This window comes from Ranitomeya imitator, chromosome 9 (genome assembly GCF_032444005.1).
Source record: "Ranitomeya imitator isolate aRanImi1 chromosome 9, aRanImi1.pri, whole genome shotgun sequence".
Taxonomy (NCBI): Eukaryota; Metazoa; Chordata; class Amphibia; order Anura; family Dendrobatidae; genus Ranitomeya; species Ranitomeya imitator.
In genome coordinates this window covers 84,821,668-84,893,756 of record NC_091290.1, presented here as the reverse complement: position 1 = coordinate 84,893,756, position 72,089 = coordinate 84,821,668, and positions in this window count along the sequence as shown.

The following is a 72,089-nucleotide window of genomic DNA, read 5'->3' as shown; positions in this document are numbered from 1 at the left end:
TCCAGGCCACGCCCTGTGTGTGTTTTTTTTAACCATTTTGTACTATTGGATTAATAATGGATAGGTGTCATAATTGACGCCTCTCCCTTATTAACCTGGCTTAATGTCACCTTACAATAGCAAGGTGACATTAACCCTTCATTACCCCATATCCCACCGCTACACTGGAGTGGGAAGAGAGAGGCCAAGTGCCAGAATAGGCGCATCTTCCAGATGTGCCTTTTCTGGGGTGGCTGTGGGCAGATGTTTTTAGCCAGGGGGGACCAATAACCGTGGACCCTCTCCAGGCTATTAATATCTGCCCTCAGTCACTGGCTTTCCCACTCTGGCAGAGAAAATTGCGTGGGAGCCCACGGCAATTTTTTTCCGGGATTTAACCCTTTAATTTAATAGCTAGAGACCCCAAATTTGACACAAAGACACATCTTACATTACTAAAGAGGAATATGTAATAAAAGAAGGGATATGAGATGGTTTACTGTATGTAAACCATGTCTCATATCATGTCGGGTTTGGGAAGGAGATGGGAAAAGCCAGCAATTGAATTACCGGCTTTTCTGCTATCTAGCGCTGTATGGAAAATATATATATATATATATATATATATATATATATATATATATATGTGTGTGTGTGTGTTTTAACAAATATTTTTTTTGCCCATTGATCCATTGTATGTCCGCTTTGCAAGCCGGCGAGAAAATCTCGCAATACGGATTACATACGGAGGATGACATGCGCAAAATACGCTGACATACGGATCACTATTTTGGCAACATTTCTGCGTATTACGGCCGTAAAAAACGGAACATATTTTCTTACGCCTAGTGTGACGCCGGCCTAAGTCGTACAACAACTTTTGGGGTCCATTTTCTCCTGTTACCCTTGGTAAAATAAAACAAATTGGAGCTGAAGTAAATTTTTTGTGGAAAAAAAAAAGTTAAATGTTAATTTTTTTTTTTCAAACATTCCAAAAATTCCTGTGAAACACCTGAAGGGTTAATTAACTTCTTGAATGTGGTTTTGAGTACTTTGAGATGTGCAGTTTTTAGAATAGTGTTATGCTTGGGTATTTTTATCATATAGACCCCTCAAAATGACTTCAAATGTGATGTGGTCCCTAAAAAAAAAAATGGTGTTGTAAAAATGAGAAATTGCTGGTCAACTTTTAACCCTTATAACTCCCTAACAAAAAAATATTTTGGTTCCATAATTGTGCTGATGTAAAGTAGACACGTGGGAAATATTACTTATTAAGTATTTTGTGTGACATATCTCTGTGATTTAAGGGCATAAAAATTCAAAGTTGGAAAATTACAAAATTTTCACCAAATTTCCATTTTTTTTCACAAATAAATGCAGGTAATATCAAAGAAATGTTACCACTATCATGAAGTACAATATGTCACGAGAAAACAATGTCAGAACCATCAGGATCCGTTGAAGCGTTCCGGAGTTATAACCTCATAAAGAAACAGTGGTCAGAATTGCAAAAATTGGCCCGGTCATTAACATGCAAACCACCCTTGGGGGTAAAGGGGTAAAATACTTTATTCTGCATGTGTGTGTTTATTTAACCCATTAACAACTATTGGATTAGTAATGGATAGGTGTCTTATTGATGCCTCTCCATTACTAAGCCGGCTTAATGTCACCTTACAAGTCAAAGGTGACATTAACCCCCTATTACCCCATATGCCACCACTATAGGGCAGTGGGAAGACAGGCTAAATGCCGGAATTGGCGTATCTTACAGAAACGCCATTTCTGGGGCAGCTGAGTGCTGGTGTTTGTAGCTGGGGACAATATCCATTGTCCCTTCCTATGCTAATATCAGCCCACAGCTGTCTGCATAGCCTTTTCTGGCTAATAGTTATAGGGGAACACCACGTTGTTTTTTTGGGGGGTCCCCCTATTTTAATAGCCAGTAAAGGCTAAATATACAGCTGCGGGCTGATATTCATAGCCTGGGAAGATCCATGGGTATTAACCCCTTCCCAGGCTATAAACATCGGCCTCTAGTCGCTGGCTTTCCCTCTCTGGCACAGAAAATTGAGTGGGAGCTAATGCCATTTTTATTAAATATAAATTAAACAGATATTGCGTTTAAGGCCGGGGCACACGTGTGAGAAACTCGCACGAGTCTCTCGCCTCAATGCTCTGGACCAGAGCGTGTATTTCAATGCTTCTGAATGCTCCGGTCCCGAGTGCCGGCGGCAGTGCTGGGTATTGAGGTGTGAGTTTCTCGCAAGTGTGACCCCGGCCTAAAGCAGATTTTTTGTGTGTGTATATTTAAATATTTATGTACCATTTTATTACTAAACATTGGGCTTGGCAATGTCTATCTATAGATCTATCTATTTATCTATTATCTATCTATGTGTGTATAAACTTTATTCTTCAATGGAGTATGTAAATGAAGAGGTTGGACAAGAAATGACATCACAATTCTTTTTCTTTTTTTTTTCAGTAATAGATAATTAGCTTTCAAAAGCATACAATCCGCATGAAAAAATGCATAAAAAAAGCATCAAATCCGCACAGATTTTTACCTGTGTTTTCTGCCAAGAGATGCAGAATATGCACAAAAAATTCCACAGCCAAATCTGCAACGTGGTAACATACCCTTAGGCCATGTGCACACGTTGCAGATTTGGCCCTACGGATCCGCAACAGTTTTTCATGCGTTGTACAGTACCATGTAAACCTATGGAAAACAAAATCCGCAGAACTCATGCTGCGGAAAATTCTGCGTGGAAACGCTGTGTTGTATTTTCTGCAGCATGTCAATTCTTTGTGCGGATTCCGCAGCGTTTTACACCTATTCCATTATAGGAATCCACAGGTGTAAAAACGCAGGTGGACTACACACAAAAACTGCACTAACTCCACATGGAAAAATCTGCAATGGAATCGGCAAACTGTGCACATAGCCTTAGGCTTTTCTGCTAACTGTAGCAAAAATTGAAATGATGCCTCTTCCCCACTGTGCAATATAAATATTTGGTGCATAAATGCAGTGTCTCCGTTTTTTTTTTCTTCAATTTCTAGTGTTCATTGTATGATGAGAATGACATGTCATCACATTACTCCGATTCAGTATGATTATGGTGATGCCAAAAGTTTGCTGATAGATATAGATTATATTCAATTTGATGTTGAGAAAAAAAAATCAAGAAACTGTTTATTTTTTGTATGGGGAGCTGATGTGTATTGATACTATTTCAGGGTGAATACAATGGGGGTTCTTTTAATTACATTTTTAGTGGGAGATAGTAAATGAAAAACCACAATGAGGGCATTTTGACTATTTTTCTGTAGAGATAACTTATTTTAGCAATAAGAACAGATTAGTACACTGACATTAGTAGCACAATACCAGGCTGACCAGACCTCCTGTCACTGCTGGCCTCGGAACACTGCAAGTGGTGGTAAGCCATGACAGAGGAAAATCGTAGTTCAGCACATAGTGCTGGGCTACAAAAACATCGTGCCTGGCTCCATTTACTCATGGCCGAAAGTGTTGGCAGGCACCCTTGAAATTGTTCTAGAAAATATAGTACCGTATTTCTCCCAGAAAACTATTGCAATTACAAATGATTTGTTATACACATGTTTATTTCCTTTGTGTGCATTGGAACAACACGGAGAGAAAAAAAAGGCAAAAATGGAAATAATTTCCAAAATAAAATAGTTTGTGTAAAAATGGCAAAACATAAAAAATTATATAATTGTGGCATCGCTGTAATCATACTGACCCAAAGAATTAAGGTGCCTTATTCATTTTACTATATGGTGAATGGCATAAAAAAAGTCCCCAAAAATTACTGAATTGCTGCTTTTTGTTAATTTTCCTAAAATTTGGAATAGAAAGCAATCAAAAAATGTAATGAGCCCGAAAATGGTACCAATAAAAATATCACTTTGGCTCACAAAAAACAAGCCAGCACATGACTGTCGGAAAAAATATACGGTAGCTCTCAGAAAGTATGGAGATGCAAAAACTTTATTTTGCCAAAATATCATCTTTTAGGCCGGCGTCACACATGGCGTATGAAAATACGGTCCGTATATTATGGCCGTAATACGCTGAAAAGTCCCGAAAATAGTGGTCCGTAGCTCCTCCGTAGGCAGGGTGTGTCACCGTTTTTTGCGCATGGCATCCGTATGTAATCCGTATGGCAGCCGTAATGCGTGTTTTTATCGCAGGCTTGCAAAACCGACATACGGCTCTATACAAGGGATCCATGTTTAAAAAAAAAACAAAAACCATATATACTGTCTATATATATATATATATGTCAGTAGACACATATATGTATATATATTAATATTTCATCCAGCGCGATATAGCAGAAAGCCGGTAATTCAATTACCGACTTTTGCTTTCTCCTTCCTAAAACCCGACATGATATGAGACCTGGTTTACATACAGTAAACCATCTCATATCCCCATTTTTTTGCATATTCCACACTACTAATGTTAGTAGTGTGTCTATGCAAAATTTGGCCGTTCTAGCTAGTAAATTAAGGGGTTAAATGGCGGAAAAAATTGGCGTGGGCTCCCGCACAATTTTCTCCGCCAGAGTGGTAAAGCCAGTGACTGAGGGCAGATATTAATAGCCTGGAGAGGGTCCATGGTTATTGGCCCCCCCCTGGCTAAAAACACCTGCCCCCAGCCACCCCAGAAAAGGCACATCTGGAAGATGCCCTTATTCTGGCACTTGGCCACTCTCTTCCCATTCCCGTGTAGCGGTGGGATATGGGGTAATGAAGGGTTAATGCCACCTTGCTATTGTAAGGTGACATTAAGCCAAATTAATAATGGAGAGGCGTCAATTATGACACCTATCCATTATTAATCCAATACTAGTAAAGGGTTAAAAAAAACCCACACACATTATTAAAAATTAATTTAATGAAAAAAACACAAAGGTTGTTGTATTAATTTATTCTACTCTCAATCCACTCACTGAAGACCCTCGATCTGTAAATAAAAAAAAAAAAAATAAACCAAGAATATACATACCTTCCGAGGATCTGTAAGGTCCAACGATGTAAATCCATCTGAAGGGGTTAAAATATTTTGCAGGCAGGAGTTCTGTTAATGCAGCGCTACTCCTGCCTGCAAAACCCCAGCGAATGAAGGTAAAGTAGGTCAATGACCTATATTTAGCTTCATTTGCGGTGAGGCGCCCTCTGCTGGCTGTTCCTAGATCGTGGGAACTTTCCTAGAAAGCTCCCTGGCTCGAGTTCATATGAGGACAACCAGCAGAGGGCGCCCTCTTATGATCTCGAGCCAGGGAGCTTTCTAGGAAAGTTCCCACGATCTAGGAACAGCCAGCAGAGGGCGCCTCACCGCAAATGAAGCTAAATATAGGTCATTGACCTACTTTACCTTCATTCGCTGGGGTTTTGCAGGCAGGAGTAGCGCTGCATTAACAGAACTCCTGCCTGCAAAATATTTTAACCCCTTCAGATGGATTTACATAGTTGGACCTTACAGATCCTCGGAAGGTATGTATATTCTTGGTTTATTATTTTTTTTTTGATTTACAGATCGAGGGTCTTCAGTGAGTGGATTGAGAGTAGAATAAATTAATACAACCTTTGTGTTTTTTTCATTAAATTAATTTTTAATAATGTGTGTGTTTTTTTTTTTTAACCCTTTACTAGTATTGGATTAATAATGGATAGGTGTCATATTTGACGCCTCTCCATTATTAATTTGGCTTAATGTCACCTTACAATAGCAAGGTGGCATTAACCCTTCATTACCCCATATCCCACCGCTACACGGGAATGGGAAGAGAGTGGCCAAGTGCCAGAATAGGCGCATCTTCCAGATGTGCCTTTTCTGGGGTGGCTGGGGGCAGATGTTTTTAGCCAGGGGGGGGCAATAACTGTGGACCCTCTCCAGGCTATTAATATCTGCTCTCAGTCACTGGCTTTACCACTCTGGCGGAGAAAATTGTGCGGGAGCCCACGCCAATTTTTTCCGCCATTTAACCCCTTAATTTACTAGCTAGAATGGCCAAATTTTGCATAGACACACTACTAACATTAGTAGTGTGGAATATGCAAAAAAAATGGTGATATGAGATGGTTTACTGTATGTAAACCATGTCTCATATCATGTCGGGTTTTAGGAAAGAGAAAGCAAAAGTCGGTAATTGAATTACCGGCTTTCTGCTATATCGCGCTGAATGAAATATTAATATATATACATATATGTGTCTCAATGACATATATATATATATATATATATACAGTGGGGCAAAAAAGTATTTAGTCAGTCAGCAATAGTGCAAGTTCCACCACTTAAAAAGATGAGAGGCGTCTGTAATTTACATCATAGGTAGACCTCAACTATGGGAGACAAACTGAGAAAAAAAAATCCAGAAAATCACATTGTCTGTTTTTTTAACATTTTATTTGCATATTATGGTGGAAAATAAGTATTTGGTCAGAAACAAAATTTCATCTCAATACTTTGTAATATATCCTTTGTTGGCAATGACAGAGGTCAAACGTTTTCTGTAAGTCTTCACAAGGTTGCCACACACTGTTGTTGGTATGTTGGCCCATTCCTCCATGCAGATCTCCTCTAGAGCAGTGATGTTTTTGGCTTTTCGCTTGGCAACACGGACTTTCAACTCCCTCCAAAGGTTTTCTATAGGGTTGAGATCTGGAGACTGGCTAGGCCACTCCAGGACCTTGAAATGCTTCTTACGAAGCCACTCCTTCGTTGCCCTGGCGGTGTGCTTTGGATCATTGTCATGTTGAAAGACCCAGCCACGTTTCATCTTCAATGCCCTTGCTGATGGAAGGAGGTTTGCACTCAAAATCTCACGATACATGGCCCCATTCATTCTTTCATGTACCCGGATCAGTCGTCCTGGCTCCTTTGCAGAGAAACAGCCCCAAAGCATGATGTTTCCACCACCATGCTTTACAGTAGGTATGGTGTTTGATGGATGCAACTCAGTATTCTTTTTCCTCCAAACACGACAAGTTGTGTTTCTACCAAACAGTTCCAGTTTGGTTTCATCAGACCATAGGACATTCTCCCAAAACTCCTCTGGATCATCCAAATGCTCTCTAGCAAACTTCAGACGGGCCCAGTCATGTACTGGCTTAAGCAGTGGGACACGTCTGGCACTGCAGGATCTGAGTCCATGGTGGCGTAGTGTGTTACTTATGGTAGGCCTTGTTACATTGGTCCCAGCTCTCTGCAGTTAATTCACTAGGTCCCCCCGCGTGGTTCTGGGATTTTTGCTCACCGTTCTTGTGATCATTCTGACCCCACAGGGTGGGATTTTGCGTGGAGCCCCAGATCGAGGGAGATCATCAGTGGTCTTGTATGTCTTCCATTTTCTAATTATTGCTCCCACTGTTGATTTCTTCACTCCAAGCTGGTTGGCTATTGCAGATTCAGTCTTCCCAGCCTGGTGCAGGGCTACAATTTTGTTTCTGGTGTCCTTTGACAGCTCTTTGGTCTTCACCATAGTGGAGTTTGGAGTCAGACTGTTTGAGGGTGTGCACAGGTGTCTTTTTATACTGATAACAAGTTTAAACAGGTGCCATTACTACAGGTAATGAGTGGAGGAAAGAGGAGACTCTTAAAGAAGAAGTTACAGGTCTGTGAGAGCCTGAAATCTTGATTGTTTGTTTCTGACCAAATACTTATTTTCCACCATAATATGCAAATAAAATGATAAAAAAACAGACAATGTGATTTTCTGGATTTTTTTTTCTCAGTTTGTCTCCCATAGTTGAGGTCTACCTATCATGTAAATTACAGACGCCTCTCATCTTTTTAAGTGGTGGAACTTGCACTATTGCTGACTGACTAAATACTTTTTTGCCCCACTGTATATATACCTATTCTATGTGTACACATTTATTCTACCTATTCTACTGTAAGCTGTCAGTGTGATTTTACTGTACACCGCACTGAATTACCGGCTTTTCTCGCTAACACCGCTGCGTATTTCTCGCAAGTCACACTGCTGGTCCGTGTGTAATCCGTATTTTTGGGGCTTCCATAGACTTTCATTGACGTTTTATTTGCGCAATACGGTGACAAACGCAGCATGCTGCGATTTTCTACGGCCGTAGAAAGCCGTATAATACTGATCAGTTTAATACGGCAGATAGGAGCAGGGGCATAGAGAATAATTGTGCCATATTTTTTGCGAGTTTTACGGACGTAGTTTCTGCGCTCTTACATCCGTAAAACTCGCAAGTGTGACGCCGGCCTTAGTGTGTGATAGCAGACAAACATAAGAAATGATATAAATCTGGTATCACATCAACTCTAAGAATAAAGTCATCTAATTACATATACCGCATGAGAAACAGTGTAAAAAATAAAACCAATTCTTCACCAGCTGTTGATTTATTCATTGTCTTCCAAAGATTGCAGTTATGCTTGGCTCATCCTACACTCTGCGCTTACACCGGGGTTTCCTTTTAAATTTTTTAAATGCGATTTCGGATGGAACCCCCAGTGGAAGATTCCCTATACTGAGGCAGATGGAGGCACTATGGACGCTGTCTGGCCTATGATCCAGCGATGTCCGTCTTTTTAAGCGTGCATAAAGGCACGTTCGGCCACAGTTTTGTTCACCTCTGAAAAAAACACAGCTGAACCGAGGTGTCATGGGGTCCTTCTCCGGTACCACACAATCAACAGAGCCAGCGAAGAGTGAACAATCTCAAGACCTTTATTTAGGCAAAAATACGAAAGGTCCATATATGATCCACCACACAAAGGATAAAATAGTCCAGGACACGAATACAGTTCAGCAACATGATAATAGTCCAACAATCCAACTCTTCTTTCTCTCTGCGATGCTGTGAACACATCATCATTCCACACAGGACTTACTGTGTCTCACCTCCCTGATATTTACAAGTCCCTCTCATTCACAGGTTAGGGGGGGTGGGCGCAGGGGCTCATTGTTTCAACAAGCTAGTTCAATATGTCATTAGCATATTAGCAAACAACATTAGTCACTGACCCTGTGGAGAGATAACAGTACAATACTGTGGGGGGGGGATATCAGATGGCAAATAACAACTCATCCTACAAGAGAACACCATGATAATCATTAAAATATAAATATACACAAAATGATACCCACATAACATATCCCACCGTCACAACCTCTCCCCCCTCATAATAAGTGAGCATGCTATGTGGTCTACACAGACCTCTGGCCTGCTCACTTTAGTCCACATTGTTCAATTGTTTATAGTTCCAGTACAGTGGCAGGGGTAGGTCGGCCTGGGGAGCCTATGGTTCTTCTTGTCGTGACAGTCCATCGGCGTTCTGGTGATGGCTTCCCAGCTTGTATTGGATGGCAAAGCTGTAGGGTTTTAAGGACCATCTCCACCGTAGCAATCTTCCATTGTCCCCTGATATGCGGTTCAGCCATGTGAGGGGGTAGTGGTTTGTAACAATTGTAAAGTCTCTGCGATACAAGTATGGCTGCAATTTTTTCAGCGCCCATATGATGGCAAGGTACTCCTTTTCAATAGTGGCATTGGCAACTTCCCAATCCAGTAGTTTCCGACTTGCAAAACTACTGCCCCAACCCCAAACGTTGATGCATCTGTCTGCACGAGGAACCTGCACTTATAATCAGGGGCAGCCAAGACAGGAGCAGTGATGAGGGCGGTCTTTAACGCTGAAAAGGCATCCTCTCATGCAGTCGTCCACGTCACATTCCTAGGCATGTTCTTGCGGGGCAGGTCGGTTAGGGGTTTGGCCAAGGTACTGAAGTTAGAAACAAATTTTCGATAGTAACCAGCTGTTCCTAAAAATGCAAGTACCTGCTTTTTAGTCTGGGGTCTACACCAGTTGCTAATGGCTTCCACCTTGGCAGGCTCAGGCCTTAGGGTCCCACCCCCTACTCTATGCCCGAGGTACCTCACCTCAGCCATCCCTATTTGGCATTTATCAGGGCGGGTGGTCAGTCCTGCAGCAAGAATACAGTCTAGGACTATGCCAAAGTGTTTAAGATGTTCCTCCCAGGTGGTGCTAAAAATGGCAATGTCATCTAAGTAAGCACAGGCAAAGTCCTGACATTTTTCTAACAGTTGATCTACCAGTCTCTGGAAAGTTGCGGGGGCATTTTTCATCCCAAAGGGCATTCCCAGGAACTGAAAAAGCTCAAATGGAGTAATGAAGGCCGAACGCTCCCGAGCGTCCTGCGTTAGGGATATCTGCCAGTACCCCTTGCTCAAGTCTAACGTGGTCACAAATTGGGCACTGGCCAGACCATCCAATACATCATCATTCCTGGGCATGGGGTAAGCATCACTCTTGGTGGCATCATTTAATCGTCTGTAATCAATGCAGAATCGTGTTGTACAATCCTTGGGGACCAGGACGACAGGAGAGGCCCAAGAACTGTGAGATGGCTGAACAACTCCCAGTCGTTTCATCTCCAGTTCATTCTTTATCATACCTTGAACAGCCTCTGGAACCCGGTAGGCAGCCTGCTGGATGGGGCGTTGTCTGCAGGTTTCCACATGGTGGCTAGTGAGAGTCTTCCCATGCTTTGAGGAGAAAGCAGCAGCCCTCGGCCTTAGTACGGCAAAAATATCGTCCTTTTATATATCCGATAAATGGGAGCCCAGGGGCACTTGTTCCAGTGATCCTCCTCCTTTGGCAACCTGGAGAAGATCGGGGAGATACTCGTCGTCGGCGGTATCATTAGGGGGGTGGCAGACAGCTAGAACAGGCAGAGATCGGTCATAGTAGTCTTTCTGCATGTTAATGTGGACGGTTTTCTGTCGTCGACCACTAGTTTCCAGAGCAATAACGTAGTTAGTGTCATTAATTTTCTTGACAACCTGATAAAGGCCTTCCCACACTGCTTGAAGCTTGTTGGCAGGGGAAGCGGTAATCATGAGCACTTGTCTGCCCATAAATTCCCGGGTCCTTGGCTGATGTTCTTTAGCCAAGGTAGCTAGCTGGGTGAGACGGTCTCTGAACTCTAGAACATAGGGAATGATGGGCATTCCGGTGTCTGAGATATCTCCCTCCAAATGTTCTTTTAGAAGAGTGAGAGGTCCACGGACCCTCGGCTAAACAGTAGTTCGAAGGGAGAGAACCCTGTGGACTCTTGGGGAACCTCCCGATAGGCGAAGAGAAGATGTGGCAGGTATTTTTCCCAGTCTTTTTCAACTTCAACAAAAGCCCTCAGCATACTTTTTAGGGTTCCATTAAAGCGTTCACATAGTCCATTGGTCTGCGGGTGGTATGGAGTAGTGCGAATGGCTCGAACACAGGTATGCCATAGGGACTGGACCAGAGCTGACATGAACTGAGTGCCTTGATCCGATAGTATTTCACTAGGAAACCCTACCCGGGTAAAGATGGTAACAAGGGCCTCGGCTGCCTTTACTGCTGTAATACTGGACAGGGACACAGCTTCAGGATACCTAGTGGCATAGTCCACTACTGTCAGGATATATTTTTTCCTCGACCGGCTGAGTTGGGCCAGAGGACCTATGATGTCGACAGCTACATGTTGAAATGGTTCTTCAGTTATGGGCAAGGATTGCAGGGGTACCTTATGTCGAGCTCCTGGATGCCGCATTCGCTGGCACACATCGCAGCTGTGGCAATAGGCTACCGACTGCGAGATGCCAGGCCAGTAAGAGCTTTGGGTGAGTCTCTTTTCAGTACTTTTCCTCCCTTGATGCCCAGCCAAGGGGATGTCATGGGCCAGTTAGAGTAGCTGTGCCCTGTACTTCTGAGGGACAATGAGTTGCCTGGTCATTGCATCAGCTGTGCCCTGTACTTCGGAGGGACAATAAGTTGCCTGGTCGTTGCATCAGGGTTGCCCGGTCACTGACCTTTGTAGCGCGATAATGTACAAGAAGAAAGGCAGAAGGAGATGCGAGAATCGCAAGTATCTGACTCCCCTCCAAAGAACAAAGAGAAGCACGAAGAGTCCTCGCCCGTGGAATGGCGAGCTTTAAGAGAGGGGGAATGTAAGGAGGTTGCTTTCCCTGCTCCTTGCCTGGAACCACTTAGTCAGACAGCTGGGTTGTTGGGGGGAAGACTTTCTGCCCTGGACAGAGGGGACCAGGTGACTGCTGGGAAGAGAGAGGGGAGTGGTCAGAAAAGTGCGGGAGAGAGAGCGCACCAAAGAGGGGACAGCTGCACAGAGAGAAAGCAGGCTGCAGCGCCGCGCTAGCCATGACAGAGTGCTCCCCGTGAGGGCACTAAGGCTGGAGTGAGAGTGGAGACTTGGAAGCCTCCATAATCTGAGAAGACTCTTCCCCTGACAGTGCAGAGACAGTGACTCAGTGCAGCCCTGGTGACCGCAGTGACAAGCAAAGATCCCTGAGTGTGATAAGTAGCTGCCCAGTGTGTGTGACATCGTTACTACAGAGAAGCTGCCAGGCTTATGGAGACTCCTGCAGCAGTGATGGAGAGACTGTGCTATTTCCTGGTTCCAGTTTCACTTTGAGAAGAACAGGCTGCAGAGATTTAACTCCGGACTTTCCAGGAGACAGAGAAGAGACCAGGATCTCAAGCCCTGCTGGTGACTGTATCCACGTTGGAAAAAGGACTCTCAAGTCAGGATCTCCCTGGGCTGATAAGTTACAAGAACACTCGTTAACCCTTTTGATTCCGCTTAACTGTTTACTATTTTACTTGACTCTATTAACCCCCTGTTTACTCCCTGCGAGGAGAATTCTACCCCTGTTAATAAATCCCCTTCAACAGTTGGTCTGTCTGTTCCGTGGTGACATACTCAGTACCTGCATACTATTACACTAATACAGTCCGTTTTCTCGAGTGAAGCCATCCCCATTATCTCCCATGTGCCCAGTTTCTGCCCTTAGCCTAAGGGCTGCTAAGGTAGTGTCCCCCTCTGTTTCTCTCCTAAACTCCTCTCTATCCCAAGACTCTCCCAATGTAGTAGCAGCGAACGTATTGCTTACCATCTCTGATGCGGTTCGTGGTAGTTGCTCCCCAGTGAGGTCTGGATGACGTAGTGCTTGAAGGGCCTGTATTCGGGTGATTGCTCCCACAAATTGGCACTGTAAATCCCCAATGTCATTCCCAAGGAGGATATCTGCAGGAAGTCCTCCCATAACTCCAATCCAACACAGTTTTTCTCCACAACCATAATCAAATCGCACAGAAGCTCGCTGTATATATTTGCTTGTACCCCCCTCCAAGACAATGGGAATTCCCAGACCCTGGTAAATTGCCTCGGGTCGAACCACACGGGGGTCAGCGATAATCAGGAATGCCCCCATGTCTCTAAATCCTGACACGTTGTATCCATCAATTAAGACGTCCTGCAGGTGGCGTTGCCGTTGCTCTGGGTAGCTAAAGGACATTCCAGGAGGGGTATCTATGGTGCCATGGTTGGTGGTCCACTCTGGTCGGGGTGGTGGTAGCTCTTTCTCAGGCGGGATGGAGTGTACAGGATGCACTGGATGAGGTGGGGCTTCCTCCGAATCCTTGAGGGACAGCCAGACTGCAAATGTCCAGGTTGCCCACACCCATAACCTCTCTGTGATACCCCCAGGTCGTGGTATCACAGAGATGTTGGGGCCCAGGATTGTGAGGCGTGATTGTCATCGGCTTGCAACTAGGTGGAAGGGCAGATGTAATCGGAGGGGGATGGGGTGCGGGAGAAGGCCATGGTTCATTGTCCAGAACGGTCGGATAGTAAGGGCTTCATCAACCAGGGCTGCACCTCTATCCACGGTGCACAGCATGCGCTCCCGGACCATTCCCGTACCTCTGCGGGGCACTTGGCAAGAAATTGTTCTATAAGGAACGCCTGTATAACATCTTCCACAGTAAAGGTGTTTTCTGCTTCCAGCCATCTCCGACATGCCTGGGACATCTTATGTGAATACATCCTAAACGATCCCCCCGTAGTGCATGGGAGGTCTCGGAACTTGGCCCTATATGAGGCTGGAGTGATAGCATAGTAATACAGGATAGTCTGCTTTATAATGTTATAATCCCAATTCCGCTGTGAGTCAATGGTTCAGTAAGCCTTCGCCAGGCTACCGTTCAGGAGTCCCACTAACAAACGCATCCAGCCAGATTGGGGCACATCTATCACAGCACACTGCTGTTCAAAGTCCTTGAAGAACCCGTTCACATCTCTGGAAGCCTCATCAAATGGCTTAAACTCTGTCCGGGTGATCCGTACAGGCTCGCGGATCATTGGGTTTACATTCCACATTGCGTTTACTCCCTCTTTCAAGCTCCATTGCTTCTTGTCTCCACTGTGCCCGGCGGGCAGTCTCCTCCTTGTACTCCGTAGAGACGCCTAGGCCCAGAACCGCCATCTCTTCATACCACACAACCCACTGGCTTTTTGGGGTGAGGGTCCTCGTCTCCAGTGCTCGTCCTTCAGACATATAGGAGAAGGTGGCTGGGATGGCACCCACCAGTAGGTCAATTAAGGCCTCCTTAGTCAGTCCCTGGTAGTTCAGGCCCAGATCTCTAGCTCTCTCCTGTAAACTGAATACAGTCCAATTTCTGTACTCAATCTGTGGGTGGTTCTCCATTAGGTTACGCTCTGTTGAACCCACTGCTTGCCACCAGTTGTCACGGGTCCTTCTCCGGTACCACACAATCAACAGAGCCAGCGAAGAGTGAACAACTCCAAGACCTTTATGTAGGCAAAAATATGAAAGGTCCATATACGATCCACCACACAAAGGATAAAATAGTCCAGAACACGAATGCAGTTCAGTAACAGGATAAAAGTCCAACAATCCAGCAGACAGAGGATAGCATAGTCCATATACTCTTCTTTCTCTCTGAGATGCTGTGAACACATCATCATTCCACACAGGACTGACTGTGTCTCACCTCCTTGATATTTACAAGTCCCTCTCCTCATTCAACAAGCTAGTTCAATATGTCATTAGCAAACAACATTATTCACTGACTCTGTGGAGAGATAACACTACAGTACTTTGGGGGGAATATCAGATGGCAAATAACAACTCATCCTACAAGAGAACACCATGATAATCAGTATAATATAAATATACACAAAATGATACCCACATAACATATCCCACCATCACACTTGGCCAGACAGGGTCCAGAGTAAGGGTATGTGCACACGCTGCAGATTTTGCTGTGGGTCCGCAGCGGTTTCCCATGCGTTTACAGTACAATGTAAACCTATGGGAAGCGAAATCCGCAGAGCACATGCTGCGGAAAAAAACGTGCGGAAACGCAGCGGTTTACAATCCGCAGCATGTCAATTCTTTGAGCGGATTACACCTGCTCCAATAGAAAACTGCAGGTGTAAAATCGCAATAGAAACCGCGATAAATCCGCAGTAAAAACCGCAGTGGTTTTGCACTGCGGATTTTTCAAATCCGCTGTGGAAAAATCCGCAGCCCTCACAGATATGTGTGCACATACCCTAAGGCTGCCGTCATACTATCAGTATTTGGTCAGTATTTTACATCAGTATTTGTAAGCCAAAACCAGGAGTGGAACAAATAGAGAAAAAGTATAATAGAAACATATGTACCACTTCTGCATTTATCTCTCTGCTAGGGCTAGCGGAACGCACCGAGTATAAGTAGGAAGCAACAAGGTGCGTTCGCAGTCCGGGGTCCACCGTGCAGAGATATCTGCTGCAAAGTAATGGCGGATAAACTCTGAGCTCACACAGGATTAAGCTTCACCCCGTGTGAACTAAAAGTGATCTCTTTTGCCGCACAGAGTCGCGCTATACACAAAAACTATTGCCCTAACTAGGGTTGTGCTTGCAAGCAAGCCAACGGCTAATTGCCCCCACTGATACTAACTGCCTGCCTGAGTGTTCAGTCCCAGCGCTACAGTCTCACCCCACATATATATAAAGTGGTAAAGTATCCACTGGCATAAGCCAAATACATTTGATACTAGCGCATGGCCGTGCGGCCATGCAAACCATTTATAGTTGCAGCTCTTTCAGGACCTTCCTGGAGGACCAATAGGAGCTGCTTCAGGGTGTGAGCGTGTGACCCCCGACCTCCAATGAGAGGTCCTCCCATGGGCATGCTCAGTGTGTGCAAAGCAGGACTTAGTCCCATAAAAGCCTGCTCGCCGCTGATCAGTGCTGGCTACAAAGGGAGAGCCTGGAAAGGCAGCAGTAACCCTTTGCACAGTATCAGGCTGAGCCAGACGCTGGGACCGACGTCTCCGCTGAGCATGCTCCACTGCAGCCGATGTAGAATGGGAGACTGCAGCAGACATGGTTCGAGATTCCCCCTGTGCAGCAGTGGGAACTCAACACCTAACACACCCACTCCTGGTTTTGGCATAAAAATACTGATGTAAAGAACTGACCAAATACTGCTAGTGTGATGGCAGCCTAACTCTGCTGATTCATTATAGGGAATGGATCCTTCGGGGATTTCAGCTGAGAAATGTCGCTCAGAAATTTAGATGTAAACCGTTTCTGCAAAACACACTTGGAGTCAAAATCTGCACTACACCTATAGATAAATTCCTAGAGGGATGTAATCTCCAAAATCAGGTCACTACAGAGGAGATTTTGCTCTTCTGGCACCTAAGGATTCTGTATGTGAAGTCTGCAGCCTGTTCTACAATAATTTGTTCTCCAAGAGTCAAATAGCGCTCTTTCCCTCCCGAGTCTCGCAATGTGGCTAAGCAGTACAGTACCGGCACATATGAGGTATTGCCACGTTCAGCAGAAATTGTGCAGCACATTTTGGTGCCATTTTTACTAATATCCTAGTGTAGTAAAAATTAAATTATTTTTTTCTTCACTGTCCAATAGTATAAAATTCTGTGACACATTTGTGGTGTTAGAATGATCACTGCACCCCTACATGAATGAATTTATTGAGAGTTGTAGTTTGTAAAGGGTTGTCAATTATGGGGATTCTGCTGTTCTGGGACCTCAGGGGCTCTCACAGTGAGTCATGGCACCTGCAAACCATAACAACAAAATATGCAATATATTATGGCGCTTCTTCCCTTCGGAGCTTTCCACTGTGCCTGAAAAGTATTTCCCTATTACATGTAGGTATTGGCGCACCCCTATATGAATGCATTGAGTGGTGTAGTTTGTAAAAAAAAAAAAAGTCACTTATGGAAGGGTTCTGCTGTTCTGGCACACAGGGGCTTTGAAAATGTTACATGCAATGTCTAATTTTGACATTCCAGCAAAATCTGAACTCCGATATCCTTCCTGAGCTGTGCACTAAAAAGGTTTTTTGACTAAAATGAACTGTAAAATTAGTTGTGCAGTTTCTCCTAAGTACACTAATTATCCCAAATGTGGTGGAAAACTACTGTTTGAGTGCACAATATCGCTCGGAAAGGAAGGAGCACAGGTTGACTTTTGGAGCACAAGATTAACTGAAATAGATAGTGGACGCCATGTTGCATTTTTAGAGCCTCTGATGTGCCTAAAAAGTGGAAACTTCCCACAAGTGACCACATTTTGGAAACCACACTCCTTAAGGAACTTATCTAGAGGTGTGGTGAGCAGCACCTTAAACCCACAGGAGCTTCACAGAATTTTGTAACCATGATCCATGAAAATAAAGAAATACATTTTCCCGCAAAAATGTTGCTTCAGCCCCACATTTTTCACAAGGGTGGTAGAGGAAAATGGACTATACAGTTTGTTGCGCAATTTCTGCTGAGTAAACCAGTACCAGATTTGTGGTAGAAAACTACTATTTGCGTGCATGAATAGTTATAATAGCACCCTATTTCCCAGCCAAAAGAAGAATGTATATATATATATATTTATATATATATATACAGTGGGGAAAAAAAGTATTTAGTCAGTCAGCAATAGTGCAAGTTCCACCACTTAAAAAGATGAGAGGCGTCTGTAATTTACATCATAGGTAGACCTCAACTATGGGAGACAAACTGAGAAAAAAAAATCCAGAAAATCACATTGTCTGTTTTTTTAACAATTTATTTGCATATTATGGTGGAAAATAAGTATTTGGTCAGAAACAAAATTTCATCTTAGTACTTTGTAATATATCCTTTGTTGGCAATGACAGAAGTCAAACGTTTTCTGTAAGTCTTCACAAGGTTGCCACACACTGTTGTTGGTATGTTGGCCCATTTCTCCATGCAGATCTCCTCTAGAGCAGTGATGTTTTTGGCTTTTCGCTTGGCAACACGGACTTTCAACTCCCTCCAAAGGTTTTCTATAGGGTTGAGATCTGTAGACTGGCTAGGCCACTCCAGGACCTTGAAATGCTTCTTACGAAGCCACTCCTTCGTTGCCCTGGCGGTGTGCTTTGGATCATTGTCATGTTGAAAGACCCAGCCACGTTTCATCTTCAATGCCCTTGCTGATGGAAGGAGGTTTGCACTCAAAATCTCACGATACATGGCCCCATTCATTCTTTCATGTACCCGGATCAGTCGTCCTGGCCCCTTTGCAGAGAAACAGCCCCAAAGCATGATGTTTCCACCACCATGCTTTACAGTAGGTATGGTGTTTGATGGATGCAACTCAGTATTCTTTTTCCTCCAAACACGACAAGTTGTGTTTCTACCAAACAGTTCCAGTTTGGTTTCATCAGACCATAGGACATTCTCCCAAAACTCCTCTGGATCATCCAAATGCTCTCTAGCAAACTTCAGATGGGCCCGGACATGTACTGGCTTAAGCAGTGGGACACGTCTGGCACTGCAGGATCTGAGTCCATGGTGGCGTAGTGTGTTACTTATGGTAGGCCTTGTTACATTGGTCCCAGCTCTCTGCAGTTCATTCACTAGGTCCCCCCGCGTGCTTCTGGGATTTTTGCTCACCGTTCTCGTGATCATTCTGACCCCACGGGGTGGGATTTTGCGTGGAGCCCCAGATCGAGGGAGATTATCAGTGGTCTTGTATGTCTTCCATTTTCTAATTATTGCTCCCACTGTTGATTTCTTCACTCCAAGCTGGTTGGCTATTGCAGATTCAGTCTTCCCAGCCTGGTGCAGGGCTACAATTTTGTTTCTGGTGTCCTTTGACAGCTCTTTGGTCTTCACCATAGTGGAGTTTGGAGTCAGACTGTTTGAGGGTGTGCACAGGTGTCTTTTTATACTGATAACAAGTTTAAACAGGTGCCATTACTACAGGTAATGAGTGGAGGAAAGAGGAGACTCTTAAAGAAGAAGTTACAGGTCTGTGAGAGCCAGAAATCTTTATTGTTTGTTTCTGACCAAATACTTATTTTCCACCATAATATGCAAAAAAAATGATAAAAGAAACAGACAATGTGATTTTCTGGATTTTTTTTTCTCAGTTTGTCTCCCATAGTTGAGGTCTACCTATGATGTAAATTACAGGCGCCTCTCATCTTTTTAAGTGGTGGAACTTGCACTATTGCTGACTGACTAAATACTTTTTTGCCCCACTGTATATATAATGTGTGTGTATCTCAAAAAGCAGACATAGGAAATTGAAGTTGCTAAAAAGAGAGAGAGTGGCTAACCACTCGGAATTTGTACAACAAACAGAAAACCGTCATATGGGAATCCAAACACAATTATATGCAAATTAATATAACACAAAATATAATGGGTATAATAAAAAGGCCTTTATTATATTCTATGGCAAATAATGGTACAGCTGTGCATGTACTTGGGAGTATTACCACAAGGGTTAAAAATATATATATTTTCCAATAAATATAAAAATGATAAAACGGACAAAGGTAAAAAAAAGTCAAGGAATAATAAATATAGAGTATTATACAATCATGCAATGGTGCGCATATATATTATGTATATACAACATAAAAATAAAAAATAATGCTAATAATGTGAGACAAACCAATCACAAGAGGATAACAATGGTGTGCATAAATAACCAATTCATATATAATGTGAATTTATAAAATGTGTATGCAAAAAGGAAAAATAAAAGGTGTCTAAGAAATGTGTGTGTGTGTATATACATACATACATACGCATACATACATATGCATCACATCTCAGTGCTCGTAAACGCACCAAATGCATACAAGGAATGGATATAGTATATACCTTTTATGCCTGATGGCCCAAATACAACGCACCCCGACGTGCGTTTCGGATATTCCTTCATCAAGCGGTGGTGTACGAGCAGAAGCAGGGGGTATACAGGTCCTTCTCAAAAAATTAGCATATAGTTTTAAATTTCATTATTTACCATAATGTAATGATTACAATTAAACTTTCATATATTATAGATTCATTATCCACCAACTGAAATTTGTCAGGTCTTTTATTGTTTTAATACTGATGATTTTGGCATACAACTCCTGATAACCCAAAAAACCTGTCTCAATAAATTAGCATATCAAGAAAAGGTTCTCTAAACGACCTATTACCCTAATCTTCTGAATCAACTAATTAACTCTAAACACATGCAAAAGATACCTGAGGCTTTTATAAACTCCCTGCCTGGTTCATTACTCAAAACCCCCATCATGGGTAAGACTAGCGACCTGACAGATGTCAAGAAGGCCATCATTGACACCCTCAAGCAAGAGGGTAAGACCCAGAAAGAAATTTCTCAACAAATAGGCTGTTCCCAGAGTGCTGTATCAAGGCACCTCAATGGTAAGTCTGTTGGAAGGAAACAATGTGGCAGAAAACGCTGTACAACGAGAAGAGGAGACCGGACCCTGAGGAAGATTGTGGAGAAGGACCGATTCCAGACCTTGGGGAACCTGAGGAAGCAGTGGACTGAGTCTGGTGTGGAAACAGCCAGAGCCACCGTGCACAGGCGTGTGCAGGAAATGGGCTACAGGTGCCGCATTCCCCAGGTAAAGCCACTTTTGAACCATAAACAGCGGCAGAGGCGCCTGACCTGGGCTACAGAGAAGCAGCACTGGACTGTTGCTAAGTGGTCCCAAGTACTTTTTTCTGATGAAAGCAAATTTTGCATGTCATTCGGAAATCAAGGTGCCAGAGTCTGGAGGAAGACTGGGGAGAAGGAAATGCCAAAATGCCTGAAGTCCAGTGTCAAGTACCCACAGTCAGTGATGGTGTGGGGTGCCATGTCAGCTGCTGGTGTTGGTCCACTGTGTTTCATCAAGGGCAGGGTCAATGCAGCTAGCTATCAGGAGATTTTGGAGCACTTCATGCTTCCATCGGCTGAAATGCTTTATGGAGATGAAGATTTCATTTTTCAGCACGACCTGGCACCTGCTCACAGTGCCAAAACCACTGGTAAATGGTTTACTGACCATGGTATTACTGTGCTCAATTGGCCTGCCAACTCTCCTGACCTGAACCCCATAGAGAATCTGTGGGATATTGTGAAGAGAAAGTTGAGAGACGCAAGACCCAACACTCTGGATGAGCTTAAGGCCGCTATTGAAGCATCCTGGGCCTCCATAACATCTCAGCAGTGTCACAGGCTGATTGCCTCCATGCCACGCCGCATTGAAGCAGTCATTTCTGCCAAAGGATTCCCGACCAAGTATTGAGTGCATAACTGAACATTATTATTTGTTGGTTTTTTTGTTTGTTATTAAAAAACACTTTTATTTGATTGGATGGGTGAAATATGCTAATTTATTGAGACAGGTTTTTTGGGTTATCAGGAGTTGTATGCCAAAATCATCAGTATTAAAACAATAAAAGACCTGACAAATTTCAGTTGGTGGATAATGAATCTATAATATATGAAAGTTTAATTGTAATCATTACATTATGGTAAATAATGAAATTTAACACTATATGCTAATTTTTTGAGAAGGACCTGTATATACCAAAAAAGGCACCAATAGAAGTGAGCAGTGGCCATCGCGGCACGTGCGCCGCCAGTAGGACCCGGAAGTACACAGAGCCAGCGTCACGTGACAGGGCAGTGGTGGTGGGCCGCTGCCAAGGTAGCAAAGACTTTGGATGCGCACAAATCGGGACACAGGCCGCGCACACGCACAACCTGTGATGAATAATAACAAGGGAAACAATAATACTAATAATAATAATTATAAAGTAGTGACAAAGAGAGAGTAAAAAAAAGATAAGGGGAACAAAAATATATATATAATAAGGGGACAAGGAAAATAAAGAATGGTAACAATGAAGAAAAATAATGCAAATATATATCTATAATATAACGCTGGGAGCGTCACTCTGTCCGAAGCCTTTATAGACTGCGCAAGTGCCGGCGCAGCCTGGACCCCACAGAGTGACACAGCCCAGGAGATCGCGGTATGCGTAAGCCCTGAACGCACACCGCGATCTCCAACGGAGAAGCAGGGACCGCCAGGAGGGTGAGTATGCTATAGTCACCTGTCCCCATTCCACCGCTGCGTGCCGCTCCATCTTCCGGGTCCTCTGCCTGTAACGTTCAGTTCAGAGGGCACGATGACGCACTTAATGCGAGCCGCCCTCTGACTGAACAGTCACAGCCAGAGGACCCAGAAGATGGAGTGGCACGCAGCCCTGGAACGGGACAGGTGAATATGGCAAGTGTCGGGGGCCTGAGCTAGCGGCGACTCCGGCACCTGACCCCCACAGCGCGCCGGTGTCCCCGCCTGCTCAGGCCCGCCAGCACTCGGCGCCCAGCGACGATAGGTGAGTATGTTATTTTTTTTATATATCGCAGCAGCATATGGGTCATATACTATGGAGCATCTTATGGGGGCCATAAACCTTTATGGAGCAGCATATGGGGCATATACTATGGAGCATCTTATGGGGGCCATAAACCTTTATGGAGCAGCATACGGGGCATATACTATGGAGCATCTTATGGGGGCCATCAACATTTATAGAGCAGCATACGGGGCATATACTATGGAGCATCTTATGGGGGCCATCAACATTTATGGAGCAGCATATGGGACATAAACTATGGAGCATCTTATGGGGGCCATAAACCTTTATGGAGCAGCTTACGCGGCATATACTATAGAGCATCTTATGGGGGCCATAAACCATAATGGAGCAGCATACGGGGCATATACTATGTAGCATCTTATGGAGGCCATAAACCTTTATGGAGCAGCATACGGGGCATATACTATGGAGCATCTTATCCGGGCCATCAACATTTATGGTCAAATAAATAAGGCAGCACACTGCAGCGCTAAATCATGCAAACATGAAACACGAAAATTGAACTGCATTACTGCACTAGAAATATGAAAAATGAGAGCATTTAGCGCATAAAAATGGCCAATTTTATGTGTACCTGGTAGCCACTTTACGGCATCTCTCTTATACCAGGTCCTAAACTTGCCTTTCCTTGCTGAGAATAAACGTCTTCATCTGAATGGGTACCTGTGAAACTTTTTCTTAGACTAAAATTCTCTCTCTCTATGGAGGGGTAATGGACCTGCTGTAATTAAAACACCTGTGACTAGGAGGAGGAGTGCTCAGTCAAAAGGCTAAAGAATACATTTCATAAGACTGACCGTCACATCCAAACATAGACTAAGGTTCAGCACCTGTTCACACTTAGTCTATGTTTGGATGTGACGGTCAATCTTTTGAAATGTATTCTTTAGCCTTTTGACTGAGCACTCCTCCTCCTAGTCACAGGTGTTTTAATTACAGCAGGTCCATTACCCCTCCATAGAGAGAGAGAATTTTAGTCTAAGAAGAGGTTTCACAGGTACCCATTCAGATGAAGACATTTATTCTCAGCAAGGAAAGGCAAGTTTAGGACCTGGTATAAGAGAGAAGCCGTAAAGTGGCTATCAGGTACACATAAAATTGGCCATTTTTATGTGCTAAACGCTCTCATTTTTCATATTTCTAGTGCAGTAATGCAGTTCAATTTTCGTGTTTCATGTTTGCATGTTTTAGCGCTGCAGTGTGCTGCCTTATTTATTTGACTATATATGAGTTGGCGACTCTAGGTTCAGCACCTGTTCACACTTAGTCTATGTTTGGATGTGACGGTCAGTCTTTTGAAATCAACATTTATGGAGCAGCATACGGGGCATATACTATAGAGCATCTTATGGGGACCATCAACATTTATGGAGCAGCATACGGGGCATATACTATGGAGCATCTTATGGGGGCCATCAACATTTATGGAGCAGTATACGGGGCATATACTATGGAGCATCTTATGGGGGCCATCAACATTTATGGAGCAGCATACGGGGCATATACTATGGAGCATCTTACGGGGGCCATCAACCTTTATGGAGCAGCATATGGGGCATATGGATGGGAGCAGCAAATTACAGAACTGTGGCGCAGGATGGGAGCAGCATATGACAGAATAGGGCAGCACATGACAGAACTGGGGCGCAGGATGGCAGCAGCACATGACAGAACGGGGGTGCAGGATGGAAGCAGCACATGACAGAACGGGGGCGCAGGATGGGAGCAGCACATGACAGGATGGGGGCGCAGGATGGGGCGCAGGATGGGAGCAGCAAATGACAGAATGGAGGCGCAGGATAGGTGCAGCACATGTCAGAATGGGGGCGCAGGATGGGAGCAGCGCATGACAGGATGGGGGAGCAGGATGGGAGAAGCAAATGACAGAATGGAGGCGCAGGATGGGAGCAGCGCATGACAGGATGGGGGAGCAGGATAGGAGCAGCACATGACAGAACTGGGGCTTAGGATGGGAGCAGTACATGACAGCATGGGGGCACAGGATGGAGCTGCACATGACAGGATGGGGACGCAAGATGGTAGCAGCACATGACAAGATTAGGGCGCAGGATGGAAGCAACACATACCAGGATGGAGACCATGTACCAATATAAATGCTCGCCACCCGGGCATAGAACGGGTTCAATAGCTAGTATATATATATCTATAAGGTGCACGCAAAATTCAGACCGCAAGCACACGAAGTATACATACAAACAGAGGCGCTCACATGCCAACAATAATAAAATAAATGAGTAAGGCCGGCGTCACACTGGCGTTTAAAATCGCATTGCACTCGGACCAATGTTAACATATGGGGCCGCTCCCAGCAGCCGACTTTTTGTCGGCCGTTTTCCTCGGTCCGAGACAATCGCAGCATGCTGCGATTGTCTCGGACCGAGGAAAACTCTCGGCTCACTCGCACCCATATAAGCCTATGGGTGCGAGTGAGACAGCGCACACCACTCGGATATCATCCGAGTGATGTGTGCTATAAGCGAACGCAGCAATGGAGGAGATGGAGAAATTCATTTCTCTGCCTCCTCCGCAGCTGTGCTCCGATCCTCCCTGTGCGAGAGAATCGGAGCACAGACGTATGACACTCGACTCCTGCTCTGCTGCGAGCAGGAGCCGAGTGTCATTAGCATATCGCATCCGATGCTCTCGCATCGGATGCAATACGCTAGTGTGACGCCGGCCTAATAAATGTGGCATAACATGGCATATTTTATTTCAGAGTAAATAGTCCATTAGTCCATGGATTCCAATCACAGTCCTCTTCACCTTAATCCTACAGATCAGAGAGGATTCAGATTGGGCACAACATCTCAGAGCAGCCATCCAGGTAAATAATATACTAAACATAAAAAAATATAATTAATATCCTGCATAAAAAATACAAAGATTAAAATGAAATAGAACTACACAAATGTACACTATAAGTAAAATAATAATATATGTGTATAATAGTAACATAGTAACATAGTAACATAGTTAGTAAGGCCGAAAAAAGACATTTGTCCATCCAGTTCAGCCTATATTCCATCATAATAAATCCCCAGATATACGTCCTTCTACAGAACCTAATAATTGTATGATACAATATTGTTCTGCTCCAGGAAGACATCCAGGCCTCTCTCGAACCCCTCGACTGAGTTCGCCATCACCACCTCCTCAGGCAAGCAATTCCAGATTCTCACTGCCCTAACAGTAAAGAATCCTCTTCTATGTTGGTGGAAAAACCTTCTCTCCTCCAGACGCAAAGAATGCCCCCTTGTGCCCCTCACCTTCCTTGGTATAAACAGATCCTCAGCGAGATATTTGTATTGTCCCCTTATATACTTATACATGGTTATTAGATCACCCCTCAGTCGTCTTTTTTCTAGACTAAATAATCCTAATTTCGCTAATCTATCTGGGTATTGTAGTTCTCCCATCTCCTTTATTAATTTTGTTGCCCTCCTTTGTACTCTCTCTAGTTCCATTATATCCTTCATGAGCACCGGTGCCCAAAACTGGACACAGTACTCCATGTGCGGTCTAACTAGGGATTTGTACAGAGGCAGTATAATGCTCTCATCATGTGTATCCAGACCTCTTTTAATGCACCCCATGATCCTGTTTGCCTTGGCAGCTGCTGCCTGGCACTGGCTGCTCCAGGTAAGTTTATCATTAACTAGGATCCCCAAGTCCTTCTCCCTGTCAGATTTACCCAGTGGTTTCCCGTTCAGTGTGTAATGGTGATATTGATTCCTTCTTCCCATGTGTATAACCTTACATTTATCATTGTTAAACCTCATCTGCCACCTTTCAGCCCAAGTTTCCAACTTATCCAGATCCATCTGTAGCAGAATACTATCTTCTCTTGTATTAACTGCTTTACATAGTTTTGTATCATCTGCAAATATCGATATTTTACTGTGTAAACCTTCTACCAGATCATTAATGAATATGTTGAAGAGAACAGGTCCCAATACTGACCCCTGCGGTACCCCACTGGTCACAGCGACCCAGTTAGAGACTATACCATTTATAACCACCCTCTGCTTTCTATCACTAAGCCAGTTACTAACCCATTTACACACATTTTCCCCCAGACCAAGCATTCTCATTTTGTGTACCAACCTCTTGTGCGGCACGGTATCAAACGCTTTGGAAATATCGAGATATACCACGTCCAATGACTCACCGTGGTCCAGCCTATAGCTTACCTCTTCATAAAAACTGATTAGATTGGTTTGACAGGAGCGATTTCTCATAAACCCATGCTGATATGGAGTTAAACAGTTATTCTCATTGAGATAATCCAGAATAACATCCCTCAGAAACCCTTCAAATATTTTACCAACAATAGAGGTTAGACTTACTGGCCTATAATTTCCAGGTTCACTTTTAGAGCCCTTTTTGAATATTGGCACCACATTTGCTATGCGCCAGTCCTGCGGAACAGATCCTGTCGCTATAGAGTCCCTAAAAATAAGAAATAATGGTTTATCTATTACATTACTTAGTTCCCTTAGTACTCGTGGGTGTATGCCATCCGGACCCGGAGATTTATCTATTTTAATCTTATTTAGCCGATTTCGCACCTCTTCTTGGGTTAGATTGGTGACTCTTAATATAGGGTTTTCATTGTTTCTTGGGATTTCACCTAGCATTTCATTTTCCACCGTGAATACCGTGGAGAAGAAGGTGTTTAATATGTTAGCTTTTTCCTCGTCATCTACAACCATTCTTTCCTCACTATTTTTTAAGGGGCCTACATTTTCAGTTTTTATTCTTTTACTATTGATATAGTTGAAGAACAGTTTGGGATTAGTTTTACTCTCCTTAGCAATGTGCTTCTCTGTTTCCTTTTTGGCAGCTTTAATTAGTTTTTTAGATAAAGTATTTTTCTCCCTATAGTTTTTTAGAGCTTCAATGGTGCCATCCTGCTTTAGTAGTGCAAATGCTTTCTTTTTACTGTTAATTGCCTGTCTTACTTCTTTGTTTAGCCACATTGGGTTTTTCCTATTTCTAGTCCTTTTATTCCCACAAGGTATAAACCGCTTACACTGCCTATTTAGGATGTTCTTAAACATTTCCCATTTATTATCTGTATTCTTATTTCTGAGGATATTGTCCCAGTCTACCAGATTAAGGGCATCTCTAAGCTGGTCAAACTTTGCCTTCCTAAAGTTCAGTGTTTTTGTGACTCCCTGACAAGTCCCCCTAGTGAAAGACAGGTGAAACTGTACAATATTGTGGTCGCTAATCCCTAGATGCCCGACCACCTGCAGATTTGTTATTCTGTCAGGTCTATTAGATAGTATTAGGTCTAAAAGTGCTGCTCCTCTGGTTGGATTCTGCACCAATTGTGAAAGATAATTTTTCTTGGTTATTAGCAGAAACCTGTTGCCTTTATGGGTTTCACAGGTTTCACTTTCCCAGTTAATATCCGGGTAGTTAAAGTCCCCCATAACCAGGGCCTCATTATGGGTTGCAGCTTCATCTATCTGCTTTAGAAGTAGACTTTCCATGGTTTCTGTTATATTTGGGGGTTTGTAACAGACCCCAATGAGAATTTTGTTACCATTTTTCCCTCCATGAATTTCGACCCATATGGACTCGACATCCTCATTTCCTTCGCTAATATCCTCCCTTAAAGTGGACTTTAGACAAGACTTTACATAGAGACAAACCCCTCCTCCTCTCCGATTTTTACGATCCTTTCTAAACAGACTGTAACCCTGTAAGTTAACTGCCCAGTCATAGCTTTCATCTAACCATGTCTCGGTTATTCCCACTATGTCAAAGTTACCTGTAGATATTTCTGCTTCTAGTTCTTCCATCTTGTTTGTCAGGCTTCTGGCGTTTGCGAGCATGCAGTTTAGAGGATTTTGTTTTGTTCCAATCTCCTCGCTGTGGATTGCTTTAGAAATGTTCTTACCTCCCATCTGAGTATGTTTTCCTGGGTCTTCTTTGTTCAAGTCTAATGTTTTTCTTCCCGTCCCCTCTTCTTCTAGTTTAACGCCCTCCTGATGAGTGTAGCGAGTCTTCTGGCAAATGTGTGTTTCCCAGGTTTGTTGAGGTGTAGTCCATCTCTGGCGAGGAGTCCATCGTACCAGTAATTCACACCGTGGTCCAGGAATCCGAATCCTTGTTGTCTGCACCATCGTCTTAGCCAGTTGTTTGCATCAAGGATCCTGTTCCATCTCCTGGTGCCATGCCCGTCTACTGGAAGGATAGAAGAAAAAACTACCTGTGCATCCAGTTCCTTTACTTTCTTCCTCAACTCTTCAAAGTCTTTGCAGATTGTCGGTAGGTCCTTCCTTGCCGTGTCATTGGTGCCAACATGTATCAGAAGAAATGGGTGGACGTCCTTGGAGCTGAAGAGCTTTGGTATCCTATCGGTCACATCCTTGATCATCGCACCTGGAAGGCAGCATACTTCTCTTGCAGTTATGTCCGGTCTGCAGATGGCTGCTTCTGTGCCTCTCAGTAGTGAGTCTCCCACCACCACCACTCTTCGTTGCTTCTTGGCTGTACTTTTTGCTGTCACTTGTTGCTGTGTGCCCTTTTCTTTTTTGCTTGCTGGTATTGCTTCATCCTTAGGTGTGCCATCTTCATCCTCTACAAAGATTTGATATCGGTTCTTCAGTTGTGTGGTTGGTGATTTCTCCATGGTCTTCTTGCTTCTTTTGGTCACATGCTTCCACTCATCTGCTTTTGGAGGTTCTCTGACACTTTTTTCACCTTCTGTGACCAGTAGAGATGCTTCTGTTCTGTCTAGAAAGTCTTCATTCTCTTTGATGAGTTTCAAAGTTGCTATTCTTTCTTCCAGACCCCGCACCTTTTCTTCTAAAAGGGCCACTAGTCTACACTTCTGACAGGTGAAATTTGATTCTTCTTCTGGTCGGTCTGTGAACATGTAGCACATGCTGCAGCTCACCATGTAGGTTGTCACATCTGCCATGTTGCTCCTAGATCCTGCTGACTTGCTGTGTGTTTTCCTTCTTGTGTAATCTACTCAGCCAAGCTCTCTTGCAATAATATCCTACAGGCAAAAATTTGCGCGCCGTAAGGTTTGGCGATGCTTTCCAAGCAGCTGGTCCCGGCTGTACCCAACGATCTTCTAGCTTAGGGAGACTTCGCTTTTCCCAGACGGCACCTGGAATATGCAAATTAGCCTCCTCAAGCTTGAATCCCTGGTTTGGCAATGCTTTCCAAGCAGCTGGTCCCGGCTGTACCCAACGATCTTCTAGCTTAGGGAGACTTCGCTTTTCCCAGAAGGCACCTGGAATATGCAAATTAGCCTCCTCAAGCTTGAATCCCTGGTTTGGCGATGCTTTCCAAGCAGCTGGTCCCGGCTGTACCCAACGATCTTCTAGCTTAGGGAGACTTCGCTTTTCCCAGAAGGCACCTGGAACATGCAAATTAGCCTCCTCAAGCTTGAATCCCTGGTTTGTATAATGATAGAAGGGCATACATAAATATGCCCCACAAAAGGGTACACACGTTCAAAAACTGCATGCTTCACAGTTAGTATGAATATATATGTCCCTATACTTGCAAACTATGCATATATACACATGCACACGCGCATTGGACAAAAAATACATATAATAAAATAATAACAATAATAATAATAAAATAATAAAAAACAAAAAATGAAAAGTAAATAATAAAAATAAAATATAAAAATACACATGTGTATCATAGAAAAACGCGAATACTCACGTGCATATCATATAAGCACACCCATAAAAAAGTAAAACGTGTATACACATATGAAAAAAGAAAATTATTATTATAATAATAATAATAGACTCACTTGTTCATATCATACACACATGAAAAAGTAATACGTGCGTGCAAATAATACAAATAATAAAAATTATTAAATATTATAAAAAATAATAAATAAATCCATAAGAAATAAAGCACACAATAAGAAAAATGATGCCAACACGTACATAAAAGAATTATACATATAAGTGTACACATGTTTCCATACTTAATATAATTAAAAAAATATAAAAACATGAAATAAAATGGTTCTGAACGAACACATATACATATATGTACGTATACTAATGTACATACATATACATGCACATGCACTTGGTTCACAAAAAGGAGGCGAAGCTCAGGTTCTCATTCAGACCTAAAGGTGAAACCGTTTTAAGGGTCCAAATCCATTTGGCCTCCATCCTGGCCAGAGGTATATTTACTTTTCCTTTGCATGCATGGCAGGGCTCTGAAGGGAAGGCGCGCCAAATGACTTTTGAAGTGCACAATTGACTAGAATAGATAGCAGACACTATGTTGCATTTGAAGAGCCCCTGATATGCCAAAAAAGCAGAAGCCCCCAGCAGTGACCCGCCTTGACCTAACTCAATGGAAAATTACCATTTTTCTTCCACTTAAAAGGTGCTTTGCCTTTGGTATCAAGTTTTTTGGCACTGCTCCTTTGCCGCTCACGATCGCTATGACATACATATATGTCATTGGTCGGGAACCCCTATCCGACCATGACGTATAAGTGCTTTAAATGATGTAAAGGGGTCAACTTTATTGAAAAGAAAATATATGATGTGAGAAACAGTAACAAAATTGCTTTAATATAAAAGATCTACAATGTTATTCACTGTAATATTCACATACACCAGATTTAGAATGGTCATTAAAACCCAAAGAGGGTGTGTCCTTATAGGAGTTGTCCACCAGAAGTCTTCCTAGACCTGGCCGTCCAGCCAAACTGAGCAATCATGGGAGAAGAGCCTTGGTGAGACAGGTAAAGAAGAACCCCAATATCACTATAGCTGAGCTCCAGAGATGCAGTAGGGAGATGAGAGAAAGTTCCACAAAGTCAACTATCACTGCATCCCTCCACCAGTTGGGCCTTTATGGCAGAGTGGCCCAACAGAAGCCTCTCCTCAGTGCAAGACATATGAAAGCCCACATAGAGTTTGCTAAAAATCACAAAGAACTCTCAGACTATGAGAAATAAGATTCTCTGGTCTGATGAGACGAAGATAGACCTTTTTGGTTATAATTCAAAGTGGTATGTGTGGAAAAAAACAGGCACTGCTCATCACCTGCCCCATACAATCCCAACAGTGAAACGTGGCAGCATCATGCTATGGGGGTGTTTTTCAGCTGCAGGGACAGGGCAACTGGTTGTCATTGAAGGAAACATGAATGCGGCTAAGTACAGAGATATCCTGGATGAAATCCTCTTCCAGAGTGCTCTGGACCTCAGACTTGGCTGAAGGTTCACCTTCCAATAAGACAATGACTCTAATCACACAGCCAAAATAACAAAGGAGTGGCTTCAGAACAACTCTGTGACCATTCTTGACTGGCCCAGCCAGAGCTGTGACATAAACCCATTTGAGCATCTGGAGAGACCTGAAAATACCTGTCTACCAACGATCACCATCCAACCTGATGGAACTGAAGAGGCTCCCCAAATCCAGGTGTGAAAAACTTGTTGCATCATTCCCAAGAAAACTCATGGCTGTACTAGCTCAAATGGGTGCTTCTACTCAATACTGAGCAAAGCATCCGAATATTTATGACCATGTGATATTTCAGGGGTTTTTTTTTATAAATTTTCAAAAATTTCTACAGTTCTGTTTTTTTCAGTCAAGATGGGGTGCAGATTGTACATTAATGAGAAAAACAATGAACTTTTTTGAATTTACCAAATGGCTGCAATCAGGGCCGTATTTAGAGTTTCTGTTGCCTAGGCACTTTTAGTGCTGCCTTCCCCATTGAAGAGTATGACACTATCGGCATAGACTTTGGCAAGAATCGCTGATGTGAAAGTAGCCTGTTGCAGCAGATCGGGCAGTTTTTCTGCATCTGCCGTGTAATGGATCACTTACGGCAACACTGCGTTTGGCCTCATTCATTCCCCATGGGATTTGTGGCACTTACCATGATCTGGCAAATGTGGTACCATACCTCCCAACTTTTGAAGAAGGGAAAGAGGTATAAAGTTTGCAAATTTTAGGCCACACCTCTGACCACACCCATTTCACAACTAGTCACACCCATATCCACATCCCAAATACACCCATTTAGCACTGCTGATCACACTTTCATATACAATAATTATAAACAAAAATAAATATGGCCACACAGTGCTCCATACTGTATAATGGCCACACATGATGCTCCATACTGTATAATGGCCACACATGATGCTCCATACTGTATAATGGCCACACATGATGTTCTATACTGTATGATGGCCACACATAATGCTCCATACTGTATAATGGCCACACATGATGCTCCATACTGTATAATGGCCATTGGCCACACATGATGCTCCATACTGTATAATGGCAACACATGATGCTCCATACTGTATAATGACCCCACATGATGTTCAATACTGTATAATGCTCCCTCCCATCTTGTATGCGTGGCTCATCTCCCTCCCATCCCATATGCATGGCTCATATTCCTCCCCCTCCTCCTGTATGCATGGCTCATATTCCCCCCTCCTGTATGCATGGCTCATATTCCCCCTCTTGTTTGATGGCTCATATCCCCCCTCCTGTATGCATGGCTTATAATCCCCCCCTGTATGCATGGCTCATAATTTCCCCCCACCTGTATGTATGGCTCATATTCCACCCCCCCCTGTATGCATGGCTCATAATCCACCCTCCTGTATGCATGGCTCATAATCCCCCCCACCTCCTGTATGCATGGCTCATATTCCACCACCACCCCCTCCTGTATGCATGGCTCATAATTCCCCCCCTGTATGCATGGCTCATTTCCCCCCCCTCCTGTATGCATGGCTCATAATTCCCCCCCTGTATGCATGGCCCATATTCCCCCCCTCCTGTATGCATGGCTCATAATTCCCCCCACCTATTGTATGCATGGCTCATAATCCCCCCGTATGCATGGCTCATCTCTCCACCCCCCCCCGCTCCTCCCATGGCTCTGCTCCCTGTCCTCTTTCTTCCCCCCGTACCTCATACTCACCTGTCCCACACTGCGCGGCCGCACCGACATCCCTCTGGCTCTGTCCCGACTCTCGGCGCAGCACCTTCTTCCTGAGTGAGCGGTCACATGGTACCGCTCATTAAGGTCATGAATATGCGCATATTCATGACCTTAATGAGCGGTACCACGTGACCACTCACTCAGGATGCGCTACAGACGCTGAGACCAGGCATCGCTGGAGCAGGGTGAGTATCTTCTTCAAGGAGGTGGGTGGAAGGCAGGCAGGTGGGCGGGGGGAGGGGGGCGGTCGGTCGGGAGGTGACCCAGGACTTTAAAAAAACAAAAAAAAACCTTGCTCAGGTGCCCTTCCCCCCCGCATCGTCCTTGCCCTAGGCACGTGCCCTCAAGTGTCTAGTGGCAAATACGGCCCTGGCTGCAATGAAACAGAGTGAAAAATTTAAAGGGGTATGAATACTTTCCATTCCCACTGTATGTAAAACATTCTTATTGCTACATACAGTATACCCCTTACAATATAGCCAATCCAACTGGGTTGAAAGAGGCTAATTTCATATGTACATTTTCGTCAACATGTCAATTTATCCAAGCAGTTAGATGTTTGTTTTTTTTTTTTTTACAATTTACATTCACATATTGTATGGAATTTATCAATCGTGCAAAATGTATGAATTTACTGGTTGTAATAAATTGGTCAAATTGCACAAAGTGTATCAAAATGATTTATTTGAAACAATTCACTTTTAAACTAGACTTTTTGGTGCAGAGAAGTTTTGGCACAGTGAAATGGTTCACCTCAATTTGGCAGATTTTACAAGTACTCTTGTCCCATACACATGTAAGGGCTATCTTTACTGGAGGAGCAGTGAGACTATGGATATCTCTCTGACACTTAGTGTTGTGATGGACCTCTCAATGAACAGATTCAAAAAGGGCCTGTATATTTTTTGGAAAAATGTTATATTAAATACTAGGTTAATCTTAATTTCTAAAATGGGGCATTACAGAGGTTTATACCTTTTTCTGAATCCATGTTGTAGCACTATAGGTTAAATAGAGGTCCTTGATGGACCTGTCTTTCAACTGTATCAACTTTGAAACTATGGAACATTTACTAAACTGTTTTTACTGTCTTTAGGGGCAAATGCATCAAAGTCTTGACTTCAGAAAACTACAGTATAAAAAGTGGCAAAAATGTGACTTTTTCAGCCTCGGGTCATTTTTAATAAGTGGCTGTGTTTTTGAGGATGGGGCTAAGCAAACCATGGCCTGTCAGATTAACTATAACGTAAATTAAAAGTAAATTATAGCAGAAATTTAATCAAGACTGACATATAAAATTCCCCATAAAAACATTGCTCATTACGTCATGAGTTAGTGCATTTTTCTAGGTAAATATCCAAATTTTACAACTTTTCTTACATTTCTCAAAAGTCTGTAAAAATAAATTGATGCATCTGCCTTTATTTTATATAGATTGCTCAGGTTATTGTGATTGTAATTATCTTTGGTGTACAGCTCACAGTAAAGGTTGGTAAAGAGTTCATATCAGTATTTTAAGCTTTGGGCATATATCATTATTTTTTTTAGGTTTTCCAATTTGTCCAGATATTTTTTTTCAAAATTTTCTAAAGCAAAATAGAAATTCAGGTTGTTGGCCCTTAGCAGCTGTGTATTCTTCACTGCCTGTTCCTCCTGTTCAAAAGTAACTAACAATCCGAACGTTCTTTCTGGAATGTGTGCAAGCTTTATGCCAGGAGAGCAGCAGCTGTGATGATTACTTACTAGAAGAGGCATCCGAGGCTGGTACTGCTATCCTGCTACAGAAGTGTTTACACAAACCATGAATCATGCACTCGCTCACAATTATTTGAAAATGGTTAAAACCAGTATGAAAAAAAAGAACTTTGTGACTTTAACTAAATAAATAACTATTTTTAACACGATTATAAAAGGTAGAATTTATAAATTATTTCAAAGTTAAGGACATTTTGGGGGATATCTAATGACTAACATGAGTACAGCACAAAAACCAAAGTATTGGAACACCTCTTTTATTCATTGAAATTAGGTCCCATTTCCATGGCTGTATAAACTAAAGGCTTTACAAACATTTCTGAGCTGGGTTATTCTTATAAGCTAACTGAATTTGACCGTGGTACTGTTAATACAATGCCATTATTGCTACAAGTCAGTACATTACATTTCCTCCCCTTTAAATATTCCACAATCATCTGTGAATGGTATTATTGAAATGTCAATTCATTTAGGATCCACAACAATTAAGTTAAAAAGTGACAGACTTCTTATTGGTCTTTTAACATATTGTGCTGAAAAGTCGCCAATGCTGTGCTGTCTCAAAAACTTCAGTGCTCCAAACCTCTTTTGACTTTAACAGCAGCAGAAAAACTGCCCAAAGCTTCATGGCTTTGGTTTTTATGGCCGAGGTGCTGCGTGAAAGCTTCAAGGTATGTTTCCAGGGGTACAAACCGGCAGGGCTTTGGACGCAGCACATATCCACTCCATCCAAAGCGCTGCCGTTTTTTGTACGCGCGGTAATTCTGCATGTGTTCATTGAAACATGCGGAATCATCACATCCTATTAATTGGACTGTGATATTTATCTTGCAGAGACTGAGCGTCTCCGCAAGATAAATTGACATGCTGCGGTCTAGAAAGACGCGCCTCAAATGCCTATACACAGAGAAGCCGGAGTTGTACCTGCATGCATAGTGGAGATGGGAGATATAATATCTGGCCACTGTATGCAGCGTCCAATATGCAGTGTTTACTGAACGTGGAAACATACCCTTACATCACCAAGAATGACGCCAGGTATCAGATGCAGTGATATAAAAAAAACGCTGTCACTGGCTTTGCAGCAGTGCAAGCATATTTTGTGGAGTGATTCATCTTGCAGTCTGATGCACAAACCTGGATTGTGCCAACCGTAAAGTTTGGTATAGTTGAGATAATGCTATGGGTTTCTTTTGCAGGAGTTGGCATTTGCAGGGGTTGATTATAATGAGGACTGTCAAAGAGAAAAAATTTAAATCCATAAAGACATCTCCAGAGAGCAGAAATATCACCCTCACATTGAACATATGGGCTTAATTATAACTGTAGAACAGAAAAACTAATAATAGTTGGGGAAGTGAGAAAGAGCTGACAGTTAATTTTCCATTGAAGTAGGGACTTCCTGCAGTGACCAGGTAATCACAGAAGAGAGCTGCTCTGAAAGCCAAACATGGAGCCTGGGATTATTTTATCGTGGGGATGGGAAGTACTCTTCCAAGGCATGAGCTTCCTCTTATTTATTTTATTCACTTACAGTTAAGTCCATATATATATTTGGGCAGAGACAACATTTTTCTAATTTCGGTTATAGACATTACCACATTTTTTCCATCTTTTTACTAGCACTTGCTTATTACTGTGATTTTTTTTTTTTAACAACAGAGTGTTTTTGGTCTTACTGTGCTCTTTTGTGTCTTCAAGTTTCTTGGTGGTGTGTGAACATGTTCCTACAGACTTGTTCACTGTGCAAGTAGCCCATGTGTTTCTGTTTCCATAATTGTTCTCTTGTGTCTACAAGACTGGGGACTTATCCACCACTCATTTTGGGTAATTTGCACAAAAGCTGTTCTATTTAGCATGTCCACATGGACATTCCCTCTCTGATTACAATATATGGAATGAAGTAGTTCCAGCTCCTTAAAATTCAAAGTCTTTATTTTCCAAGTTAAAACTTCATAATCATCAAAGAATCCTCGAACATCATGGATGCATAGGCAGCGAAAAAGAAAGGTATAAGCAACGCGTTTCGATCAACTAAGATCTTTATCACAGCTTAATCCTACATCTACCTTCTAGTTCTTATAAGGTGTTCCATATACTCTTACACAGCTGATTTGATCACCTGGTATTAATTGCAGAGTCTGCACCTATAAAAATTTCACAGAACAATTACAAATCCCTAAAACGTCATAATACATATAACTGACATAATACATACACCAACTATTTACAAATATTGGTACATTAATTCATTTCTCCTATTCAGGCCATTTGGATATCTTGTTTCTAGATTATAAATCCAAAATGCCTCTCTGGTTAAGAGGCGTCTTTTTATATCTCCACCGCGCGGTGATTATTTTATTTGTTCTATACCTTGGACTTTCATTGCTGATGTATTTCCGGCGTGGTGGGTTATAAAGTGTTTTGCTACCTAGGAAATATTGCAATTATTACTATTTCCTATTAGTGTGTCTCTCAAATGTTCAGATAAGCGCGTCTTTAACCCCTTCATGACCTTGGGATTTTTCGTTTTTCCGTGTTCGTTTTTCACTCCCCACCTTCCCAGAGCCATAACTTTTTTATTTTTCTGTCAATTTGGCCATGTGAGGGCTTATTTTTTGCGGGACGAGTTGTACTTTTGAACAACATCATTGGTTTTAGCATGTCGTGTACTAGAAAACGGAAAAAAAATTCCAAGTGCGGTGAAATTGCAAAAAAAGTGCAATCCCACACTTGTTTTTTGTTTGGCTTTTTTGCTAGGTTCACTAAATGCTAAAACTGACCTGACAATATGATTCTCCAGGTCAGTACGAGTTCATAGACACCTAACACGACTAGGTTATTTTTTTATCTAAGTGGTGAAAAAAAATTCCAAACTTTGCTAAAAAAAAAAAAAAAAAAAAAAATTGCGCTATTTTCCGATACCCGTAGCGTCTCCATTTTTCGTGATCTGGGGTCGGTTGAGGGCTTATTTTTTGCGAGCCGAGATGATGTTTTTAATGATAGCATTTTGGTGCAGATGCATTCTTTTGATCGCCCGTTATTGCATTTTAATGCAATGTCGCGGCGACCAAAAAAACGTAATTCTGGCGTTTTGAATTTTTTTACCGCTACGCTGTTTAGCGATCAGGTTAATGCTTTTTTTTAGTTGATAGAGCGGGCGATTCTGAGCGCGGCGATACCAAATATGCATAGATTTTATATTTTTTTATTGATTTATTTTGATTGGGGCAAAAGGGGGGTGATTTAAACTTTTATATATTTTTTATTTTTTTAACATTTTTTTCAACTTTTTTTTTAACTTTTGCCATGCTTCAATAACCTCCATGGGAGGCTAGAAGCAGGCACAGCACGATCGCCTCTGCTACATAGCAGCGATCTGCTGATCGCTGCTATGTAGCAGAAATGGAGGTGTGCTGTGAGCGCCGACCACAGGGTGGCGCTCACAGCCACCGGCGATCAGTAACCATAAAGGTCTCAAGGACCTCTATGGTTACAATGGAGACGCATCGCCGACCCCCGATCATGTGACGGGGGTCGGCGATGACGTCATTTCCGGCCGCCCGGCCGGAAGCGGTAGTTAAATGCCGCTGTCTGCGATTGACAGCGGCATTTAACTAGTTAATAGGTGCGGGCAGATCGCGATTCTGCCCGCGCCTATTACGGGCACATGTCAGCTGTTCAAAACAGCTGACATGTCCCGGCTTTGATGCGGGCTCACCGCGGAGCCCTGCATCAAAGCAGGGGATCTGACCTCGGACGTACTATCCCGTCCGAGGTCAGATAGGGGTTAAAGGGAACCTGTCACCCCAAAAATCGCGGGTGAGGTAAGCCCACCGGCATCAGGGGCTTATCTACAGCATTCTGTAATGCTGTAGATAAGCCCCCGATGTAACCTGAAAGAGGAGAAAAAGAGGTTATATTATACTCACCCAGGGGCGGTCCCGCTGCTGGTCAGGTCGGATGGGTGTCTTCGGCGCAGGCGTACTTTGCTCTGCTCTCTTGAGAGCAGAGGATAGTACTGCAGTGCGCAAGCACCGGAAAGGTCAGAGGCCCGGCGCCTGCGCACTGCAGTACTTTGTCTGCCCTCAACAGGGCAGAGCAAAGTACGCCTGCGCCGGAGCCGTGGCTGAAGATCAGAAGAAGACGTCTTGTAATGAAGATGGGAGGCGCCGCAGTGGACCAGAGACGCCCATCCGACCTGACCAGCAGCGGGACCGCCCCTGGGTGAGTATAATATAATGTATTTTTCTCCTCTTTCAGGTAACATCGTGGGCTTATCTACAGCATTACAGAATGCTGTAGATAAGCCCCTGATGCCGGTGGGCTTACCTCACCCACGATTTTCGGGGTGACAGGTTCCCTTTAATTTTCTTGTGGTGCAACTCACATATGTTAGATTACAGATCTCACAATCTATTTTATAGACCACATTAGTCGTATGACAATTTATGAATTGCTTTATATTATACATTGATGAATTTTTCTTGTCAGTGAAGGTTTTACTTGTAAGTGCATGTTCACATGTACTGCATGATGTGGTTCCACACTTGTAGATTTTTTGCCCGTCGGAATGTAATCGAGGGGCTATCAGGAAGAAATTTCCTAATTATAGGATCTACTTTTAAGATGGGCCATGCCTTATTTATTGCTGTTCGCACTTTTTCATGTTGGGGATTGTAGGATGTCACAAACCTCGCCATACGACCTACTTTAGATTGTTTTGATATTTTATTGCGGTTTGAGTGCTTAGCGCGATGGAATGCTCGCTTAACACTCCGGTGGCTATATCCCCTTGAGAGAAAGCGTGATTTCAAATCTTCCGCCCTCGTCTCAAAGTCTGCATCTGTAGAGCAGATCCGACGAAGGCAGAGGAATTGGCCCACTGGGATTGCTCGAATCATGTGGTGCGGATGGCATGAAGACGCATGTAACAGAGTGTTGGTGGCTGTCTGTTTCCTGAAAATATCGGTCTGTATAAGGCCAAATCTATCTTTACGGATGGTGACATCAAGGAAGTCTGTTCTCTCTGCATCCCACACCGGGGTAAGACCTATATTAAGATCGTTGTTATTCAAGGATGACACAAATTGAGCAAGGTCGATGGCCGTGCCCTGCCAGACAAAGAAGATGTCGTCAATGTAGCATGTCTATAAAAGGACACGGTCCATTGACCCTTGTTTGTCGGACAGGAAAAGATCCCTCTCCCACAGCCCCAGGAACAGGTTAGCATAGGATGGCGCAAAGGCCACTCCCATGGCTGTACCCTGGAGCTGCAGGTAGAAGGATCCTTTGAAAATGAAAAAATTGTGGGTGAGGGTGAACTCTAATAGCTCCAGGATGAGGTCCCTCAAGGATATAGGGACGCAGACCCTGAGGATGTTTGCGTCTGCATTCGTTGTTTTGACGATTCGGTGAACGCAAGAAAATCCAACTTGTTGCCTTCGCCACGTGTTGCAGCACCGTCAAAAGAACATGGGCGAAGCTTAACCCCTTTACCCCCAAGGGTGGTTTGCACGTCAATGACCAGGCCAATTTTTACAATTCTGACCACTGTCCCTTTATGAGGTTATAACTCTGGAAGGCTTCAACGGATCCCAGTGATTCTGACAATGTTTTCTCATGACATATTGTACTTCATGATAGTGGTAAAATTTCTTTGATATTACCTGCGTTTATTTGTGAAAAAAACGGAAATTTGGCGAAAATTTAGAAAATTTCACAATTTTCTAACTTTGAATTTTTATGCAATTAAATCACAGAGATATGTCACACAAAATACTTAATAAGTAACATTTCCCACATGTCTACTTTACATCAGCACAATTTTGGAACCAATTTTTTTTGGTAGGGAGTTATAAGGGTTAACAGTTGATCAGCAGTTTCTCATTTTTACAACACCATTTTTTTTAGGGACCACATCTCACTTGAAGTCATTTTGAGGGGTCTATATGATAGAAAATACCCAAGTGTGACACCATTCTAAAAACTGCACCTCTCAAGGTGCTCAAAACCACATTCAAGAAGTTTATTAACCCTTCAGGTGTTTCACAGGAATTTTTGGAATGTTTAAAAAAAAATGAACATTTCACTTTTTTTCACAAAAAATTTAATTCAGCTCCAATTTGTTTTACTTTACCAAGGGTAACAGGAGAAAATGGACCCCAAACGTTGTTGTACAATTTGTCCTGAGTACGCCGATACCCCATATGTGGGGGTAAACCACTGTTTGGGCGCATGACAGAACTCAGAAGTGAAGGAGGGCAATTTGACTTTTCAATGCAAAATTGACAGGAATTGAGATGGGACGCCATGTTGCGTTTGGAGAGCCACTGATGTGCCTAAATATTGAAACCCCCCAAAAGTGACACCATTTTGGAAAGTAGACCCCCTAAGGAACTTATCTGGATGTGTGGTGAGCACTTTGACCCACCAAGGGCTTCACAGAAGTTTATAATGCAGAGCCGTAAAAATAAAACAAAAATTTTTTCCCACAAAAATTATTTTTTAGCCCCCAGTTTTGTATTTTCCCGAGGGTAACAGGAGAAATTGGACCCCAAAAGTTGTTGTCCAATTTGTCCTGAGTACGCTGATACCCCATATGTGGGGGGGGGGCACCATTTGGGCGCATGGAAGGGCTCGGAAGGGAAGGAGCGCCATTTTGAATGCAGACTTAGATGGAATGGTCTGCAGGTGTCACATTGCATTTGCAGAGCCCCTAATGTACCTAAACAGTAGAAACCCCCCACAAGTGACACCGTTTTGGAAGTAGACCCCTAAGGAACTTATCTGGATGTGTGGTGAGCACTTTGACCCACCAAGGGCTTCACAGAAGTTTATAATGCAGAGCCGTAAAAATAAAAAATAAAAATTTTCCCTCAAAAATTATTTTTCAGCCCCCAGTTTTCTATTTTCCCGAGGGTAACAGGAGTAATTGGACAAGAACGCAGAGCCGTGGAAATAAAAAATCTTTTTTTTCCCACAAAAATTATTTTTTAGCCCCCAGTTTTGTATTTTCTCAAGGGTAACAGGAGAAATTGGACCCCAAAAGTTGTTGTCAATTTGTCCTGAGTATGCTGATGCTCCATATGTTGGGGTAAACCCCTGTTTGGGCACACGGGAGAGCTCAGAAGGGAAGGAGCACTGTTTTACTTTTTCAACGAAGAATTGGATGGAATTGAGATCGGATGCCATGTCGCGTTTGGAGAGCCCCTGATGTGCCTAAACAGTGGAAACCCCCAATTATAACTGAAACCCTAATCCAAACACATCCCTAACCCTAATCCCAATGGTAACCCTAACCACACCCCTAACCCTGACACACCCCTAGCCCTAATCCCAACCCTATTCCCAACCGTAAATGTAATCCAAACCCTAACCCTAACTTTAGCCCCAACCCTAACTGTAGCCTTAACCCTAGCCCTAACCCTAGCCCTAACCCTAACCCTAGCCCTAACACTAACCCTAACCCTAGCCCTAACCCTAGCCCTAACCCTAATGGGAAAATGGAAATAAATACATTTTTTTGATTTTTTTAATTTTTCCCTAACTAAGGGGGTGATGAAGGGGGGTTTGATTTACTTTTATAGCGGGTTATTTAGCGGATTTTTATGATTGGCAGCCGTCACACACTGAAAGACTCTTTTTATTGCAAAAAATTTTTTTTGCGTTACCACATTTTGAGAGCTATAATTTTTCCATATTTGAGTCCACAGAGTCATGTGATGTCTTGCTTTTTGCGGGATGAGTTGATGTTTGTATTGGCAACATTTTCGGGCTCGTGACATTTTTTGATCGCTTTTTATTCCGATTTTTGTGAGGCAGAATGACCAAAAACCAGCTATTCATGAATTTCTTTTGGGAGAGGCGTTTATACCGTTCCGCGTTTGGTAAAATTGATAAAACAGTTTTATTCTTCGGGTCAGTACGATTACATCGATACCTCATTTATATCATTATTTTATGTTTTGGCGCTTTTATACGACAAAAACTATTTTATAGAAAAAATAATTATTTTTGCATCGCTTTATTCTGAGGACTATAACTTTTTTATCTTTTCGCTGATGATGCTGTATGGCGGATCGTTTTTTGCAGGACAAGATGATGTTTTCAGCGGTGCCTTGGTTATTTATATCTGTCTTGTTGATCGCGTGTTATTCCACTTTTTATTTGGCAACATGAGAATAAAGCGTTGTTTTTTGCCTCGTTTTTTTTTTTTTTTACGGTGTTCACTAAAGGGGTTAACTAGTGATATGGTTTTATAGCTGGGGTCGCGGCGATACTAAATATGTGTACTTTTATTGTTTGTTTGTTTTTTATTTAGATAAGGAAATATATTTATGGGAATAATATATAGTTTTTTTCTTTATTTAGGAATTATTTTTTTTTAATTTTTTTTTACACATGTGGAATTTTTTTTTTTTTAACTTTTTTACTTTGTCCCAGGGGGGACTGTTATGATACGGTGGTCTAGGAGCAACATGGAACGAGCTCTGAAGGACGTGGTAACTGTACTGACCGCAGTCCCTAAGCTTAACACAACACTAGAAGTAGCCGTGGAATGCTCCTAACTCTACCTAGGCATCTCATCACAGCCTAAGAGCTAACTACCCCTAAAGAAAGAAGCAGGAAAACTATCTTGCCTCAGAGAAAATCCCCAAAGGATAGATTAGCCCCCCACAAATAATGACTGTGAGTGGAGAGGGAAAAGACATACACAGAATGAAACCAGGATGAGCACAGGAGGCCAGTCTAGCTAAATAGATAGGACAGGATGGAATACGGTGCGGTCTGTATAAAACACTACAAAAATCCACGCAGAGTTTACAAAAAATCTCCACACCTGACTAAAGTTGTGGAGGGCAAATCTGCCTCCCAGAGCTTCCAGCAAGACAGAATTAATTCACACTGATAAGCTGGACAAACATAGAAAGCACAGAATGGATAAGTCCACAATCTATGGACAGAAAAGAGCAAGCAAAAACTTAGCTTAGCTGAACTGGTCAGGATAACAGGGAACTCCAAAGAGATGTGAATCCAACCAGGAACCATTTACAAGTGGCACTGGCTGAAGAAAGAGCCAGACTTAAATAGCCGAGCAGAAGAGATGATAAGTGGAGGCAGCTAATGACAGCTAACTCCAAGGATCAGCCATACCACTAGAAACCACAAGAGGGAGCCGAAGAGCAGAACTCACAAAAGTGCCACTTACAACCACCAGAGGGAGCCCAAGAGCGGAATTCACAACAGTACCCCATCCTTGAGGAGGGGTCACCGAACCCTCACCAGAGCCCCCAGGCCGATCAGGACGAGCCAAGTGAAAAGCACGAACCAAATCGGTGGCATGGACATCGGAGGCAACAACCCAAGAATTATCCTCCTTGCCATAACCCTTCCAATTGACAAGATACTGAAGCCTCCGCCTCGAAAAACGAGAATCCAAAATCTTCTCAACCTCATATTCCAACTCTCCCTCAACCAACACCGGGGCAGGAGGGTCAACCGAGGGAACAACGGGCACCGCATATCTCCGCAACAAAGATCTATGGAAAACATTATGAATGGCAAAAGAGGCAGGAAGAGCCAAACGAAAAGACACCGGATTAATAATGTCAGAAATTTTATAAGGACCAATAAACCGAGGCTTAAACTTAGGAGAAGAAACCTTCATAGGAACATGACGAGAAGACAACCAAACCAAATCCCCCACACGAAGCCGGGGACCAACACACCGACGGCGGTTAGCAAAACGTTGAGCCCTTTCCTGAGACAACGTCAAATTGTCCACCACATGAGTCCAAATCTGCTGCAGCCTGTTCACCACAGAATTAACACCAGGACAATCAGAAGGCTCAACCTGCCCAGAAGAAAAACGAGGATGAAAACCAAAATTACAAAAGAAAGGTGAAACCAAAGTAGCCGAACTAGCCTGATTATTAAGGGCAAACTCGGCCAACGGCAAGAAAGACACCCAATCATCCTGATCAGCAGACGCAAAGCATCTCAAATAGGTCTTCAAGGTCTGATTAGTTCGCTCAGTTTGGCCATTAGTCTGAGGATAAAACGCCGAAGAAAAAGACAAATCAATGCCCATCCTAGCACAAAAGGCCCACCAAAATCTAGAGACAAACTGAGAACCTCTGTCAGACACAATATTCTCCGGAATGCCATGCAAACGAACCACATGCTGAAAAAATAATGGAACCAGATCTGAGGAGGAAGGCAACTTAGGCAAAGGTACCAGATGGATCATTTTAGAGAACCGGTCACAAACAACCCAGATAACAGACATCTTCTGGGAAACAGGAAAATCCGAAATAAAATCCATGGAAATATGCATCCAGGGCCTCTCAGGGATCGGCAAAGGCAAAAGCAACCCACTAGCGCGGGAACAGCAAGGCTTGGCCCGGGCGCAAGTCCCACAGGACTGCACAAAAGCACGCACATCGCGCGACAAGGAAGGCCACCAAAAGGATCTAGCAACCATATCTCTGGTACCAAAAATCCCAGGATGACCAGCCAACACTGAACAATGAACCTCAGAAATTACCTTACTTGTCCATCTATCAGGATCAAACAGCTTCCCTACTGGACAGCGGTCAGGCCTATCAGCCTGAAATTCCTGAAGCACCCGCCGCAAATCAGGGGAGATAGCAGAAAGAATCACCCCCTCCTTAAGAATGCCAACCGGCTCAAGGATTCCAGGAGAATCAGGCGAAAAACTCCTAGAGAGGGCATCAGCCTTAACATTCTTAGATCCCGGAAGATACGAGACCACAAAATCAAAACGGGAGAAAAACAGGGACCATCGAACCTGTCTAGGATTCAGCCGCTTGGCCGACTCGAGGTAAATCAGATTCTTATGATCGGTCAGGACCACAACACGATGTTTAGCTCCCTCAAGCCAATGTCGCCACTCCTCAAACGCCCACTTCATAGCCAACAACTCCTGATTGCCGACATCATAATTGCGTTCCGCAGGTGAAAACTTTCTGGAAAAAAAAGCACACGGTTTCATCAAAGAACCATCAGACTCCCTCTGAGACAAAACGGCCCCTGCCCCAATCTCAGAAGTGTCGACCTCAACCTGAAAAGGAAGAGAAACTTCCGGTTGACGCAACCCAGGGGCAGAAGTAAATCAGCGTTTAAGCTCCTGAAAGGCCTCAACAGCCTCAGAGGAGCAATTCGTCACATCAGCGCCTTTTTTCGTCAAATCAGTAAGGGGCTTAACCACACTGGAAAAGTTGGCAATGAAACGGCGATAGAAATTAGCAAAGCCCAAAAATTTTTGAAGACCCTTCACAGATGTGGGTTGGATCCAGTCATGAATAGCTTGGACCTTAACAGGATCCATTTCTATAGACGAGGGAGAAAAAATAAAACCCAAAAAAGAGACCTTCTGAACTCCGAATAGGCACTTAGACCCCTTCACAAATAAAGCATTATCACGAAGGATCTGGAACACCATCCTGACCTGCTTCACATGAGACTCCCAATCATCGGAAAAAATAAAAATATCATCCAAATATACGACCATGAATTTATCAAGATAATTGCGGAAAATATCATGCATGAAAGACTGGAACACAGATGGAGCATTAGAGAGCCCAAATGGCATCACAAGGTATTCAAAATGGCCTTCGGGCGTATTAAATGCAGTTTTCCATTCGTCACCCTGTTTAATACGAACAAGATTATATGCCCCTCGGAGGTCAATCTTAGTAAACCAACTAGTCCCCTTAATCTGAGCAAACAAATCAGTAAGTAAAGGCAAGGGGTATTGGAATTTGACCGTGATCTTATTAAGAAGACGATAATCAATACAGGGTCTCAAGGAGCCATCCTTCTTAGCAACAAAAAAGAAACCCGCTCCCAATGGTGACGAAGAGGGCCGAATATGCCCTTTCTCCAAAGATTCCTTAACATAGCTCCGCATGGCGGCATGCTCTGGCACAGACAGATTGAAAATTCGGCCCTTAGGGAACTTACAACCAGGAATCAAGTTAATAGCACAATCACAGTCCCTATGTGGAGGAAGGGAACTGGACTTGGGCTCATCAAATACATCCTGGAAATCCGACAAAAACTCAGGGACCTCAGAAGAGGGGGAAGAGGAAATTGACATCAAAGGAACGTCACTATGTACTCCTCGACAACCCCAACTAGTCACCGACATAGTTTTCCAATCCAGCACCGGATTATGTTCCTGTAACCATGGAAATCCCAGTACAACAACATCATGCAGGTTATGCAACACCAGAAAACGGCAATCTTCCTGATGTGCAGGAGCCATGTACATAGTCATCTGTGTCCAGTACTGAGGTTTATCCTTGGCCAAGGGTGTAGCATCAATGCCCCTCAAAGGAATAGGGCTCTGCAAAGGCTGCAAGGAAAAACCACAGCGCCTGGCGAATTCTAAGTCCATTAAGTTCAGGGCAGCGCCTGAATCCACAAATGCCATGACAAAAAAGGACGACAATCAGCAAATCAGGGCCACAGATAAGAGAAATTTAGGCTGTATAGTACTAATGGTAACAGACCTAGCGACTCTCTTAGTACGCTTAGGGCAATCAGAGATAACATGAGCCGAATCACCACAGTAAAAACACAGCCTATTCTGACATCTGAATTCCTGCCGTTCTATTCTAGTCAAAATCCTATCACATTGCATAGGTTCAGGACTTTGCTCAGAGGATACTGCCATATGGTGCACAGCTTTGCGCTCGCGCAGACGCCGATCAATCTGAATGGCTAGAGACATAGATTTGCTCAAACCGGCAGGCGTAGGAAAGCCCACCATAACATCTTTAAGGGTTTCAGAAAGACCTTTTCTGAAAATAGCAGCCAGAGCCTCTTCATTCCATTTAGTGAGCACAGACCATTTTCTAAATTTCTGGCAGTATAACTCTGCCGCTTCCTGACCTTGACACAAGGCCAACAGGGTTTTTTCTGCATGATCCACAGAATTAGGTTTGTCATACAATAATCCGAGCGCTTGAAAAAATGCATCTACATTCAATAATGCCGGAACCCCTGTTTCAAGAGAAAAAGCCCAGTCTTGAGGGTCACCATGCAGCAAGGATATGATGATTTTTACTTGCTGAATGGGATCACCAGAAGAACAGGGTTTCAAAGCAAAAAACAATTTGCAGTTATTTTTAAAGTTCAAAAACTTGGATCTGTCCCCAAAAAACAAATCAGGAGTAGGAATTCTGGGCTCTAAAGCCGGAGTCTGGACAACATAGTCCTGGATACTCTGTACTCTTGCAGCAAGTTGATCCACACGAGAAAACAAACCCTGAACATCCATGCCAAAGCATATATCCTGAACCACCCAGATATCAAGAGGAAAAGAAAAAAAAAGACAAACCAAAGCACAGAAAAAAAAATGGTTCAGAACTTTCTTTTCCTTCTTTCGAGATGCATTTAATTCATTTTCGGCCACTTGTACTGTTATGATCTGGTGGTTTAGGAGCAACATAGGACGAGCTCTGAAGGAAGTGGTACCTGTACTGACTGCAGTCCCTAAGCTCAACACAACACTAGAAGTAGCCGTGGAATGCTCCTAACTCTACCTAGGCATCTCGTCACAGCCTAAGAGCTAACTACCCCTAAAGAAAGAAGCAGGAGAACTATCTTGCCTCAGAGAAAATCCCCAAAGGATAGATTAGCCCCACCACAAATAATGACTGTGAGTGGAGAGGGAAAAGACATACAGAGAATAAAACCAGGATGAGCACAGGAGGCCAGTCTAGCTAAATAGATAGGACAGGATGGAATACTGTGCGGTCAGTATAAAACACTACAAAAATCCACGCAGAGTTTACAAAAAATCTCCACACCTGACTAAAGGTGTGGAGGGCAAATCTGCCTCCCAGAGTTTCCAGCAAGACAGAATTAATTCACACTGATAAGCTGGACAAACATAGAAAGCACAGAATGGATAAGTCCACAATCTATGGACAGAAAAGAGCAAGCAAAAACTTAGCTTAGCTGAACTGGTCAGGATAACAAGGAACTCCAAAGAGATGTGAATCCAACCAGGAACCATTTACAAGTGGCACTGGCTGAAGAAAGAGCCTGACTTAAATAGCCGAGCAGAAGAGACGATAAGTGGAGGCAGCTGATGACAGCTAACTCCAAGGAGCAGCCATACCACTAGAAACCACAAGAGGGAGCCCAAGAGCAGAACTCACAAAAGTGCCACTTACAACCACCGGAGGGAGCCCAAGAGCGGAATTCACAACAGGAGACATCACAGATCGCTGATCTGACAGTTTGCACAGCACTCTGTCAAATCAGCGATCTGACTTACAGCACTGGAGGCTTACCAAGTGCCTGCTCTGAGCAGGCACTTGGTAAGCCACCTCCCTCACTGCAGGACCCGGATGCCGCGACCATTTTGGAGCCGGGCCTGCTGCAGGGAGGGGAGGTAAGAGACCCTTGCATCGCGTTGCTGCGGGGGTCTCAGGGAAGACCGCAGGGAGTCCCCTCCCAGCGCGATGCTTCCCTATAATGCCGGCACATCGCGATCATGTTTGATCGTGGTGTGCCGGGGGTTAATGTGCCGGGGGCGGTCCGTGACCGCTCCTGGCACATAGTGCTGGATATCAGCTGCGATAAGCAGCTGACACCCTGGAGCCCTGTGTGCTGCCTGGGGCCCTAGGGGTTGCCTGGAGTCCCTGTGGGCTGCCTGGGGTCCTGTGCGTTGCCTGGGGCCCTGTGTGCTTCCTGTGGCTTCTGTGCTCTGCCTGGGGCCCCATGCACTGCCGGTTGCTTCTCTGTGCTGGCTAGGCCCCTGTGCGCTGCCTGGGGCCCTGTACACTGTACAGTCCCTTATATATATATATATATATATATATATATATATATCTGCTAGCCACTGTTTGCCACTGAAGCTGTGTAGTGTAATACAGTGGGGCTGATTTTCCCAGCAGTCTCCCACACCTATTAAGGGAAATTTCTGTTGCCACTAAGTGCATCTGCGTCAGTCCTGTTTGTGGCATATCTGTCAGCCACTTTCGGACACAGAAACTGTGTAGTGTAATACAGTGGGCCTGATTTTCCTAGCAGTCTCCCACACCTATTAAGGGAAATTTCTATTGCCACTAAGTGCATCTGCGTCAGTCCTGTTTGTGGCATATCTGTCAGGCACTTTCTGACACAGAAACTGTGTAGTGTAATACAGTGGGCCTGATTTTCCCAGCAGTCTCACACACCTATAAAGGGAGATTTAAATTCACAACAAGTTAACGTACACCTTCTAACTGGTTTTACAGTAACATATAACGTTTGTTAGTTTGGTTACATTTTTCCAAGAATGAGGAAGTCTGGTGGAAGAGGTCGTGGCCGTGGGCGGTCATTGCCAGCTGGTAATGAAGGTAGTGGTGGTGGAGCATCAGGTGGTCGTGGGAAAAGCAATATAGTACCTAAGTCTCGAGTGGCTGAGCCAGCGTCATCGTCTGGCTACACAAGGCCTCGAACGCTCCCTTTTCTGGGAGTAGGAAAACTGCTTTTAAAGCCGGAGAAGCAGGAACAAGTTTTGGCTTTCCTTGCTGACTCTGCCTCTAGCTCTTTCGCCTCCTCTTTGAAAAGTGCAAAATTTAAAAGCAGCGCGTCGTCATTGGATGCTCCCGGTCAAGAACAAGTCGCTTCCTTGTGTCCTTCACCCAGAACAACAGAGAAGGATGCGTCAGGCGACACATCGGGTTACTCCATGGAGCTCTTTACACATACCGTGCCTGGGTTAGAAAGGGAAATTGTTAATAGGCCATGCCCATTACAAGATGAATCGGACATGGAGTGCACAGATGCACAGCCACAGCTAGATTATTATGCTGTTCCATTGACTCAGATAACAGCATTGCCCTCGCAGTGTACTGATCCAGAATCTGACCCTGATGAGACTATGGTGCCCCGTCCCGAATGCTATAGCACCGGCTTACACGGTGACACAGAGGAAGGTGCACAGGACATAGAAGAGGAGGTGATAGATGACCCAGTTGTTGAACCCGATTGGCAGCTATTGGGGGAACAGGGTGCCGCCGGCAGTAGCTCTGAAGCGGAGGAGGTGGAGCCGCAGCAGGCATCAACATATCAACAGCTTTCATCTGGCAGGCCCGTATCTGGCCAAAAACGTGTGTCAAAACCAAAAACCGTTGTAGGACAGCGTGGCCATCCGGTTAAAGTAGCTCAGTGTGCAATGCCTGAAAAGGTATTCAATAGCAGAAAGAGTGCAGTCTGGCAATTTTTTAACCAAGATCCAAATGATCAGTGCAAAGTCATCTGTAAGAAATGCTCAAGGACCTTTAGCAGAGGTCAGAATGTCAAAAATTTAAATACAACTTGCATGTGTAGACATTTAACCACCATGCACTTGCAAGCCTGGACTAACTACCAAATGTCCCGTAACATTGTTGCACCCGCTCACAATGAAGCTAGTCAGCAATGCTACATTCCTTCCCTCACTGTAAGCCCACCGTTTACGACACCACCTGCAGCAAATGTGGAGGTATCGTCGCAAGGCCAAAGCAGTCAGGGAATCACCAGGTTCTTGGTAGGAAACACTGTATGTAGGCCAACAGCAAGAATACCATCACCAACCCTCTCTCGGTCTGCCATGTCCACCATCACCCCCGCTAGTTCCACCATATGCAGCTCTCTAGTCCAGCTCACCCTAGAAGAGACTCTTGTTAGGAAAATGAAGTACTCATCCTCTCATCCGTGTACACAGGGTTTGAATGCCCACATTGCTAGACTAATCTCCTTAGAGATGATGACCTACCGGTTAGTTTAAAGCGAAGCTTTCAAAACCCTGATGGACTACGCAGTACCACGCTACGACCTACCCAGTCGACATTTCTTTGCGAGAAAAGCCATCCCAGCCCTCCACCAGCATGTAAAAGACCGCATTGTCCATGCACTCCGGCAATCTGTCAGTAGAAAGGTGCACCTCACAACAGATGCATGGACCAGTAGGCATGGCCAGGGACGTTACGTGTCCATCACGGCAAACTGGGTTAATGTGGTGGATGCAGGGTCCACAGGGGACAGCCATATTGGGATAGTTCTGCCTAGCCCACTGTCTAGAAAACAGTTGGCTGTAGGCGTTCGCCACCCCTCCTCCTCCTCCTCGTCCTCCAGCAGAAGCGAGAGCTCGTCCACAGACCGCAGTCGCACGACCACTCCATCCGCAGCTGCCAGTGTTGCACACGAGGTGTCCCATTATGGAACAGCTAGTGGTAAGCGTCAGCAGACTGTGTTAGAAATGAAGTGTTTGGGCAACAACAGACACACCACGGAAGTTCTGTCCGAGTTCTTGCAGCAAGAAACTCAGTCATCGCTGGGCAGTGTACATCTTGAGGCAGGCAAGGTAGTCAGTGATAACGGAAGGAATTTTATGGCTGCCATAGCCCTTTCACAACTGAAACACATTCCTTGCCTGGCTCACACCTTGAACCTGGTGGCGCAGTGCTTCCTGAAAAGTTATCCGGGGTTACCCACCCTGCTCCTGAAGGTGCGAAGACTTTGCTTGCACATCCACCGTTCTCCTGTACACTCCAGCCGTATGCAGAACCATCAGCGATCTTTGAAGCTTCTCCAGCACCGCCTAATAATCGATGTTGCAACAAGGTGGAACTCCACACTGCACATGCTTCAGAGGCTGTGCGAACAGAGACGTGCTGTTATGTATTTTTGGGAGGATACACATACACAGGCAGGCCGTTGGATGGCAGACATGGAGTTATCAGCTGTGCAGTGGTCGAAGCTACAAGACCTGTGTCAAGTCCTTCAGTGTTTTGAGGAATGCACACGCCTGGTTAGTGCAGACGACGCCATCATAAGCATGAGCATCCCCCTAATGCGTCTGCTGATGCAAAGTTTGACGCACATAAATGAGCAGGCGTCTGCAGCCGAGGACGAGGGAAGCCTTGATGACAGTCAACCATTGTCTGCTCAGGGAAGTCTCCTGGACGAGGTGGCAGACGAAGAGGAGGAGGACGAGGAGGATGATGGGGATGAATATTGTTTGGAGGAGGAAGCTTCTCAGGGGGCAATAGAAATTGGTGGCGTTGCAAGGTCAGGTACAGGGTTTTTGAGGGAGACAAGTGATGTTGATTTGCCAGAAAGTGCTCCTCGACCCAGCACAAGCAGTGAATTGACACTTGGAACATTGGCCCACATGGTGGATTATGCCTTGCGTATCCTAAAAAGGGACCCACGCATTATCAAAATGATGACCGATGACTAGTGTTGAGCGATACCTTCCGATATCGGAAAGTATCGGTATCGGATTGGATCGGCCGATATTAAAAAAATATCGGATATCGCCGATACCGATACCCGATCTCAATGCAAGTCAATGGGACCAAAATATCGGAATTAAAATAAACCCTTTCTTTCCTTGTAGGTTCATTCTACATGAAGGAAAACAACAAAGAATAATGCAGGATGTATTTGGGGAGGTGGCGGAGACATTAAAGTCATAGAGGTTTAGCGCAATCAAATAGAATAGCCTTTTTTTTTTTTTTAAAGATGTTCGTAGTGACAAAGATATTGACTATGTAATTTTTTTTTATTTTGTCAGATATTGATGTTTCACTATTCCACGCCCTTCCCCTTTTTTTTTTTACTTTTCCCACACTTTCATCTTCATCATCATCAGCATCTTTGACATCAACTTTCTTCACCTTATTCATCTTCTTCTTCATCTTCTACCTATTTTTTTTAAATTACATTCTTCATATTCATTTTATTCAACTATTATTATTCTTCCTATTCTACATATTCATTTTCTTCAACTATTATTATTCTTCCTATTCTACTTCTTCATCATATTCTCATTTGTGACAGGCATTCCCGTAGTTGTTATCTATAAAAGTTTGAAGATTACACCTTCCGTTCTGCCAGTCACAAAAGTTACATTTGTCCGCGTTCAGTTTGGCCTGCAGCATCAGGCTTTATCCAGGGGCACCACGAGGAGGAACGGACTCACCCCCATACACTGCTTAGTCTTCTTCTGCATATAATTTAGATAATATCTTTTGCTCTGATATTAAGTGTTATGCTTAATGTTCTTCTGCTCTTTGTTCTGCAGCCTCTTGTTTTTCTGCTTCTCGGTCTTCCATGTCGTCGTCTCCAGGGTCGTCGTCTCCAGGGTCGTCGTCTACGCCGTCGTCGTCTCCGCCGTCGTCGTCGTCATCGGGGTGGTCTTCTGGGTCGTCGACTTTAGGGTCTTCAACTTGGAAATGTAGCAGAAGGTACAAGAAGGCTGAGAAAATGCCAAGAACCAGCTGATGGAACTGGAACTCGGATGGCTACCCAAAGGTTCAAGAGCCTATGGAACTACCGAGGACCAGCTGACGTTACTGGAACCCGGTTACTAAGCAGGAGGTACCCGTGCTAAAAAGCACTACCAAGGACCGCCTGACGTTGGCGGAACTCGGATACCCAGAAGGAGGCACCTAAGCCAAAGGCTCTGCCCGGAACCAGCTGACGTTACTGGAACCAGGATGGGGAGCAGAAGGTACAAGAGCAAAAGACACTGCCGAGAACCAGCTGACGGTGCTGGAACCAGGATGTGAACCAGAAGGTCTACAGGAGAGGAGAGAACAGCTAGGCCGCAAGGCAGCCGCAGTTACCGAACCCCAACAGTCCTACAGGGGGAGCTTGGCCTACTGGCACTACAGAACCAGCCTTGACTACCAATTCACGCAGCCCACATAGGAAGCTCCTAAACTGGAGGCACCCTGGAGTTGGCTAACTCGACCGCAACACGACGGGGCAACGCATAGGTGTCTCAGTGAGTTTGACAGTCCCCGGAAACAGCTGACGGTGCTGGAACCAGGCTGGGCACGAGGGAGTACCCGTGACAAAAACACTGCCGAGAACCAGCTGGCGGTGCTGGAACACGGATGCGTTGCCCCAGTGTGCAAGAGCCAATGGCACGACCGAGGACCAGCTGACGGTGCTGGAACCTGGTTACTAAGCTGTAGGTGCCTGCGCTTAAAAGCACTACCAAGGACCGCCTGACGTTGGCGGAACTCGGATACCCAGGAGGAGGCACCTAAGCCAAAGGCTCGGCCCGGAACCAGCTGACGGTGCTGGAACCAGGTGGTGGACCCGAAGGTCCACAGGAGAGGAGAGAACAGCTAGGCCGCGAGGCAGCCGCAGTTACCGAACCCCAACAGTCCTACAGGGGGAGCTTGGCCTACTGGCACTACAGAACCAGCCTTGACTACCAATTCATGCAGCCCACATAGGAAGCTCCTAAACTGGAGGCACCCTGGAGTTGGCCAACCCGACCGCAACACGACGGGGCAAGCATAGGCGTCTCAGTGAGTTTGACAGTCCCCGGAAACAGCTGACGGTGCTGGAACCAGGCTGGGCACGAGGGAGTACCCGTGACAAAAACACTGCCGAGAACCAGCTGGCGGTGCTGGAACCCGGATGCGTTGCCCCAGTGTGCAAGAGCCAATGGCACGACCAAGGACCAGCTGACGATGCTGGAACGCGGTTACTAAGCTGTAGATGCCTGCGCTTAAAAGCACTACCAAGGACTGCCTGACGTTGGCGGAACTCGGATACCCAGGAGGAGGCACCTAAGCCAAAGGCTCGGCCCGGAACCAGCTGACGGTGCTAGAACCATGTGGTGGACCCGAAGGTCCACAGGAGAGGAGAGAACAGCTAGGCCGCGAGGCAGCCGCAGTTAACGAACCCCAACAGTCCTACAGGGGGAGCTTGGCCTACTGGCACTACAGAACCAGCCTTGACTACCAATTCACGCAGCCCACATAGGAAGCTCCTAAACTGGAGGCACCCTGGAGTTGGCTAACTCGACCGCAACACGACGGGTCAACGCATAGGCGTCTCAGTGAGTTTGACAGTCCCCGGAAACAGCTGACGGTGCTGGAACCAGGCTGGGCACGAGGGAGTACCCGTGACAAAAACACTGCCGAGAACCAGCTGGCGGTGCTGGAACCCGGATGCGTTGCCCCAGTGTGCAAGAGCCAATGGCACGACCGAGGACCAGCTGACGGTGCTGGAACCCGGTTACTAAGCTGTAGGTGCCTGCGCTTAAAAGCACTACCAAGGACCGCCTGACGTTGGCGGAACTCGGATACCCAGGAGGAGGCACCTAAGCCAAAGGCTCGGCCCGGAACCAGCTGACGGTGCTGGAACCAGGTGGTGGACCCGAAGGTCCACAGGAGAGGAGATAACAGCTAGGCCGCGAGGCAGCCGCAGTTACCGAACCCCAACAGTCCTACAGGGGGAGCTTGGCCTACTGGCACTACAGAACCAGCCTTGACTACCAATTCATGCAGCCCACATAGGAAGCTCCTAAACTGGAGGCACCCTGGAGTTGGCTAACCTGACCGCAAAACGAGGGGGCAAGCATAGGCGTCTCAGTGAGTTTGACAGTCCCCGGAAACAGCTGACGGTGCTGGAACCAGGCTGGGCACGAGGGAGTACCCGTGACAAAAACACTGCCGAGAACCAGCTGGCGGTGCTGGAACACGGATGCGTTGCCCCAGTGTGCAAGAGCCAATGGCACGACCGAGGACCAGCTGACGGTGCTGGAACCTGGTTACTAAGCTGTAGGTGCCTGCGCTTAAAAGCACTACCAAGGACCGCCTGACGTTGGCGGAACTCGGATACCCAGGAGGAGGCACCTAAGCCAAAGGCTCGGCCCGGAACCAGCTGACGGTGCTGGAACCAGGTGGTGGACCCGAAGGTCCACAGGAGAGGAGAGAACAGCTAGGCCGCGAGGCAGCAGCAGTTAAGGAACCCCAACAGTCCTACAGAGGGAGCTTGGCCTACTGGCACTACAGAACCAGCCTTGACTACCAATTCACGCAGCCCACATAGGAAGCTCCTAAACTGGAGGCACCCTGGAGTTGGCTAACTCGACCGCAACACGACGGGGCAACGCATAGGTGTCTCAGTGAGTTTGACAGTCCCCGGAAACAGCTGACGGTGCTGGAACCAGGCTGGGCACGAGGGAGTACCCGTGACAAAAACACTGCCGAGAACCAGCTGGCGGTGCTGGAACCCGGATGCGTTGCCCCAGTGTGCAAGAGCCAATGGCACGACCGAGGACCAGCTGACGGTGCTGGAACCCGGTTACTAAGCTGTAGGTGCCTGCGCTTAAAAGCACTACCAAGGACCGCCTGACGTTGGCGGAACTCGGATACCCAGGAGGAGGCACCTAAGCCAAAGGCTCGGCCCGGAACCAGCTGACGGTGTTGGAACCAGGTGGTGGACCCGAAGGTCCACAGGAGAGGAGAGAACAGCTAGGCCGCGAGGCAGCCGCAGTTACCGAACCCCAACAGTCCTACAGGGGGAGCTTGGCCTACTGGCACTACAGAACCAGCCTTGACTACCAATTCATGCAGCCCACATAGGAAGCTCCTAAACTGGAGGCACCCTGGAGTTGGCTAACCCGACCGCAACACGACGGGGCAAGCATAGGCGTCTCAGTGAGTTTGACAGTCCCCGGAAACAGCTGACAGTGCTGGAACCAGGCTGGGCACGAGAGAGTACCCGTGACAAAAACACTGCCGAGAACCAGCTGGCGGTGCTGGAACCCGGATACGTTGCCCCAGTGTGCAAGAGCCAATGGCACGACCGAGGACCATCTGGCGGTGCTAGAACACGGATGCGTTGCCTATTAAAGATTGTCTTCCTAGAGCCCCAACTAGCGGTGTTGGAGCAAAGGGTAAGCAGGGGGAGCAGAGTGTAGGCCGAAGCCTGCACTGGAGGCAGCTTTGTGTCTGCGTTGCGTTTGCAGGACACTTTGCCGGCTACACAGTGGGGGAACAGCTGGCGTTGCTGAACCCCACTGACACAATGGCGGGTGTTTTTCTCTGTGCAGCTAGCACTTCCGGGCAAAAACTTGCGGTGTTAGAGCCCAGGGGCAGCAGGAGGAGGAGAGGAGCAGAGTGTAGGCCGAAGCCTAGTTGAACCAATTTCAAAGGAAACCTTTAACCCCCCCTCAGGTGTTACAAAGTACAAGAGCCACACCTTGTGCAGCATTAATGCTGCACAAGTCAAAGGTTGCTCTATTAATTTGTCTACTTGCACATTCTGAATGAAAGACGTACACAATTTAGCCCATTCTACAGTCAAACTGTAGTGGAGGCGTGACTTGTCTTTTTAAGGAGACGCAGCACAGGTGTCCCAAATAACGCCTTGGTGCTTGGCGGAGCTTCCTGAGCGTTGTTATTTGCTGTACAGGAGTCTGCGCTCTTGTGTTATCCCTTGGCAATGCCCTGTTAGCGCTGCCCGTCTTATTACCTCATTTCATGTTGGCCCGTGCGGTTAACGATGGCCATAAATCCCAGACCCACAGTGCCTTTTCATAAAGTCACACTGCGGTGCTGGGATTCGTGGCCTTGAGCAGTAAATATTTTCGCCGCTCACACACGTCCTTACACCTGCTTCAGACTGGGCGGCCTCTGCTGATCCCTTCTCGCATGCCGCGGCCATGAGGCTGCACAGTCTGAAGAAGGCGGAAGGAGATGAGTGACGACAGGCGAACATATGCACTGCTCATGCCCATAAACCACACCCTCGCTGACAAAATAAATAAGAAACCGAGGGGCGTTGTTTCGAGCAGGGCGGACGCACAGGCGCAGCCAGCTAACCAATGATGTCAAAAGACGGGAAGCGCTACCAAGGGTGGTGCTGCGTATCATTAGAAAGGAAAGTCACACCTCAGGGACAGTGGAATGGTCTCAATGAGACACATTTTCTCCGTGTTGAGTTCAACGTGGGCAAGTAGAAAAAGTCAGCCACCTTGTACAAATGCAGCAGTACTGCTGTACAAGGTGGCTGTTATACATAGAAACACCTGGGGGTGGGGGGCAGGCTTCCTTCAATTTCAGTTCATGTGCCTGCGTGGCGTTTGCAAGTCACATTGCCGGCTACACAGCAGGGGAACAGCTTGCGGTGCTGAACCCCACTAACACATTGGCTGGTGTTTTTCTCTGTGCAGCTAGCACTTCCGGGCAAAAACTAGCGGTGTTTGAGCCCAGGGTCAGCAGGAGGAGGAGAGGAGCAGAGTGTAGGCCGAAGCCTCCACTGGTGGCAGCTTTTGGTCAGTTGTGCCAGCGTGGCTTGTGCTGGACACGATGCCGGCTACACAGCAGGGGAACAGCTGGCGGTGCTGAACCCCACTGACACATCAGCTAGTGTTTTTTCTGTGTAGCTAGCACTTCCGGGCAAAAACTGGCGGTGTTAGAGCCCAGGGTCAGCAGGAGGAGGAGAGGAGCAGAGTGTAGGCCGAAGCCTGCACTGGTGGCAGCTTTTGGTCGGTTGTGCCAGCGTGGCTTGTGCTGGACACGATGCCGGCTACACAGCAGGGGAACAGCTGGCGGTGCTGAACCCCACTAAAACATTGGCTGGTGTTTTTCTCTGTGCAGCTTGCATTTCCGGGCAAAAACTAGCGGTGTTAGAGCCCAGGGTCAGCAGGAGGAGGAGAGGAGCAGAGTGTAGGCCGAAGCCTAGTTGAACCAATTTCAAAGGTAACCTTTAACCCCCCCTCAGGTGTTGCAAGGTACAAGAGCCACACCTTGTGCAGCATTAATGCTGCACAAGTAAAAGGTTGCTCTATTAATTTTGCTCCTTGCACACGCTGAATAAAACACGTACACTATTTAGCCCATTATACTGTCAAACAGTAGTGGAGGCGTGACTTGTCTTTTTAAGGAGACGCAGCACAGGTGTCAAATTTTACACCTATGTGCTGGGCGCAGATTCCTGAGCGTTGTTATTTGCTGTACAGGAGTCTGCGCTATTGTGATCCCTTGGCCATGCGCTGTGAGCGCTGCCTGTCTTCTCACCTCATTTCATGTTGGCCGGTGCGGTTAGCAATGGCCATGAATCCCAGGCCCGCAGTGTGTTTTCAAATAATCACACTGCGTGGCTGGGATTCGTGGCCTTGTGCAGTAAATATGTTTGCCGCTCGCACATGTCCTTACACCTGCTTCAGACTGGGCGGCCTCAGCTGATCCCTTATCGCCTGCCACGGCCATGAGGCCGCACAGTCTGAAGAAGGCGGAAGGAGGGGAGTGAAGACAGGCGAAGATATGCACTGCTCGTGGCCATCAATCACACCCTCGCAGTCAAAATATATGAGACAACGAGGGGCGTTGTGTCGGGCAGGGCGGACGCACAGGCACAGGCAGCCAACCAATGATGTCAGAAGACGGGCAGCGCTAACAATGGGGGTGCTGCGTGTCATTAAAAAGGAAAGTCACACCTCAGGGACATTGTAATGGTCTCTAATGAGACACATTTTGTACGTGTTGAGTTCCACGTGGGCAAGGAGAAAAAGTCAGCCACCTTGTACAAATGCAGCAGTACTGCTGTACAAGGTGGCTATTATACATAGAAACACCTGGGGGTGGGGGCAGGCTCTCTTCAATTTCAGTTCATGTGCCTGCGTGGCGTTTGCAGGTCACATTGCCGGCTACACAGCAGGGGAACAGCTGGCGGTGCTGAACCCCACTAACACATTGGCTGGTGTTTTTCTCTGTGCAGCTAGCACTTCCGGGCAAAAACTAGCGGTGTTTGAGCCCAGGGTCAGCAGGAGGAGGAGAGGAGCAAAGTGTAGGCCGAAGCCTCCACTGGTGCCAGCTTTTGGTCAGTTGTGCCAGCGTGGCTTGTGCTGGACACGATGCCGGCTACACAGCAGGGGAACAGCTGGCGGTGCTGAACCCCACTGACACATCAGCTAGTGTTTTTTCTGTGTAGCTAGCACTTCCGGGCAAAAACTAGCGGTGTTATAGCCCAGGGGCAGCAGGAGGAGGAGGGGACCAGAGTGTAGGCCGAAGCCTGCACTGGTGGCAGCTTTTGGTCGGTTGTGCCAGCGTGGCTTGTGCTGGACACGATGCCGGCTACACAGCAGGGGAACAGCTGGCAGTGCTGAACCCCATTAACACATTGGCTGGTGTTTTTCTCTGTGCAGCTCGCATTTCCGGGCAAAAACTAGCGGTGTTTGAGCCCAGGGTCAGCAGGAGGAGGAGAGGAGCAGAGTGTAGGCCGAAGCCTAGTTGAACCAATTTCAAAGGTAACCTTTAACCCCCCCTCAGGTGTTGCAAGGTACAAGAGCCACACCTTGTGCAGCATTAATGCTGCACAAGTCAAAGGTTGCTCTCTTAATTTTGCTCCTTGCACACGCTGAATAAAACACGTACACTATTTATCCCATTATACTGTCTTACAGTAGTGGAGGCGTGACTTGTCTTTTTAATTAGACGCAGCACAGGTGTCAAAATTTACACCTAGGTGCTGGGCGCAGATTCCTGAGCGTTGTTATTTGCAGTACAGTAGTCTGCGCTCTTGTGTTATCCATTGGCAATACCCTGTTAGTGCAGCCCGTCTTTTGACCTCATTTCATGTTGCCCGTTGCGGTTAACGATGGCCATAAATCCCAGACCCACAGTGCCTTTTCATAAAGTCACACTGCGGTACTGGGATTCGTGGCCTTGTGCAGTAAATATGTTCGCCGCTCACACATGTCCTTACACCTGCTTCAGACTGGGCGGCCTCAGCTGATCCCTTATCGCCTGCCACGGCCATGAGGCCGCACAGTCTGAAGAAGGCGGAAGGAGGGGAGTGAAGACAGGCGAAGATATGCAATGCTCGTGCACATCAATCACACCCTCGCAGTCAAAATATATGAGACAACGAGGGGCGTTGTGTCGGGCAGGGCGGACGCACAGGCACAGGCAGCCAACCAATGATGTCAGAAGACGGGCAGCGCTAACAATGGGGGTGCTGCGTGTCATTAAAAAGGAAAGTCACACCTCAGGGACATTGTAATGGTCTCTAATGAGACACATTTTGTACGTGTTGAGTTCCACGTGGGCAAGGAGAAAAAGTCAGCCACCTTGTACAAATGCAGCAGTACTGCTGTACAAGGTGGCTATTATACATAGAAACACCTGGGGGTGGGGGGCAGGCTCCCTTCAATTTCAGTTCATGTGCCTGCGTGGCGTTTGCAGGTCACGTTGCCAGCTATACAGCAGGGGAACAGCTGGTGGTGCTGAACCCCACTAAAACATTGGCTGGTGTTTTTCTCTGTGCAGCTAGCACTTCCGGGCAAAAACTAGCGGTGTTTGAGCGCAGGGTCAGCAGGAGGAGGAGAGGAGCAGAGTGTAGGCCGAAGCCTCCACTGGTGGCAGCTTTTGGTCGGTTGTGCCAGCGTGGCTTGTGCTGAACACGATGCCGGCTACATAGCAGGGGAACAGCTGGCGGTGCTGAAACCCACTAACACATTGGCTGGTGTTTTTCTCTGTGCAGCTCGCATTTCCGGGCAAAAACTAGCGGTGTTAGAGCCCAGGGTCAGCAGGAGGAAGAGAGGAGCAGAGTGTAGGCCGAAGCCTAGTTGAACCAATTTCAAAGGTAACCTTTAACCCCCCTTCAGGTGTTGCAAGGTACAAGAGCCACACCTTGTGCAGCATTAATGCTGCACAAGTAAAAGGTTGCTCTATTAATTTTGCTCCTTGCACACGCTGAATAAAACACGTACACTATTTAGCCCATTATACTGTCAAACAGTAGTGGAGGCGTGACTTGTCTTTTTAAGGAGACGCAGCACAGGTGTCAAATTTCACACCTTGTACAAATGCAGCAGTACTGCTGTACAAGGTGGCTATTATACATAGAAACACCTGGGGGTGGGGGGCAGGCTCCCTTCAATTTCAGTTCATGTGCCTGCGTGGCGTTTGCAGGTCACATTGCCGGCTACACAGCAGGGGAACAGCTGGCGGTGCTGAACCCCACTAACACATTGGCTGGTGTTTTTCTCTGTGCAGCTAGCACTTCCGGGCAAAAACTAGCGGTGTTTGAGCCCAGGGTCAGCAGGAGGAGGAGAGGAGCAGAGTGTAGGCCGAAGCCTCCACTGGTGGCAGCTTTTGGTCAGTTGTGCCAGCGTGGCTTGTGCTGGACACGATGCCGGCTACACAGCAGGGGAACAGCTGGCGGTGCTGAACCCCACTGACACATCAGCTAGTGTTTTTTCTGTGTATCTAGCACTTCCGGGCAAAAACTAGCGGTGTTAGAGCCCAGGGTCAGCAGGAGGAGGAGAGGAGCAGAGTGTAGGCCGAAGCCTGCACTGGTGGCAGCTTTTGGTCGGTTGTGCCAGCGTGGCTTGTGCTGGACACGATGCCGGCTACACAGCAGGGGAACAGCTGGCGGTGCTGAACCCCACTAACACATTGGCTGGTGTTTTTCTCTGTGCAGCTCGCATTTCCGGGCAAAAACTAGCGGTGTTAGAGCCCAGGGTCAGCAGGAGGAGGAGAGGAGCAGAGTGTAGGCCGAAGCCTAGTTGAACCAATTTCAAAGGTAACCTTTAACCCCCCCTCAGGTGTTGCAAGGTACAAGAGCCACACCTTGTGCAGCATTAATGCTGCACAAGTCAAAGGTTGCTCTCTTAATTTTGCTCCTTGCACACGCTGAATAAAACACGTACACTATTTATCCCATTATACTGTCTTACAGTAGTGGAGGCGTGACTTGTCTTTTTAAGAAGACGCAGCACAGGTGTCAAAATTTACACCTAGGTGCTGGGCGCAGATTCCTGATCGTTGTTATTTGCAGTACAGTAGTCTGCACTCTTGTGTTATCCCTTGGCAATACCCTGTTAGTGCAGCCCGTCTTATGACCTCATTTCATGTTGGCCGTTGCGGTTAACGATGGCCATAAATCCCAGACCCACAGTGCCTTTTCATAAAGTCACACTGCGGTGCTGGGATTCGTGGCCTTGTGCAGTAAATATGTTCGCCGCTCACACATGTCCTTACACCTGCTTCAGACTGGGCGGCCTCAGCTGATCCCTTATCGCATGCCGCGGCCATGAGGCCACCCAGTCTGAAGAAGGCGGAAGGAGATGAGTAAACACAGGCAAACATATGCACTGCACATGCCCATCAATCACACCCTCGCAGTCAAAATAAATAAGACACCGAGGGGCGTTGTTTCTAGCAGGGCGGACGCACAGGCGCAGCCAGCTAACCAATGATGTCAAAAGACGGGCAGCGCTACCAAGGGTGGTGCTGCGTATCATTACAAAGGAAAGTCACACCTCAGGGACATTGTAATGGTCTGTAATGAGACACATATTTTACGTGTTTAATTCAACGTGGGCAAGGAGAAAAAATCAGCCACCTTGTACAAATGCAGCAGTACTGCTGTACAAGGTGGCAGTTATACATAGAAACACCTGGGGGGGGTGGGGGCTGGTTCCCTTTAATTTCAGTTCAGGTGCTTGCATGGCGTTTGCAGGACACGTTGCCAGCAACACAGCAGGGGAACAGCTGGCGGTGCTGAACCCCACTGACACATTGACTGGTGTTTTTCTCTGTGCAGCTAGCACGTCCGGGCAAAAACTGGCGGTGTTAGAGCCCAGGGTCAGCAGGAGGGGGAGAGGAGCAAAGTGTAGGCCGAAGCCTGCACTGGTGGCAGCTTTTGGTCTGTTTTGCCAACGTGGCTTGTGCTGGACACGATGCCGGCTACACAGCAGGGGAACAGCTGGCGGTGCTGAACCCCACTACTAACACATTGGCTGGTGTTTTTCTCTGTGCAGCTAGCACTTCCGGGCAAAAACTAGCGGTGTTTGAGCCCAGGGGCAGCAGGAGGAGGAGAGGAGCAGAGTGTAGGCCGAGGCCTGCACTGGTGGCAGCTTTTGGTCTGTTGTGCCAGCGTGGCTTGTGCTGGACACGATGCCGGCTACACAGCAGGGGAACTGCTGGCGGTGCTGAACCCCACTAACACATTGGCTGGTGTTTTTCTCTGTGCAGCTCGCATTTCCGGGCAAAAACTAGCGGTGTTAGAGCCCAGGGTCAGCAGGAGGAGGAGAGGAGCAGAGTGTAGGCCGAAGCCTAGTTGAACCAATTTCAAAAGTTACCTTTAACCCCCCCTCAGGTGTTGCAAGGTACAAGAGCCACACCTTGTGCAGCATTAATGCTGCACAAGTCAAAGGTTGCTCTATTCATTTTGCTCATTGCACACGCTGAATAAAACACGTACACTATTTAGCCCATTATACTGTCAAACAGTAGTGGAGGCGTGACTTGTCTTTTTAAGGAGACGCAGCACAGGTGTCAAATTTTACACCTAGGTGCTGGGCGCAGATTCCTGAGCGTTGTTATTTGCTGTACAGGAGTCTGCGCTATTGTGATCCCTTGGCCATGCGCTGTGAGCACTGCCTGTCTTCTCACCTCATTTCATGTTGGCCGGTGCGGTTAGCAATGGCCATGAATCCTAGGCCCGCAGTGTGTTTTCAAATAATCACACTGCGTGGCTGGGATTCGTGGCCTTGTGCAGTAAATATGTTTGCCGCTCACACATGTCCTTACACCTCCTTCAGACTGGGCGGCCTCAGCTGATCCCTTATCGCCTACCACGGCCATGAGGCCGCACAGTCTGAAGAAGGCGGAAGGAGATGAGTTAAGACAGGCGAACATATGCACTGCACATGCCCATCAATCACACCCTCGTAGCCAAAATATATGAGACAATGAGGGGGGTTGTGTCGGGCAGGGCGGACGCACAGGCACAGGCAGCCAACCAATGATGTCAGAAGACGGGCAGCGCTACCAAGGGGGGTGGTGCGTGTCATTAAAAAGGAAAGTCACACCTCAGGGACAGTGTAATGGTCTGTAATGAGACACATATTTTACGTGTTTAATTCAACGTGGGCAAGGAGAAAAAATCAGCCACCTTGTACAAATGCAGCAGTACTGCTGTACAAGGTGGCTGTTATACATAGAAACACCTGGGGGGGTGGGGCCAGGTTCCCTTTAATTTCAGTTCAGGTGCCTGCATGGCGTTTGCAGGACACGTTGCCAGCTACACAGCAGGGGAACAGCTGGGGGTGCTGAACCCCACTGACACATTGACTGTTGTTTTTCTCTGTGCAGCTAGCACGTTCGGGCAAAAACTGGCGATGTTAGAGCCCAGGGTCAGCAGGAGGAGGAGAGGAGCAGAGTGTAGGCCGAAGCCTGCACTGGTGGCAGCTTTTGGTCTGTTGTGCCAGCGTGGCTTGTGCTGGACACGATGCCGGCTACACAGCAGGGGAACAGCTGGCGGTGCTGAACCCAACTAACACATTGGCTGGTGTTTTTCTCTGTGCAGCTAGCACTTCCAGGCTACAACTGGCGGTGTTATAGCCCAGGGTCAGCAGGAGGAGGAGAGGAGCAGAGTGTAGGCCGAAGCCTGCACTGGTGGCAGCTTTTGGTCTGTTGTGCCAGCGTGGCTTGTTCTGGACACGATACCGGCTACACAGCAGGGGAACAGCTGGCGGTGCTGAACCCCACTGACACAATGGTGGGTGTTTTTCTCTGTGCAGCCAGCACTTCCGGGCCCCAACTGGCGTAGTTAGAGCCCAGGGTCTGCAGGAGGAGCAGAGGGTAGGCGGAAGCCTACTTGAACCAATTTCAAAGGTAACCTTTAACCCACCCTCAGGTGTTACAATGTTGAAGAGCCACACCTTGTGCAGCAGTAAAGCTCCACAAGTTAAAGGTTGCTCTTTAAATTTTGCTCATTGCAGACGCAGAATGAAAAACGTACACAATTTAGCCCATTGAACAGTAGTTCAGTTCTGCATTGGAGGCGTGACTTGTCTTTTTAAGGAGACGCAGCACAGGTGCACATAAATAACGCCTTGATGCTGGGCGCAGCCTCCTGAGCGTTGTTATTTGCTGTACAGGAATCTGCGCTATTGTGATCCCTTGGCCATGCGCTGTGAGCGCTGCCTGTCTTCTCACCTCATTTCATGTTGGCCGGTGCGGTTAGCAATGGCCATGAATCCCAGGCCCGCAGTGTGTTTTCAAAAAATCACACTGCGTGGCTGGGATTCGTGGCCTTGTGCAGTAAATGTTTGCCGCTCACACATGTCCTTACACCTGCTTCAGACTGGGCGGCCTCAGCTGATCCCTTATCGCCTACCACGGCCATGAGGCCGCACAGTCTGAAGAAGGCGGAAGGAGATGAGTTAAGACAGGCGAACATATGCACTGCACATGCCCATCAATAACACCCTCGCAGCCAAAATATATGAGACAATGAGGGGGGTTGTGTCGGGCAGGACGAACGCACAGGCACAGGCAGCCAACCAATGATGTCAGAAGATGGGCAGCGCTACCAAGGGTGGTGCTGCGTACCATTAGAAAGGAAAGTCACACCTCAGGGACAGTGGAATGGTCTCAATGAGACACATTTTGTACGTGTTGAGTTCCACGTTGGCAAGGAGAAAAAGTCAGCCACCTTGTACAAATGCAGCATTACTGCTGTACAAGGTAGCTGTTATACATAGAAACACCTTGGGGTGGGTGGCAGGGTCCCTTTAATTTCAGTTCATGTGCCTGCGTGGCGTTTGCAGGTTACGTTGCCGGCTACACAGCAGGGGAACAGCTGGCGGTGCTGAACCCCACTAACACATTGGCTGGTGTTTTTCTCTGTGCAGCTAGCAATTCCGGGCAAAAACTAGCGGTGTTTGAGCCCAGGGGCAGCAGGAAGAGGAGAGGAGCAGAGTGTAGGCCGAAGCCTGCACTGGTGGCAGCTTTTGGTCGGTTGTGGCAGCGTGGCTTGTGCTGGACACGTTGCCGACTACACAGCAGGGGAACAGCTGGCGGTGCTGAACCCCACTGACACATCAGCTAGTGTTTTTTCTGTGTAGACAACACTTCCAGGTGGCAACTGACAGTGTTGAAACCCAGGGAATCAAAGAGGAGCAGAGTGTAGGCCGAAGCCTGCAGTGGAGCAAGTTGAAAGGGAACCTTTAACCCCCCCCCCAGGCATTTGTTGCTGAAAGAGCCATCTTGTACAGCAGTAATACTGCACATGGAAAATGGTGGCTCCTAAAATTATGCTCCTTGCAAACGCTGAAGTACACACTCATATAATGTGTCCCATCACACCGTCAAACCGTCCCGGAAGTGGGACTTTCCTTTGTAATGTGACACAGCACAGCCGTCATTCCAACCCCCTTGGTGCCGTGCGCCACCTCCTCAACGTTGTTTGGTTCTGTCACGGAGCCCGCGCTGTAATGTTATCCCTTGGCCATGCACAGTTAGCGGTGCCCGTCTTCTGACATCATTTAGGTGTCAGGCTGGCAGTGCCTGTGCGTCCAAGCTGCCCGAGATCCAACCTCGCAGTGTCATCTAATGTAATCCCACTGCGGGCCAGGGATCCATGGGCATGCGCAGTGCATATCATCGCCTCTCACTCACCTCCTTCCTGCTTCTTCAGACTGTGCGGCGTCACAGCCGTGGCATGCTATTAGGGATCAGCTGACGCCGCCTAGTCTGAAGAAGCGTGAAGAAGGGGAGTGAGAGGCTAGTATATGCACTGCGCATGGCCATGGATACCAGGCCCACTGTGGGATCACATTAGACGACTCTGCGAGGTGGGATTTCGGGCAGCGTGGACGCACAGGCGCAGCCAGGACGACAACAAATGATGTCAGAGGACGGGCAGCGCAAACTGTGCATGGCCAAGGGATAACATAACAGCGCAGGGTCCATGACGGAATCAAACAACGCTAAGGAGGCAGCGCACGGTGCCAAGGGGGTAGCAATGAAGGCTGTGCTGCGTCACATTACAAAGGAAAGTCCCACCTCTGGGACGGTTGGACGGTGTGAGGGGACACATTACATGAGTGTGTAGTTCAGCGTTTGCAAGGAGCATAATTTCAAGAGCGACCTTTTCCTTGTGCAGTATTAGTGCTGCACAAGGTGGCTCTTTCAGTAACAAACGCCTGGGGGGGGACAGGTCCCCTTACATTTTAGTTGTGCCAGCGTGGCGGTCGCATGACACGTTGCCGGATACACAGCTGGGGATCAGCTGACGTTACTGAACCCCAATAACAGAGGAGCGACTGTTGACTGTGCAGACAGCACTTCCAGGCACCAACTGGCGGTGTTAGAGCCCAGGGACAGCAGGAAGAGCAGATTGAAGGTATTGCCGGATACACAGCTGGGGATCAGCTGACGTTACTGAACCCCAATAACAGAGGAGCGACTGTTGACTGTGCAGACAGCACTTCCAGGCACTAACTGGCGGTGTTAGAGCCCAGGGACAGCAGGAGGAGTAGATTGGAGGTATTGCCGCACACACAGCTGGGGATCAGCTGACGTTACTGAACCCCAATAACAGAGGAGCGACTGTTGACTGTGCAGACAGCACTTTCAGGCACCAACTGGTGGTGTTAGAGCCCAGGGACAGCAGGAGGAGCAGATTGGAGGTATTGCCGCACACACAGCTGGGGATCAGCTGACGTTACTGAACCCCAATAACAGAGGAGCGACTGTTGACTGTGCAGACAGCACTTCCAGGCACCAACTGGCGGTATTAGAGCCCAGGAACAGCAGGAGGAGCAGAGGAACAGAGTGTAGGCCGAAGCCTGATTGGAGCAAGTTGAAAGGGAACCTTTAACCCCACCCCCCAAGACGTTTGTAGCTGAAAGAGCCATCTTGTGCAGCACTAAGGATGCAAAAGGAAAAGGTTGCTCTTTTAATTATGCTCCTTGCAAACACAGAAGTAAACACTAAAAATGTGTCCCCTTATACCGTAAAACCGTCCCGGAGGTGGGAATTTCCTTCGTAATGGGACGCAGCACAGCTGTCATTCCTATCCCCTTGGTGCTGTGCGCTGCCTCCTCAGCGTTGTTTTAAGCTGTCACGGAGCCTGCGCTGTTCTGTTATCCCTTGGCCATGCCCAATTTGCGCTGCCTGTCTTCTGACATAATTTGGTGTCAGGCTGTCAGTGCCTGTGCGTCCACGCTGCTCCAGATCTCACCTCGCAGTGTCGTCTATTGTAATCCCACTGCGGGCCTTGGATCCATGGACATGCACAGTGCATATCCTCGACTCTCACTCCCCTCCTTCCCTCTTCTTCAGACTGTGCGGCGTCACGGCCGTGGCATGCTATTAGGGATCAGCTGACGGCGCACAGTCTAAAGAAGGCGGAGGGAGATGGGCGAGAGCCTGAGGTGAAGATATGCACTGCGCATGCCCATGGATCCCAGGCTCGCAGTGTGATTCAATCAGAAGACACTGCGAGGCGGGTTCTCGGGCAGCGCGGGCGCACAGGCGCAGCCATCCTGACACCAAATTATGTCAGAAGACAGGCAGCGCAAACTGGCCATGGCCAAGGGATAACAGAACAGCGCAGGCTCCGTGACAGCTTAAAACAACGCTGAGGAGGCAGCGCATGGCACCAAGGGGGAAGGAATGACGGCTGTGCTGTGTCACATTATGAAGGAAAGTCCCAGCTCCGGGACGGTATAACGGTATCAGTGAACACATTTTATAAGTGTTAAGTTCTGCGTGTGCAAGGAGCTAACATAAAAGAGCTACCTTTTCCTTGTGCAACATTACTGCTGCACAAGATGGCTCTTTCAGTAACAAACGCCGAGGGGGGGGGGACAGGTTCCCTTACATTTAGGTTGTTGTGCCAGCGTGGCGGTCGCAGGACACATTGCCGGCTACACAGCTGGGGATCAGCTGACGTTACTGAAACCCAATAACACTGGGTCATATGTTTAGACTGTGCAGCCTGCACTTCTGAGCCGCAACTGGCGGTGTTGGAGCCCAGGAATAGCAGTTCAGGTGGTAGAAAGATGAACACAGCAGGAGACCTGGATGACATCCAATTACTTAATCAGGCAGAGGAGTGGCAAATTCCTGCGAGATCCAGGCCTGGTTCATTTTCAGGAAAGTAAGCCGGTCAACGTTATCGGAGGATAGTCGCATGCGACGGTCTGTTAGTACACCACCTGCGGCACTAAAGACACGTTCCGATAAGACACTAGCTGCAGGGCAAGCCAGCACCTCCAATGCATACTGGCTTAGCTGTGGCCATGTATCCAGCTTAGAGACCCAAAACTTGAACGGGGAAGAGCCGTCTGGGAGTACACTAAGAGGGCAAGCCATGTAGTCTGTCACCATCTGACGGAACCGTTGCCTCCTGCTGACTGGAGCCGCCGGTGATGGTGTAGACATTTGGGGCGGGCACACAAAAGTTTGCCACAGTTGTGCCATACTTGGCTTGCCTTGGGCAGAGGCACTGCTTCTGCTCCCTCTTTGTGCAGAGCCTCCTCCTCCACTGCCTCGACGCACTGAGCTGCTTTGTAAAGCACTAGCAGCACTCCTCTCAGTTGGACTGGAGAAGATGATGGAATTCACCAGTGTGTCGTGGTACTCCCGCATTTTACGCTCCCGTGTCAACGCCGGGATGAGGTTTTGGACATTGTCACGGTAGCGAGGATCGAGGAGGGCGTACACCCAATAATCAGGCACGTTGAGAATGTGGTCGATGCGGCGGTCATCTCTCAGGCACTGCAACATGAACTCAACCATGTGCTGCAGACTGCCAACTGGCCCAGAAACGCTGTCCCCTGCTTGAGACATGATCTCTGCCCGCTCTTCATCACCCCACCCTCGCTGTACACACTGACCACTGGACAATGGTGGAACTCCCTCCTCTGGACGTAGCTCTTCCTCGTCCATTGACTCCTCCTCATCCTCCTCACAAAGGGTCCCCTGCCGACCCCTTTGTGAGGAACCACGTGGCGCTGACTGTCCAGAACCTGATGGAAAAGGTGACTCCTCATCCTCCACCTCTTCCACATCATCCCTTATCCCTTGCAGGGTTTCTTGAAGCAAGCAGATAAGGGGGACAGTCATGCTGACTAGTGCAT